General features: G+C 34.9%; 7 protein-coding genes and 2 long non-coding RNA genes across 14 annotated transcripts; 7 read left to right on the top strand and 2 right to left on the bottom strand.

Moving 5' to 3' along the window:
• Positions 1 to 1,594: 1,594 nt before the first annotated feature.
• LOC118344039 lies at positions 1,595 to 3,428 on the top strand. Its single transcript, XR_004797813.1, has 4 exons — positions 1,595 to 1,927; positions 2,485 to 2,550; positions 3,149 to 3,182; positions 3,295 to 3,428. It is a non-coding gene; the product is annotated as an uncharacterized LOC118344039 (long non-coding RNA).
• Positions 3,429 to 17,847: 14,419 nt separating this feature from the next.
• Positions 17,848 to 20,700, top strand: LOC109005045 (polygalacturonase-like). Its single transcript, XM_018983813.2, has 4 exons — positions 17,848 to 18,343; positions 19,357 to 19,646; positions 19,793 to 20,021; positions 20,155 to 20,700. Exons 1-4 carry the CDS (start codon positions 17,885 to 17,887, stop codon positions 20,371 to 20,373), a joined length of 1,197 nt encoding a protein of 398 aa, XP_018839358.1. The 5' UTR covers positions 17,848 to 17,884; the 3' UTR covers positions 20,374 to 20,700.
• Positions 20,701 to 21,243: 543 nt separating this feature from the next.
• LOC109005046 (2-alkenal reductase (NADP(+)-dependent)-like) lies at positions 21,244 to 23,085 on the top strand. Its single transcript, XM_035683223.1, has 5 exons — positions 21,244 to 21,531; positions 21,693 to 21,870; positions 22,124 to 22,290; positions 22,443 to 22,525; positions 22,639 to 23,085. Exons 1-5 carry the CDS (start codon positions 21,292 to 21,294, stop codon positions 23,015 to 23,017), a joined length of 1,047 nt encoding a protein of 348 aa, XP_035539116.1. The 5' UTR covers positions 21,244 to 21,291; the 3' UTR covers positions 23,018 to 23,085.
• A 5,219-nt stretch (positions 23,086 to 28,304) lies between these two features.
• On the top strand, positions 28,305 to 30,699 carry LOC109005051 (chitinase-like protein 1). Its single transcript, XM_018983819.2, has 3 exons — positions 28,305 to 28,922; positions 29,260 to 29,419; positions 29,918 to 30,699. Exons 1-3 carry the CDS (start codon positions 28,535 to 28,537, stop codon positions 30,333 to 30,335), a joined length of 966 nt encoding a protein of 321 aa, XP_018839364.1. The 5' UTR covers positions 28,305 to 28,534; the 3' UTR covers positions 30,336 to 30,699.
• A 648-nt stretch (positions 30,700 to 31,347) lies between these two features.
• On the top strand, positions 31,348 to 41,109 carry LOC109005050 (2-alkenal reductase (NADP(+)-dependent)-like). Of its 3 annotated transcripts, XM_035683266.1 has the most exons (6): positions 35,018 to 35,093; positions 35,918 to 36,336; positions 38,135 to 38,312; positions 39,570 to 39,736; positions 40,222 to 40,304; positions 40,530 to 41,109. In XM_035683266.1, exons 2-6 carry the CDS (start codon positions 36,088 to 36,090, stop codon positions 40,906 to 40,908), a joined length of 1,056 nt encoding a protein of 351 aa, XP_035539159.1. In that variant the 5' UTR covers positions 35,018 to 35,093; positions 35,918 to 36,087; the 3' UTR covers positions 40,909 to 41,109. The 3 variants fall into 3 exon arrangements, with proteins under 3 accessions (XP_035539160.1, XP_035539159.1, XP_018839362.1); XM_035683267.1 differs by lacking the exons at positions 35,018 to 35,093; positions 35,918 to 36,336 and adding an exon at positions 31,348 to 31,634; XM_018983817.2 differs by lacking the exon at positions 35,018 to 35,093 and having other exon boundaries at positions 35,839 to 36,336.
• A 2,151-nt stretch (positions 41,110 to 43,260) lies between these two features.
• On the top strand, positions 43,261 to 44,975 carry LOC109005049 (2-alkenal reductase (NADP(+)-dependent)-like). The gene is made up of 5 exons (XM_018983816.2): positions 43,261 to 43,530; positions 43,686 to 43,869; positions 44,135 to 44,301; positions 44,429 to 44,511; positions 44,594 to 44,975. The coding sequence occupies exons 1-5, from the start codon at positions 43,261 to 43,263 to the stop codon at positions 44,973 to 44,975; spliced, it is 1,086 nt and encodes a 361-aa protein (XP_018839361.1).
• A 986-nt stretch (positions 44,976 to 45,961) lies between these two features.
• Positions 45,962 to 48,561, top strand: LOC109005052. 4 transcript variants are annotated; one of them, XR_001998398.2, is made up of 4 exons: positions 45,962 to 46,242; positions 46,338 to 46,375; positions 47,847 to 48,018; positions 48,116 to 48,561. It is a non-coding gene; the product is annotated as an uncharacterized LOC109005052 (long non-coding RNA). The 4 variants fall into 4 exon arrangements; XR_001998396.2 differs by having other exon boundaries at positions 45,975 to 46,370; XR_001998397.2 differs by having other exon boundaries at positions 46,170 to 46,370; positions 47,831 to 48,018.
• Positions 48,562 to 49,469: 908 nt separating this feature from the next.
• LOC118344043 (glyceraldehyde-3-phosphate dehydrogenase-like) lies at positions 49,470 to 51,773 on the bottom strand. Its single transcript, XM_035683792.1, has 5 exons — positions 51,714 to 51,773; positions 50,055 to 50,080; positions 49,834 to 49,962; positions 49,661 to 49,750; positions 49,470 to 49,515 (listed from the first exon to the last, which is right to left on the bottom strand). The coding sequence occupies exons 1-5, from the start codon at positions 51,771 to 51,773 to the stop codon at positions 49,470 to 49,472; spliced, it is 351 nt and encodes a 116-aa protein (XP_035539685.1).
• Positions 51,774 to 52,837: 1,064 nt separating this feature from the next.
• On the bottom strand, positions 52,838 to 53,970 carry LOC109004930 (protein FAR1-RELATED SEQUENCE 4-like). The gene is made up of 2 exons (XM_035683791.1): positions 53,180 to 53,970; positions 52,838 to 52,901 (listed from the first exon to the last, which is right to left on the bottom strand). Exons 1-2 carry the CDS (start codon positions 53,968 to 53,970, stop codon positions 52,838 to 52,840), a joined length of 855 nt encoding a protein of 284 aa, XP_035539684.1.
• Positions 53,971 to 57,751: the final 3,781 nt, after the last annotated feature.

Raw genomic sequence — 57,751 nt, 5'->3', positions numbered from 1 at the left:
ATTTGATTGCTAATAGATTATGTTTGATTTGGATGAGAGTCCTTCTACCGTAGGATTGTCAACAACATATGTATTAAAAAATAAAGTACAAGATAAAAAGTAGGGGTGTACATATATATATATATATATCCCTTATATCTTAAAAGCGGCTATACGCAGATGAACAGGAATGAACAGTCACTTTATTTTTCTTCCATCCGTGCCATTTGTGGTTGGGTCTTATTACGGTTTTGTTATTGTTTTTGTGATTTACTTTCCGCGTGTTCCACGTAACACCATCTCTACATCTTCTTCTTCTTCTTTTGGTTTTCTCTTCACTTGGTGGTGCAGGGACAGAGGCAATAGCTAAGGGAGGTGGGCTTGGACATGGGTCGTCATGGTCTAAGGTAGTTTGTGGCTGCACGGGGAGGGTTGGAGGCCGCAGGTTAAGAGATAGAGAATGGGAGAGGGACGCTGGGCTGGAGCAGTGGTGGATCGGGGTGGCTCGAGAGGAGGCTCACGGTGCCTCGTGGTGGCACTGCCAACGGCTGTGGGTGGCGGGGCTAGGCGTGGTGGCAGGGTGGCATTGAGGCCGACGAGGCTGGGCCCAGAGGGTGGCACATGGCGGCGATACAAGGATCTAACAAGATCCGAGAGATAGAAAGAGGGCTTCGGGAAACGACAGAGAGAAGGACCTAAATTTTTTTCCTTAGTTCTACTTTTGTCCCTGTGTGGTTGTGCTTTGTGTTTCTTTTTGCTCATTTCGTTCGATTTCGTCCCTGTTTGAGCAAAATATATTTCTCTCTCTGATTTTTGCAAGAACCCAGAAAACCTAGAAAGCACGAGGAGGAAGAAAGTCTACAACTAAACCAAAAAAAGGAGTTTTCCTAATCAGAAATGAAGCAATAACCCCTCATTTATTTTTGCTCAAAACATCGATTTGAAGTTTTTATTGTTGTTGCATTTGGTTGGACTTTCTTACTCGATTACCCATTGGTTAAGGTACGGACGCAAGGATTTTCTTTAGTTTTGTATTTTCTGCTTCTTTCTTATTCTCTTATTTTCAGATCTAAGCTGGGTGTAGCATTTGAAATTAATGATCTTCGTCGGCTCTATGTGTGCTTTTAGAGAAAGCAGAGATAATGGGAAGGGAATGAGGGTTTGGTACTTTGAATGTTACGTTGTCATTTTGCTGGGATTTTAGATAACGAGAGATGTGGATTTCGAATTCAAAACTTCTCTGACTTTTTCTTGGCAGCCAAACACACCGTGAAATTTTAGTTATATTTTTCGAACACCCTAATTTCTTTACACCTTTTTTTATGTATATTGCGAGGTGCATTAGTTTCTCGATATATTAACAAGATGAGATGAAAGGTTTTGGATTTTGCTTTTTGTGTGCTATAGTTTTCGGGTCAGATCCTACTGCATATACACAAATGATACTGTATTAGATAATGTTAAGGATCGTATGTTTCAAATTATTATTTTCCTTCCAAAAAAGTTTCCCTCTGAGGTTCTTTTTTTTTTTTTTTTTTTTCCTTCTTATGGCTTTGAATTTGGTCCTTTAGTTCTGGGAATGCTAAGAGAAAGAAATAGAAATGCCCTAAATGCTAAAATATTGAACTCTGGCTTTTTTTTTTTTTGTTCAAAGAGAATTCCTTTCCAGAAATCAAATGTTTTATTATTTATGTTTAAAAATAGAGAAAAGTTTTGGTAGGGTTTTTATGATAGGCTCCTGGATTATTATTTATAGTAGTCTGCTATTTTTTTTCCCCTCTCAACGCTTCTGTAATTATATAATCATCACCAACTTGCTCATAAGATCTGAATTGATGTGCAGTTCCCTGGGGAAGATGATATATGGCTGTGGTGATTTGATTTTTTCATCACACATTATTTTTACGTTATTATTTGTTCTGACATGGAAGAAATAAGGCACAATAAGGTAAATAGTCATTCTCAATTGCTTCTTATGCTTGTTCATGACAATTGTCTTTATTGTTTCTCAATTGCATATATAGGTGGAGACAAAGGGACTGACTTTATCAGGCATATGAGATTGTTTTTTTTTTTTTTTTTTTTCAGAAGTTTAACATTATGAAAATAATTTTTTGGTTCTATGTAGCCGTAGCTTTTTTATAACTATTGTGGGCTTATCCTTGTAGCTACCTTAAGTAGTTTGCTTGGCTACTTGCCATTATTTCGAGCCTCCTGATTATAGCCTCTCACAAACATTACATAGTTGACATTGTTGTCACTTGGTAAACAAAAGAAGGATTCTGTTATGTTATTGAATAGACTAATTGGTATTGTTTTAGTGGTTGTGAACTGTTATATTCTTTTCCTGGTATACTGTAAATTTGACAGTGTTCTTCCTTGACAAGAAATTGCCAAGTTAACTTTAGCATTAGCATATTCTTTTTAACTTTTTCACACATTAGTGTGTCTAATATGGATAGTAATGTTGTGTGTCTAACATGGATATTAATGTTGTTTTGGCAGATGTTACTGGGGTTCTATGCGAGCTCCAGCTAATTATAAAGAAGGTGAATGTGTCCCCTTGACAAGGTTCTATGTTCTTCTACAATCTATCAGAATTCAGAAATCCACATATTGTGTTTTCTTTTTCTAAGATTTCTTCTATTTAATCTATTGCAAGTTTATTGTTGCAGTTACTAAGTGGTAGTTGTTGGATGCTAAAAATTCATTTCTCATCTCATTTGAAATTGTGCTAATATTTCCATACAAACTTGATACTGTCTCATTTAGAAATTATATGAAAAAGAGACTTATGCAGTCCAAGTAGTTGGCTAAAAATCATATTTTATCATAAGTCTTTAAACGTTAAGAGTCGTTTAAACAAATCTGCCATTACGATATAAAAAATGACTTGTTGGAAATGAGGAGCTGGCAATTAAATCAGGTTAGAATAGAAATAAATAAATAAAAGATATGTGGTGTTCTACATACCTCCTATTGTTAATTTTATATAATTATCCATTGTATTTCCTTTCTGGTGAGAGGAGCCCGAGTTTGCTCACACACACACCCTAATATCTGTACAGAGAGCTTGTTCTGACATACAAGGAATACTACACAACAAGTCATTCTCAATTGCTTCTTATGCTTGTGCATGACAATTGTCTTTCTTGTTTCTCATTTGCAGGTATAGGTGGAGGCCGAGGGGTTGACTTCATTAGGTATACAAGATTTTTTCAGATGGCATTATGAAAATAAGTTATTGGTTCTATTTAGCACCAACTTTGTTTTTACTACTGTGGGCTTATACTGTAAATTTTTGTGAACTAACAGGTAACTGTGGGCTTTATATTGATGGACTTGAAATAATTATGCACGAAATCATTTGTTATGTTCTAAGCTCTTGCAGCTTTAATACCATTACCTTTGTTTTCTATGTAATGAACATATTTCTTAATAAATTTGTATTGTTATATGCTTTTACAAAGGGTTTTTATATATATTTTTGGTAAAACTTTTTTTTTCTTCCAACAGGGCAAACGTGCCTAGCACGTTGAACCACTGCTAGTATATATATATATATATATATATATATATATATACATACTAGCAGTGGCTAAACATGTAACACGTTTGCCATATTTGCCTAATTGAAAAATAAAATAAAATATAACTTCAAATATTAAAATAGTCTAATACATAAGAGTGAAATTACTGTTTATTAAAAATGTCTACAATATCAACAGTAATGAACAGTTTAAAATAGTGATCAATATCCAGCATATTCTTCTACTGTCGTTCCTTTGCATCTTGTTTTTCTTATTCTCTTTCTCGCATATTTGTTTTCTTTCTACAGCTCAACAACATAAGTATATTTCTTCTTCGTTTCCCTTCTTCCCCGTATGATTTCTTCTTCATTTCAGATGTGTTTTCGCATCTTTGTTTTGTTTCTTCTTCGTTTCTTTTTGGTTTGAAGAGAGGAAGAAAGAGAGTTGTCGTGTGCGTGCAAATGCCAGTGTGCGACGGAAAGGGAAATGGAGGTTCGTGGTGGCTGCGTCATGTAGAGATTGTCGCCAGTGTGAAGTGGTAGAGGTGCGGTGGCTTGGGTGGCAGCGTACGGCTACACAGGTTGAGAGAAGTGGGAGAAACTCATTTCAGATGGGTTTTCGCGAAGGAGAGATAGAGCTACGCGTGGGGGACGTCGGTGGTGGCAAGGTTGGTCGCCGGCTGAGGGGGATTCGCCTATGATGGTCATGATGGTAGGTGGCTGCGTACGGCTGCTTCGGTTGAGAGAATTGAGAGAAATCCTTTTCGGATGAGTTTCTGAGGGGGAGAGATAGGGATGCGCTTGGGAGACATCGGTGGTGCCTCGATTGGTCGTCGGCGTGAGAGGGACTCGCCGGTGGTGGCAGTGCCGGGCTAGGCTGAATGAGAACAGGCTGTGGTGATTAATCGGGCCAGAGGAGAGAGACAAAGTGAAGAAACAAAAATTAATAAAATCGACATAAAATCACTATAAAAAAAATAATATATGTTGAAAAAATATCTAATTACTTGTTATTAATAAATAATAGTAAATTCTTTTTTTTCTTGGGATAAAACTAAATATATAATATATATGTAGCTAAGAATATTTAAGATATGAACTCATGCATGCATGTGATGCGCGCACCATGCATATAGGAAGATATATATATACATAATCCTTTAATATATAATATGAATTCGAAACATAATCATTTACTTTTCAAGTTTGCTTGAACTTATAGTTTGTTTAAACTTATTGCTATTTGAATTAGTAGTTTTTAATTAGAATGATCTATATTATCCTTATAAACCTTATCATTAAATTCTCCTATTCTATACTAGATGTTTATATTTTAGAACAATTTAATACATGGCAAATGTGCCTCGCACGTAACTTCACCGCTAGTATATATACACACGTGATTATGAACTTAACATGAATACGACATGAAATAAGTGAGTTTGAATTTGATATAAATGAATCTTAATCAAAACGGATTGATTCAATAAGACACGATTAATAAATAGATCAATTGCTAGTCAATCCGTATAATACAAATAAATTTTATAAATGTTTGTCTTGTATGACCCTTTTTATTGTTGGGAATGTGTGATATTAATATTAGTATATGACTACGTTATATCTCAAACTATTAAACTTTTTTGTGTTATTTATGTAATTTTATTTTATGAAAATATTAGTTTTCTTATATATTATTAGTTTGAATATTGATAATAAAATATGTTATCATGGATCCAGTTGTAATTACAAATTATTTATATAGTTATCCTTGTATTATACATGAAATTATATTAATTGAGTTAAAAAATTAATATACAGTTCAACTCAATCCATTTATATGAAACGAGTTGAAGTAGGTTAAACGAGTTAAATAAATTGACTCATATAATTTAATATTTATAACTTGATACGATATGCGAACACGAATTTGATAACAATTAACATGATTCAATTAATAGATCAGTACGAGACTAGAATATATGTGCTAATATCTAACAAAAATTTGTCTAAGGGTACGTGTCATGTAACCATACTACTTGGGATAAAATGTTTCATTTATTTCTTTTTGGTTAAAGTCTCGTTTGAATGTTGAGTTGAATTGAGATGAGTTTAAATTTTTTATGAATAATAATAAGTTGAAATGATGGAGTGAGTTTTGTGGGGCCACCTAAGATAAGTTTAGATGTGTTTGTATGTTAAGATAAGTTTAAATGTATTTATAAGAAGTTGAAAAGGTTGTGGATCTCGCATGTAAAAAAGTGTTGAGTTGTAAAAGTTTGTAGATTCTACATGTAAAGAAATTTTAAATTGAGATGAGTTTAATAATTTGAGAATTGGATATTTAAATATTATATTTAACTTAAAATTAGACTAAATTGAGTCGAACTCCAAGTTACAAACCGACCTGGCCTAAATCTGTTGGGAAGTGCGTCTTTTGTTGACTGGCCGGCCGCAATTTCACATATGCTTTGAAAACAAAAGGGATAAGTGTCACATATGCAATTTCACATATGCTTTGCTATCTCTCATGACGTTTAAAATGCATGACTAATACGTGATGTGGTTCAAGAACTTAACAAGTCCACGTGCAATAACATATTAGCATGTGGATGAAGTAAGAAAAGACGTTGACTAAGGGAATACCACCATCGTTTTAATACATGACGAGTTGAATGTGTTAAATGTTTGGAGTAATGATATACACAATATTCTTCATAATACTCTTTACAATATATGATGTAAATTGAGGATATTTTTATAAAATAATATTATTTTTATAAGATATTTTATAATAATATCTCTTATTTTAAAACATGATTGTGAAATATATTATAAAAAATATGGTATGTTTGTCATTTTTCAAATGTTTGATGGTCAAAGGAAATTTCTGGTATATACCGTTATGGTCCATGCATCTGTACATGTGTAGTCAAAGTTGAACATGAAAACCAGACTCATTTTGATTTTGCTAGCTCTCTTTATTAGTTCGAATGGGAACCCCATACGTTGATAGGGTCTGGTTTTCATGTTCGGGGTTTATAAGACTAAAGTTTGGTTAATTGGCTATCGAGAATATTTTCGTAATATCGGTAAATATACCGTATAATAAAATAGTTTGTGAATGATAATTAAATAATTTATAAATAATAATTATCAATAGTAGTGATTAAAATCGTCTGAGAATATCTTAGAACAATTATTTTCTCAAATAGACCAGTTTTTTTATTAATTTGTTTTTACTGTCATTTTTGTTGTTATATATAGATCTTGTGAAATAGAACGAATATAATTTTTATTAAAATGCTTGTGATGAATTGGAACTAAGATATTCATAAAATTTACTAAAATTATTATATTTTCAAATCGGTGTAGAGTACAGTATACCATCCACATTAATATTTAAATTATAATATTTAATTTATATTTAAATTTTAAATACTTTTTCAAATTAAATTATACTATATAAGCGTTTTATTAAGTGTGTTATCCACATCGACTTATAAATAAAAATTTTCAAATAATAATGGACCAGGTAGCCAACTTGCTCTCTCTGAAAAATATTACGTAATGATTAAAAAATTATATACTTTTAATTATTTAATATTATATTTAAAAAATAGTTAAAAATATTTTCAAAAAGTAAAAAAATAATAATGGGCCATCGCAGATTTCGAAGTCTACTGGACTTGATCCAAACTGTAATTTATCTTTTTTCACATCTATTTTACTGTTTTCCTTTTAAGTTTTCTTATTGTTTATTAAAATAAAAAAAGAGTTTATCTCTCGGATGTTTGTCTGTAGAGGTTGAGTCTCTATTTAAGTAAAGAGTGTTGTCTCTTGGACGTTTATCTGTAGAGAATATCAGCAATAGTGAAGACCAGACTGGTCACAAAAAGAAATAGTGTACTGGTAGAACTCCAAATGTATTATTTTGGTTTTAATGTCATGTTTAATATGAAGACATTTCAAAATGTATCCGGATCATGAATATAAGTTTCTTTCGTGAATGAATGATGGCAATTTTTTAAAAAAAAAAAAATCGATTCTACATATAATGTACGCTAGCAACGTTAAAAGGCAATTAAGCTGAAGATCAGGTTTGATTTGAACCAGGCCGGCCCAGCTTTGATTTGAATCGCTAGCGAGAACTTAAAGTTAGTTTTAATATCGTAATTAACACATAACCTATTCCAGGCCTGGGTACTGAAGCCGGCCCAACCCTTTTATATGTTATAGGAGCTCGATTTTTCCCAACAAAGCTAGAGGTTATGAGGCCAACTGTTTCAGCATTGCTCGTCACTTGTGATCAGTTGTGTAACAGCTTTAGAGTATTGACATTGGTTTCATCAAAGCCATCTTCAAAATTTGATGAAAAATACATTTTTTCCATAAATCTAAAACCTTCCTATCTATAACCCCACATTGGATTAGCCATTAGATTCATCAAAATAATAATATAATATTATTTTTTTAATAATAATATTTTTATTTTATTTTTTCATATTTTACAATTACACTAATCATATGTTAATTAATAATTTAATTTGCACTTAAATTATTGTTTCTCAACTAATTTTTTTCTTCAACCTAATAATCCAACAAACACATTTTGCCAACCCTTCTTCTACCCAACAATCACATATATAATATTTGAAACCAACAAACATATTTGTTTAAATGATTACAAGAAAGCCTTTTGTTCTGTTTGTGATTCTTTTCATACAAATGACCTTTATCCCAGTGAAGCAAGTGTTTTGATTACCAACCAAGAATTAAAATAATGAGTATGGAAAATACTCTTTTACCTATCAAGAATGCATTGTTGCAAATTCTAAGCCATTGACTTGATGATTGACATGACTAAATACAAAAAATAATGAGTATGGGAAAGACTAATCGATTTCATCTAAAACTAATGAGGGAAGGAACTAGAAGCTGTATCAAATCCAACTTTGACCCAAGCTAACTGAGATCCTTGCTGCCAATTGTAGTTGAAAGCTCCAAAAGAGGAGTTGGGTTTAGTCCAATACTAGAATCAATTGCTGCATGAGGATAAAGATATTGAACATCAGCTGAGGTAAATTCTTCCTAGCAAGTAAACCAAATTTTAGTGTGCGCATCAAGAAACTAAAAAAGCTTCCAACAACTTACTAAATAGATACGAACTTACCCAAACCAATAAGGCCCACAACCAAGCAAACTAGGGCAAGCCCAAAACATTTGAAGGAGGCATCTTCATACTGAGGATAAGACAAGAGATAGTGTAAAAGGTATCCGGATTCTAGAAACCCAGTGCAAGAGGACTACAGTTATACCAGAAGAGAGTTATTCTAATATTCAAAGGTGAGTTAAAGCCCTCCATTTGAACAAAATATAAATCATAAAGCCAACTTTCCTAAACTAAACATATGCATGAATCTTTCAAGCAATGCTCTTATTGGTTGACGTGAATACAACTAGTATGTTGATTAGCTTAGAAAAGTACGAACTGAACATGAGGCATGATTTGGAAGTTTTGATTCATCCCCTTTTCAATCATACCTGTACAGCCAATACCTTCCCACAAAAATTAATCTCATCCCGTATGGTTCCAACACGATCAAATCCCAACCATTATACAAGTTCAAGTTGACTGACTAGTCGCGAAAAACATTGAGTTTCCTAAAGTCTCGCATCTGATTAAAAATAGCAAAATCCAACCAAAGAAATTAGAATTAGTGTAGCCAACCGACTTGTTTCCATCATAAAAACAAGCTGCAGCCCAATCCCTTTGGAATCTATATTTAAATCTATATTTATTCCAAAAAATACAGCAAGGGAAATTATTAAAACACACCAAAGCAATGAAACCTAATGGAAAAGTCACCAAAGAGAAAAGGCAAAAGGCAATCAACTATGCATATATATATATATATATATATATATATATATATAAAGATGTGCACTTTGATCTGGTATGCAAAGAAGATCAACAGGGCTCATGAACCTAATCCCTTTGCATTTCAATATAAAAAATAAAAACAGCTTTTATGATTCATGTCAAATTCAAAATAATAACTCAATCAAAACATCAAGTGCCCATGATGGGAAAGTGAGAATGAGAAACATCATAAAACCATTTTCATAAATGGATTCTCATGAAACAGAAAAATATAACCTTATATCGTGATTTCAGAATTACAAAAGAGTTTTTTTTTTTGGCAAGTTCTGTAAGGTTATTCAAAGGATTTTCTATTACCAAAATCCAAAACAGATTGAGACTTCAGAATTCAACTGTGCATAAGAAATTGAGTAATGTTTTTTTTGTCCACAAAGTGCTTTTGAAGTTCTTTTCCAGTAAAGTGAAAAGTTAGAATGTAATCATCTAAGCCCCTTAACTCTTATATTCTCCTTCTTACCACCTTCCATGATGGGAATTGGAACGGACAGTTAAAATGCCAATTCAAGCTTACATCTTGATGATATTCCTTTCTTTTATTCCATCTCAACGTAAAAGCATTAATTGAACAGAGAAAAGACAGTGTGATCAGGCATTAGCATTTCAAGATTTAACACCTATAAGTATGATATTTTGTTCACAAAAGATGATAAAATTATAAAAGTATGATGCAATTCCCTAGTCATTTATAGTGGGCAGAAAAATGTTACTATAAATAAATATAACTCCTTTGATAAGTATAAGTAATAACATAGCAAATCAAAACATAACATAACAATCACCCTGAGTCCTGACTGACAATAGCATGGAAGTTGGTCTGCAGAATTCTAACTGTTGACTGCCATAGATAACAAATGAAAAAAATACCTACAGGACCTGAAGCACCCGGCATATACTTTATATGTTTAACAAAATAACAAAAAAAAAAAAAAATCCAAATCTATCAAAGATTCTTCCATTCAAACATTTTCATTATAACAGACTCAAATCAACAAAGTAATAAAAGGGAAAAACCTTAAAAAAACTGTTACAGAGAAAGCAAACCAAGACCAGTACTACTTGTTGCTCCGATGGTTAGTTTTTTTTTTCCCCTTTTCATTTTCTGTACCACACTCCATTCTAGGTTTTCATTTCATTTTCTACACAAATGTTACATAAAAATACAAAACTACATAAAAAGACTCTGAAGATTTTATCTTTGGAAACTAGAACAACGAAACACCTATAAGAGATTAAGGAACAAAAAAAATCTCAAAGATTTAACTCAAAGCTGTTGTTACCTCAAAGCCAAGACCCATTGAAGAACCAAAGATTTGCAGTTTGGAGCTTAAATTTCTATAGAGGGAAAAATAGAGAAAGAGGGTATCGTCGGGCTCTAGAGGAAAGAGAGAAATAGAGGAATTTCTTTTCGGATTGTGGGTGAAAGAAATGGGAGAAGAGACGCGGGAGAGGAAGAAAGAAATGAAATTACGGGCGAAAATGGGATGAGCAGTTAAAACAAGTAATTTTATAATAAAATATTCGGATAGATTATGAATAGTGACTCTTCAAATATGAAGATGAAAATAAATTTACTGTAGGTCAAAGTTTAAGTTTTCATGTTTACCGAATTCAATGCCAGTGTTTTAAACCCCTCGTTCATCAAATTTTGGAGAATCATTCATTTTGGCGAGACCGATGCGAGTGCTCTTAGGAAGTACTAGTGTTTAGAAAGTCGAATTAGTTTCTTAAAGAAATGCTTTGACCATAAAAATTACAAAAATAAATTTATAAATTTTTGTAGTTTGATATGGTATGTCATATTACATGTAAAGTTAATTTAATTATACAATATATCTAAGGAATCACATCAAATCATGATTTATATTAATTTATAAATTTATTTTTATAAAATTTCTTTATAGCCGTAACACTTGTGACATATATATATATATATATACTAGGTAAAAGCAACGTGCAAAGCACGTTTGCTTAATTTAATTATACGATTATTTTTAAGAATTAGTCCCTTCAAGGGAGTAAATGGGCTAACACCGTATCTACAGAGCCCAAATCACAATGGCAGGATGAAGATGTCAGGAAAACTGACGTCACATTGGGGAGTCGATTAATCAAGGTTAGCAGAAAGATACAAGCTTGTATTTCAAAAGAGAATATGGCACAAAAGGTTTCATACTTGAGTCTATAAACAAAATGCACTTTTGTATTGACATAAAATAGCATATTCAATAGTTTCTTGATGACCTTGAAACCACCAAACAATTCCCTTAAGGCAGATTAAACAAGGAGATTGCACTACACACTGCAAAGCAATTGATATGACAAGCACAGCATATGGGGCTCATTCATGCTTTTTTTCACATCAACTATTAAACTCTATCAGGTAATCCCAAAATTGAGGCCATATGGAAAATGATTACTTAAATCAGCCCTGGGATTTAAGCATAAGTATCAAAGATCAATAAACACTCTAGGCACTTACCATGTACTCAAAAATGAACAAGAGTTCATTGTTTTCCCGGACAACCTCCTTCAACTTTATGATATTGGGATGATTTAATTTACGAAGCGACTGCAAAAGGCAATGTTACTTAAGATGCAAACAGCACACACCATAGAATAATCCATACACACATACGAAGGTTTGTAAACTATTTCCATTCAAATTTACTATAGTCCATACCTTTAGTTCTCGTAACTTTGTGTTCTTGCCAAAAGTAAAACTCTCTCTTTAATTTCTTGACAGCAACCTATATGTCAGAACCTCCAATATGGACACAAAATAAGATAATGTCTGCACATCTATGTCACTTTGTTGCCAAAAGAAAAGCAAAAAGAAACAGAATTATACCATCTTGGACTCAGTTTGGCATAAAGCCACTGGGGTGACAGAGGTATGCTACTTTCTGATGCCACCTGATCTACAATAATGAAAACTAACAACTCTTTACATCAGAACAGAAACATGAGGCAAAATGACAGCATGTAACACGCATAGGACTCAATAGTTATCCTTTTGGCAAGAAATAAATCCAACTGAACAATAATACCTTTCAACTCATCAAGCAACCCCATAAGTGCCTTGTCCTCTTCATTCCCTTCATAAGCTTCTCCTGGCAAAGTATGAACAAGATGAAAAACTTATTATATTAAACTTCCATTTGTAAAGTGCAACTGGAAACAAACAATAGAGAAAGAAATAGCTTATAATTGTTGTCCTGAAACGTGTATAAGAGCTTAGAGGTCAATCGAAAACAGATAGAATGCCGCAAGCACTGTACCAAAACGCTCAGAGCTCTAAAATATGAAAGATTTCAGCCAAATAAATAACTAACTTCCCAATAGCCATCCTCATGGGCCAACAAATCTCGAGTGTTGAATGAAATGCGAAGATTTGTCAATAAAGCTTCGTGTTCCCAACTTAAGGGCCCAGAAGCATATATTGCCTCTAGAGTGCTGCGATAAGCATGCAACTCTATGGATTCTTGCAAGTACATCCTCATCTCCATAATTATAAAAGGAATCTGCATCACTACGAATAGGATCTGCATCTTGAGTAGGATCTGAAAAATTATGACCAGTTTTGCTATTAGAATTAATATCTATACGTTACATACCCACAAAATGATCTGAAATATACCAATAAAAGGGAATAAAAATCAGAAACGTATTTGCAGCTTATATTGAAAACCCTAATTGACGGGGTTGATTGCTCAAAAAAGAAAATGAAGTAGTACACCACAAACTATGATGCTCCAGATCAACAACCCCCAACCTCGCATTGAATCCAAATCTTGCGAACCATCGGCTACGAGGTTTTGCATTTTCGGAATCAGCCAAGCAATCAAAACCGATGAAAATCTGGAACAAATTCAAATGAAAAATAAAAACGAGGTAGAGTAAGATCGAGCTTGCCTTACCCCATTAATGAGTCGCGAGTGAACTCTTTAATAATGGAAATGAAAACGAAGCCAGAGCGATGAACACGAAGGAAGCGTTATTTTACTTTTTCATAAATATTCTTTTTACAGCAATTAAAGAGACAGGTGAAGTTCGATGGCCAGACGATTTAACGGAAAGTTAACATTCCTGTAGCTCTGTTAAACTAAGAAATTTCCGTTTGATAGACGCTTTATATATATAGGTAGATATATACACCTTGGCCAGGCCTTTTCAAGATCTGACAATTTATCAAAGATATATATACCACGTGCCAAATCATCAGAAGAAAGTTTGGTCCCTAATCAAAGGAATTAAATTAGCACCAGTTTTTGTTGAATAAATATTACTAGAGTTGAATTGTGTGTGATTGAGATAACCACGTACGTACGTCTTCGTCGACCTTTAACGACCCCCTAATTAAGTTATGTACCTACATGTATCCAAGGAACAGTACTACGTCTACATACTTGACTAATGATCAAACGTTAAAGTCAGAGCTAGCATGCATGCATGCATGCATTTACGGTCATGTTTCAATGGCGGCACGCCGCACGTAGTTATAACTCGACCTGCTTTTCCGGCCAAGTGCAGAGTATTAGAAAAACGTACGGGGGGCTCAGGACAGGATCATCAGGAGTCGTAGCTAATTGCCTAATTCTGATCTGACGTTTTTCATGTTACTCTCTACAGCTTTGACAATCTCTTTTCTCTAGATAAGTAGATAGCTAGCCAGCATGACACGACATGACCATTAATCTATCTTGTATGACAAATGAATCCATGCACGACCTCATGATCTCTCTGGAAGATATTGTGTACAATTTCATATATATATATATATATATATATTTGAAATAATCGAGTTACGAAGATCACGGCGCCTGATTAATTAAATATCCCATCATCATATACGCGCGGTGTCATCAGTGCAATGTGGGCGTGGATGTCAACACACCTCACATGGCTATCTACCTCATCAAATAACAATCAAGATTGCATGCAACAAGAAACCCCCAAACAAGGCCCAAAACAGTGAGAATGGCTTGTGTTTTGTTGAACGATGCAACACATGATGATCATCATGAACTCAAACATCTAACTGCTTCAACTGCCGTGAATTCCTGCAGCTAGACAAAAAACTATTCTTTGCAAAAGACCATCCTTTTGATCTGTTCATGAATGTAATCTGGAGGTTCATATCCTTGTGGACTTGCAAGTTTGTCCTTTGGTTGAGCATGCTTGCATGTGAAGTAGCCAGGCCAGGCAACATTAATCGTGATTGAAGAAGCTGCTTTTGAAAAAACCCAAAATAAAAAAAACTGTATCCCCTTTTCAAGGATTTCAATCATGCTATTAATCATTCATGATATAAAATAATTAATTTGAAAATATAACAGTACCTGTGGCCAACCTAAATCCAAAGTACGTAGCAATATCTGCTACGGCCGGATACCATAATCGAGGAGGAACCATACAAGCATGCATACATATATATAATATCGTTGAAATATTTCCTAACAAATATAATTAATTAATGAGATCGATCCCTAGCCATGATCATCAAGTTCCTCCTGATCACATGCAGTACCGCGTTATCAGCAAATCTTCACGTGGGATTGTATATAATCAGGCCAGATTAGGGCAGATAAACTATTGGCCAATTATATATTCAATCTAAGCAAACTGTTGGCGAAATTAACGCTTAAGACCTATGTGTGTGTGTGTGTGTACGTATATATATATATATATATAACATAATATTAATATTACAAAATGATCTTTTTCCAAGGGGTGCATGTCAATCTAATACAGCATTTATAATGGAATTTATAAATTATAAAGATTATTATTATAACAATAGTACTTGATGATCAAGCCCCTAGCTAAACTATATAATATATAACCTGATCTCCTGATCATCTTGTTCACGCAACACCTAGCTAGCTAGCTAGCTGCCCTTTGATCATGTTGATCAGTAATATTATCCTATATATTGCCGTATATTACAATTATTGTCCCTGTTATTATTTATAGCTTCTGTACTTTAGAAATGCCGATGTGATAGAGGATGGTTTGGGAATTTCATATTAAATTTGTCTAATTACATATTATATATATATGTATGTATATGTTTCATGCAGTACTACACATTGATCACATGCGCGCCTTTCTGATCTGATTGCTTAATTAGCATTCTATAATATATCAAACCCACAAATGGAGTTATATATGCAGCCAACTGCAGGAATCTTAAAAAGTCCCCCAAAATCTGCCCAGAAATCATGGAAGCTAGCAAGCATTTCAAGGAAAATTATTCTCAATATATAAAGAAAGAATGTATAAGTTGTTGTCTTGTTGAATTAGCAGATTATTTATTCTAGCAATCGATACACACACACGCGCGTTTTTCCTCCTTAATATTAGGAACAATATCTCTCATTGATCTGGAATCACAATGTACGCATGGAGGCCCCAGATCTATGGTGCTGATCTATAGTGCTTTTCAAATTATAATATTGGAATGAATGAGAAAGCTGCAGGAATTAATTAGTTTTATCCCACTTTTATATATACACCATACTCTCTTTCCACTTAATTTATCCCATGCACTATGTAAGATGTGATACATTTATCATCATTAGATGATTTTTTATTATCTAATAGTGATAAATGTGTCACATCTTACATAATGAGATGAAAGTAAGATAGTAATTCGGTATATAGAATTTTTCATATATATATATATATATATGCTAGCTGCATTTTCTAAAACTGCATCCCCTAATTTTAGAAATGAATATTGGTTTTACGTTTTTGATCATTGATCAGTAGTACTACTTATATTAATAATAGCTAGGCACATTATACATTAATGAAAGCCATACAATTAAATTATTATATATCTTAGATTGGAGAAAATTAACCAAAAGACGAGTACTAGCTAGCTATCTATTTGTGGGTGAGTTAATTAATTTATAAGGTACGTACGTACATTTAAATTAATAAACTCATGATGATCTACATTTAAAATCACGAGATGAAATGCATGTACGTATTTTGATTTTTTTAGTTAAATTAACCAATATTAACATGAGCTAAACGAAAACATAACAGATTTCTTATAATTTTTTTATCCATCCAAATAAGTTTTATGCTTCAAATATATATATATATATAGGGAATTTAATGCCGTGTGCGATTATATATGCATGCCTCGTTCTTTTTCCGAATTTTACGTAAAAAAATGATTATATTAGGAAATTAGTTAATTGTAAATTAATAATGATGTTAATCCAAGGAAAACAACTACGTTTGGAAGACAGAAAAGAAGATATATATTGCTTGATATATGGGCATGCCATATTGTCACGTACGTACGTACGTTGACGGTCGATCGCTGCTTTTCATTCCCTTCTTGCCTAAGTTAGTGCATCGAAAACATTTGAAATTCTCCTACATCTCAACCACCCACGTCCTAACTCCTATATACGTGCATGTATTCCTCCTTAATCATTGCTTATTGAGCTCGGAGGGCGCGTGATTTACTGAAAACCCTATCTACCTATCAATTCTTTTTTTGTCTATTTTATTCATCCACATTCCAATTAACTGCTAGAAATCGGGTCTACCTAGCTAGCTTCCCGCCGTTCCCGGCCTTTACTCCAATCTGTAAGAATATTCACCTGCATCTATATGCTATCTTCATTTTCTACTCACACTGCAGTAAGAAATCTTTAGCTAGATCTTTGCACAACATAAAAACACACACACACTCATATATATATATATACATATGTGTATCATGTGTATATATATATATATGGGGCGGGTTATGAGTCATAGAATATAAAAGAAAGATTTTATTATCAAGTTGGTATGTAAAATACGTTTACCAAAGTAACTTACATGATCTAATTTGATTTATTGAAATATACATTTTAAAATTTAAATAATCAAATCTTACCATTTAAATGATATGGATATGTACTATTCTACACACGAATTTGAAAATAGAATAATTCAATATAAAAACATATATAACATTTACATAGGCATTTGATAGTTATAAATTCGGATGGTTTCTCCATTAATTTATAACTCATTTAGATACACCCTATAATTAATTATATATTAAACTATATGTAGTCCCAGCCAAAAACCATAAATTAAAGCTATGCCCTGATCACGTACTGAAGAAATGATTAAAGGAAAAATAAAAAATAAAAAATAAAAGTCTAACGTAAACGTTGAATTATATCCTTTCAAAGTGGAAAGTTCGGCGCAGCTTTGCGTACCTTTATGATGTTTTACATGGAAACTAATTAACGTGCATTTCAAATTCTATAAATACCACCTCAAAACCGTTCAACTCCCCCATCACTACAATCCTTAACTCCTTATTCAACTCCCTAACTCTCTCTCTCTCTCTCTCTCTCTCTCTCTAGATCTGTGAGACAGGCACACAAACAAGCACATTTTCATCCTAAACCAAAATGGCAAAGTACCATATGAGAAGCTGCCCTCTCCTTCTTTCACTTCTCTCTATCTTATTCTATTCCTCCATCGTCTTGGCTGCTCCCGTGACTACTTACAATGTGGTCAGTTTGGGAGCCAAAGCAGATGGAAAGACGGACTCAACCCAGGCCGCCTTCATTTCTGCATGGACAAAAGCTTGTGCCTCGGTAAATCCAGCCGTCATTTACGTGCCGGCCGGGAGATTTGATCTTGGCAAGGTGGTTTTCAACGGGCCATGCAAGAACAGTGCCATCGGGATACGCATCGATGGCACGCTCGTGGCGCCATCGGACTACAGCGTTCTGGGAAATGAAGGAAACTGGCTGTTGTTCGAGCACGTTGACGGGGTTACGATATCTGGAGGGATTCTTGATGGGCAAGGCACCGGCTTGTGGGACTGCAAGTCCTCAGGCAAGAGTTGCCCCAGCGGAGCAACGGTACGTTAATGAATGTCAATGTTGCCCCATGCAGTACCTTTTATTTTATTTCCAGTTTAATTTTTGAAAACTAGCTAGAGGTAGCAGTGAATGCAGTGCTCATGATTTGAGTTGCAAGCTTCGTGGTTAATATTAATATTACTATTATATATATATATATAGAGGAAAATTAATAAAATAAATCTTATAAATAAAATTATAATTACATGCATATAGCACTACTCGTATATATATATATTTATATGAATCTATAATGGTTGACGAAGCTAGCTAGGTCTATATATGTCTTTTCACTACAACGAGTACTGTGGCATCCTGGGTCAGTTTCCATATATGCTGACAAGTGTCAAAGTGGCCATTAGATAATGATATATACATATAATAGATGATTATGTGCATGTGCAGTACTAATTAATTTGGTTAATTAAAAAGATATGGTTCATTTTCTAGGCATGCAGCAAATTGGGTGGATTCACCAGTGAAAAGTACTGCTTTTATATACATATATATATATTTATATTTATGGCTTGGAGGGATAATATTATTTTTCAACAAACTAAAATAACAAATGGATTCGGCCTTGATCCACTGATCATGCAATATTGCACGACAAGCCAAGTTCCAAGGACATGCAGGTCGTAGAGACAGACGATAGTACTACTTGGGAATAATCCCATGTTCTCGAGTAATAAATTATTTATTTTCATGTATCTATATATATATATATATATATAATCTATATATTCTTGGAGTTTTGCATGCAATTTCAGCAAAGCATGCTATAGTACTAATTACCGGAATGCCAAAAGCCTAGCTTGTGCTTAGGCCTTTATTGCCTGCATCAACGGTCCACATTTTTAATATTTTAATTAACAGTCCTGAGAGCTAGCTAGCCTGAACGTATGCCAATGGCCCATGTTTCTTTCGTTTTTTTGTTATAAAGTCGTTATTCTCGATTTTCATAATCATTATTAATAATTGCATCTTTTTAATTATTATGTGTATACAAGCAGACACTGGAATTTTCGAACTCAAAAAACATCGTGCTTAGTAGGTTGACCTCCCTAAACAGCCAGATGTTCCACATCGTCGTCAACGGGTGCCAGAACGTGAAAATGCAAGGTGTCGAAGTCACCGCCTCCGGCGACAGCCCAAACACCGACGGCATTCACGTTCAGTTATCATCAGACGTCACCATCCTCAGCTCCAAAATCCGGACCGGTGATGATTGCATCTCAATTGGCCCCGGTGCCACTAACTTGTGGATTGAGAACGTTGCATGTGGACCTGGCCATGGAATCAGGTATTTATTATTATTATTATTGTTATTATTTTATCTAAGATTAGATATGGTATTCACATTCTCTAGCTTGGTAATTAATGCATTATTATTATATGCGGGTATGATGCTAAAGTGGGCATGGGATTTTTTTATTCTAACTGGTGCAGCATTGGGAGTCTGGGCAAGGACCTGCAAGAGGTTGGTGTGCAGAACGTGACAGTTAAAACAGTTACTTTTACCGGCACTCAGAATGGGTTGAGGATTAAGACTTGGGGAAGGCCCAGCAATGGGTTTGCCAGGAACATTCTCTTCCAACATGCCATTATGGTGGATGTCCAGAATCCCATTCTAATCGATCAAAATTACTGCCCAGACAACAAAGGTTGCCCTGGCCAGGTAAGATATTGAAATCCATGCTGTCTAACCTAATTAAGACAGCCTAATTAGTTCCTTTTGAAGATCCCAAAATCATGTTAGTTCAAAGTTTGGCTCCATTTCTGAACATCTTAGCTTGATTTTTTTTTAACAGGTTTCTGGTGTAAAAATTAGTGATGTGACATACCAGGACATCCATGGAACATCGGCCACAGAAGTAGCTGTGAAATTTGATTGTAGTTCAAAGAATCCATGCTCCAGAATAAGTTTGGAGGATGTGAAGCTAACTTACAAGAATCAAGCCGCTCAGGCTTCATGTACCCATGCTGCAGGAACATCTTCTGGTGCAGTCCAGCCCTCGGGTTGCTTGTAGTCGGGGAAGATACAAAAACCCAATTAGAATAAATATTATAAGCATAGAAAAGATCGATTGATGTTTTATCCTTGGATTTTATAGCGTGGTATACGGCCATCAGGTCATTGAATAATGTAAGTTTGTCGATCGATCGTTGCTTGAGCCTGCGGCGTTGCTAGCCCATTGGGCTTCCTTGGAGCCTGGCCTTGCAGTGATCAGCAATGAATATAGTCCAAAAAGTTCAAAACCCATTCTCTGGGTGTTTGTATGATGATTGATCATGAATAGTTACACAATGGATTGGTTTGAGATTTGCGGGAATTTGAAAGCAATTGGTATTAATGAGATTGCAATGATATTAATACAATCAAGCTTCACATTTGTCTTCTGAATTTTATTGTAATTTGGAGATAAAACGCAGCAACAGATTATTATTTATTTTTTTATTTTTATTTTTATTTTTTTATTTTTACATTTGGGAGAAGGAGTTTCGAATTACTGTACTCTTTAAGGAATAAGGCAAACAAGACAAGTACCAAATTCCATCGGTGACGTATACTATGACGCTAGTTTCATGTTAATACGTAAGCACTTACCCAAATCTTAGGTGATCTTATCTTTGTGCAACAACGTATGATCTCTACCACGTACATTAATTCGCACACTGAAAAAAAAAAGATCGAGACAGATGTCCGTATTGCAGTACCTGACTAGCTAGATTATATGGAATTAGGTCAATGATAATCAGCTAGGAAAAGTATGTTCTTTTAGGCGGCACGTAACGTTGTTGTTTATAAAAAAATGATTTCGAAGATTAACGAAGTTTCAGGTATCTATAAATAGGTCCTCGTGGTCCACTACAAGTAACAACTCTGATCAAGTGAGCAATTAAAGAAGCTGGAGAGACTTTAATTCATATAAATATATATAGCAACAATGGCGCCGAGAGTTGGAGATGAAGTGAGCAACAAGCAGGTGGTGCTCAGGGACTATGTCACTGGCTATCCCAAGGAATCGGACATGTTTCTGACCACTGGTACCATAAAGTTGAAGGTTCCTCAAGGTTCAGACGCAGTTTTGGTGAAGAACATTTACTTATCCTGCGATCCTCTCATGCAGTTCTTTATGAGGAAAGCCGTAGGTCTAACCGGATATAATAGATACACCCCTGGCTGTGTAAGTAGACAATATTAATTATTCATTTTACGTATTTTTGGGTTAAAATGCTCATTTATTTTGGTTCCTTTCATATGATCATGATGTGTATATGTACATTGAGGCTTGAGAGCGCCCTATATACCCGGCTACAAGTGTTTGTTTTCCATGAAAATTTGCAGCCAATATTCGGGTATGGTGTGGCTAAAGTTCTGGATTCTGGGAATCCAGAATTCAAAGCAGGTGACCTGGTATGGGGGACTACCGGATGGGAAGAGTACAGCCTAATAACGAAAACTGAAAGCCTGATTAAAATCCAGCACACTGATGTACCTCTTTCCTACTACACTGGAATTCTTGGTGAGCCCCATTATTATAATTAAGGATTAATATTAAACAAAATGTTACACGAAGGGACCGTGCATTAATTAATATATATATATATATGTTGTTTCCTTGGAACTCCTTTTCTTTTGTAATGTTTTGATGTTAGATTTTATGAGCCATGTTGCTTAAGTACTAACTAAATAATAATTCAATTTAATGCTGATCCCTAGCTATCAACGGCCTGTGCATGTATATATTTCTTAAATTCACCCATCATGATGTATAGGCATGCCTGGGATGACCTCGTACGCTGGGTTCTATGAGGTTGGTGCCCCAAAGAAAGGAGAATATGTGTTCGTTTCGGCAGCATCTGGCGCAGTTGGCCAGCTTATTGGACAATTCGCAAAATTGGAGGGTTGTTATGTTGTTGGAAGTGCTGGAAGTAAAGAAAAGGTATATATATATATATATAGATCATGCATGATGCAATTATTTTGTTTCCTTTTTATTTAACTATTATGAAATTTGCAAGAGCCCTAGCTGCATCCTTAAAATTAATGAAGACTGATCAGATCTTCTGCATGCATTACGTACTAATGAATTAGGTCGATCTCTTGAAGAATAAACTTGGGTTCGATGAGGCTTTCAATTACAAGGAGGAGCATGACTTGAACGCAGCTTTGAAAAGGTCAGCAATATCTATCCAACACAGTTAATTTGCATATAAATATAAAACATCATGTGTTGAGGTTATAATTAATTCATTGTCACCGACTCACCGCGCTCACTGCCCGCCTGCAGGTATTTCCCTGAAGGCATTGACGTATACTTTGAGCATGTTGGGGGCGAAATGCTTGATGCAGTGCTGCTAAACATGAGGCAATTTGGTCGCATCGCAGTGTGCGGAATGATCTCACAATACAACCTTGATGAACCTCAAGGCATTAAAAACTTAATGCACATTGGGTTCAAGTGGATCCACATGCAAGGATACACGCATCGCAACTACTATCACCTATATCCCAAGTTCCTGGACACTGTACTGCCTTTCATCAGAGAAAAGAAGTTGGTGTATGTGGAAGACGTAGCAGAAGGCCTTGAGAATGGTCCAGCTGCCCTTGTTGGCCTTTTCAGTGGTCGTAACTTTGGAAAACAAGTAGTTGCAGTTGCTCAAGAATGATATATATATATATATATATATATGCATTGATCTATTTGCAGTGTACTAAGTAAAAGAGAAAAAGATCAAAACATATTATATATAGCTTGTTATAAGTCTGGTAAAAAAAGCAACACAAAGGAATATAAATTATACTTTTAATCTTAAGAGCAACATATAATACATGCAAATGTTTTGTAGGATCCTGAAAGTGTCATGTTGTTATAATTTCATCTAGTTGGGTTATAAATGCTTTCAAGAGTCATGTTGTTATTTCATCTACTGTATGGATGGAAAGGATGCTGAATTTTTTGTGGCGTTGTTGCTTTCACTGGTCTAGGTCTGCAGTAAGTTGAATAATCCATTCATTTTTGGAAGTCTGAGCTGCCATGTCTTGCAAATAAGGCAGATGCTCCTGTATTGAATGAATTTGGAGTTTTTGCATTATTTACATAGAAATAAAATAAGATAAGTGGGAAAATATGAAGTCTGCTAAATAAATATACAAGGTGCAATTTGGTGGCTGTTCTTTGTTTCGTTTAGATGTCAGAGATATGGGGCATAGATAGCTTTTATGTACTCATAGCAATATTTTAAAATTAACTCCTATTTCAGTACGTATAAAAAAAGAAAGATATCGGGTAAACTTCTGATGATTCTTAGAAAGGGGGGGGGTTCTAAAACAGTGTATGGGATTCCTTGTTTTGGAAGGCTGGAAATTAAGAACGTTCAGGATTTCAAATTTATATATTTCAAATTGATATCTCGCACACATAAGTTTCACAGAATTCCAAATCATACAGCCCATGCATCCATTTCTAGCCCTTTTAATTACAGAGAAGAACACCATTTCTACCAAGCAAAACAAGAAAACTTGGGCTGAATATCACTGCATGAGCATGCACAAGGAAAGTATGAAAAAGCTAACTATAGAATAACATAAAGTTTATAAAACAAGGGCATTCGTAAATGACCAATATAAATTTACTTGCTTTATGAAGGCCAAGGCACATGGTAGCACATGTCAATTGGTATGGTGACACTGCAAACCAACCCTTCAACCTTTTTTAAGTGAATATGAAATAGATAAAAGGTCCCAAACTAAAACTAATTGAAAACAAGAACACAGTACTCTTCTCTCAATCTAAAACCCAATTATGTTGGAAATATTTGAAAGAGAATTTATTAAAATGTCTAAAAATCAGAACCAACCTTCATTAGCCCGGGCATTGGTGACCACAAGATCAAAATCGGTACCCCTACCGGCCAAGTGTTTGGATTCAAAAAATTTTCTTTCAAGGTACCAATGAGATGAAAGGAAGATCAATGGGATCGAATTGAATCGTAACCTGTTGGACTCTTATATTTATAATACACCATCATTATATTTTTCTTTTACAATAGCAAAACAAGAACAAACACCCTAAAGTAAAAGGCCATGAAAAAAAAAAGGCAAACCCAAACATATTCAGATAGTACAAAATCTAAGCTCGTTGGGATGAGAAGGTTTGAACCATTGTGATGGTACCAAAATCTATCAGAAGTCTTTGGTGGCCAGCAAGGCAGGATGTTTGTTTTTCCAAGCTGCCACAGCCACTTTAGTCAATCCAAAACCCACGACCCAACATGCTGCTTGTTGAATATAAACTATAATTGTCACTGAAAGTGTTACCGAGACTCCAATGGAAACATAGTACCAATTGAAGAAGCTTCACAAAATTTTGTCTTTTATGAGACTATCTACCTCTTTCTTTGAGACCTTTCCATAGGTACTATTGTTGGCCTAACTGTTCCAAAGGCTAATGAACATGGCCTAATGCCACCTGCTCCTAAGGAACATGGCCTAATGCCAAATAGTGGAGACTTTTTCGTCCATATTGGAAATATGGCATGATTGGCATATTTACTTTAGAAGACTTTTTCGACTATTGGTTTCGTCCACAATCTCTGAAATAAACATGGTGGGCTCTCCATTCTAAAGTAAACTGCATGGTGGACGAAACCAATCATGCAAACATCTGGTTTCCTCCATATTTCGTCCATACTTCACTATTCCGAAGTGGGCTCTCCAAAGATTGTTTACTCCAGAAATATGGATGAAACCAAATACTGAAGACTTTTACCAATGCATTGCTCGACCCAGGAATCGAATACGAACGGACTCAAACACAAATGGCTATCTTCTCGTTCATTCCAATGGTGGAAATATTTATCAAAAAAACCAAGAAGCAGAAATATTTATCACAAGAAAAACCAAGATGCAAAAAATATTTATCACAAAAAAAAAAAAAAAAAGATGCAGAAACAAAACCACAAATAGATCTAGAAAGAACCGAAATGCATACCAGCGACGAAAAGAAAGAACCACCCACAAACACCACACACGGCAGGAATTCTTTCTTCCTCTTTAGCACCCCAGTCTCAAATCTCCCAAATCCACACCTGCGAATGCTTATAGGAAGGGAAATCAACGCTCATTTGGACTCATAAATCAAACTCCTATTGATTGGGATTAGGCTGGCGATGGCGATGGCGATGGCGATTCCTTCTTGTCCGCCGGTTCACGGTGCGATGGCTAAGGCTAATATGAGACTCTTCGGATTTGCTAGCTACGACTACAACAACTCCAGTTCCTAGTGCAAAAACCACAACAGGTGACTCTCCCTTCCACCCCTCCCTTCAACCGGCCAAAACAATATCCCCTCGGCTCGCAACGTCACACCACGAAACAGTAAGACCAACCAGATGTGCGAGACCCAACGAAGAAGAACCAAATCGTGGCTTGTTTTGCTTCGGTATACAGCACTGTGCGAACCAGAAATGAACGGGATTGGAGAAACAAACGTAACAAATGGAGAATGAGATCAGGAATTACATACTAATCGGGGGCAAAATCATAAGAAAAATACTAGAACGCACTACACTTATAAAACACGAAATGACATACCTTCCACATCAGCACATATGAAATGTCCAATTAACCATCATTTAACACAACCTCATGTGCTTTCAGACCATCCTCACCCACGAGCATCAGTAGCATTTCTCACCCATGAGCACCAGACCTTTCTCGGCCATGGCTGCTGCACCCACATATGCTCGGTTTTTGCACCCACAAAGTCGAAGCTCTACCTCCCCTACTAGCTCCCCTAATTCTTCAAGCACTTCAATCTTTTCCTTCGGTTACTGCCTTGCGCGTTTATGTGTATGCCGAATCCTCTCATTTTTCGCTCCTATATTTGATTCTAGAATTTCCCCTTATCTCTATGTGTATATGTGTAAAGGTATACATACATGTAATTTCGACAAACACTGCAAATCTTGGCCATGGCTACTGCTCTGTATTTTTCTTTTCAAGTTTTGTAAGCTGCAGAAGGCCGAAAGCGGGTAATCTCGGATTGTCCAAAAAAAAAATGTTTACAAATCCCTCACGGCTCACACACGTATTTTATCCAAAAGAAATATCCCCTACACTTATTACACAGATCGGGGAGAGAGACAGGTGATTACCTTCTCTTGGAGGCATTGACGTATACTTTGAGCATGTTGGGGGCGAAATGCTTGATGCAGTGCTGCGAAACATGAGGCACTTTGGTCGCATTGCAGCGTGCAGAATGTTCTCACAATACAACCTTGATGAGCCTCAAGGCATTAAAAATTTGATGCACATTGGGTTCAAGTGGATCCACATGCAAGGATACACGCATCGCAACTACTATCACCTATATCCCAAGTTCCTGGACACTGTATTGCCTTTCATCAGAGAAAAGAAGATGGTGTATGTGGAAGACGTAGCAGAAGGCCTTGAGAATGGTCCAGCTGCCCTTGTTGGCCTTTTCAGTGGTCGTAACTTTGGAAAACAAGTAGTTGCAGTTGCTCAAGAATGATATCATGCCACGCATTCATTGTCTATGACTGACTATGTGGGTCACATGAGCGGTTGGGCAAAATGAGGACAAAATTTAGTTTGATAACTATCCTTATAATCTTATTGTAGAGATTTGGCTTCGTATTTATCATAAGATTATCTTATCTCATTACAAATAATGTGTCTTATATATATATATATGCTTTGTATTTGACTTATTTATGAATAAAAGTATGTGCTTTAATTTGCTGCATCATGCGGCACGTAATGTAACTAGATATAGAGCAGACCTTGCATGGCCTCCAATTATATATTACCTGCAAACGATATTCTAGTTCTCGTTTTCTTTCTCCAAATTCAACTCCCAGTTTCTGGGTGTCCAGAATAGGCAGGGGGTGGGTCAGACCATCTGCATTTGGAGCCTCCAGAGGCTCTAAATTAGCAAAGAGTTACGAGTTCGATCGGTAATAGAGGTGTTGGTGGGAAATTAGATGCATGCTGGTATTTATGGCAGCCAAATCATGCCAAGACTACGATATAGATCACGATGTTGATAAGGTTGTTCTTATTCTCCTTCCTCTGTTTATATATATATATATAAATATATATATATGTCTTTGTGCTTGTCTGAGGTTATCAAAACTATATGTTTATATGGGTTTATACAGTTTGGAAAAAAATATAAAAGATTATAATATGGGAAGGTGGACATTATACAATGCTTGATTTTCTTCCCTTGTTTTGGAAGAAAATAAATTTTGATATATATATATATATATGATTACAATTTTCATAGGCATGTGAAGAGAGATCAATATGTAATGTACATTGATGTTGTGGGGGCTAGATGGTAGATGCACATGATTTTAACACATTTGAAAGAAAACTTTTGATCCCTTTGTAGGAGACGCAGTGCTTACAAAGATTCTAATAGAAGATGTTAGAATACCTTTTAGCCAAAAACTTAAATGTGTTAATTTAAATTTACGACTATCTTTTGAACACTTAATTATTCAGATTCATACTCACATTCGTACGTGTATATTTCAATACTCACATTTACACGTGTATATTTTAATATTTCAAATTATTTCCAACGGAGCCTACTACCACTTAATTCCTCGAGACGACCTTAAAAGTCTTGTTATTAGGATCATTTATCAAAATTAAAGGGAAAAATGAACCCTTATTTGTCAAATTCAATTCCTATAGTTTCTTAACTTCTTTTCACCTAAAAGAAAAAAAAAAAACTTTTCGAACCATTTTACATTATTGATGGGCCTAACCTAATTAGCCCGGCCCAAGTTAAAACTTGAACTTGTTTTCTCTTTGATTTTTTGTCGGTGGAATGGTTTGTGGGTCCCTATAGTCATCCCGACAATTCCAGCCTGTTAGTTCTCTCACTTAAACTTCGAACACCTTCTTCCCAGATCTACCGTCCAACCCTCGGACTTGCACGCTCTTTAATTACTACGCGGGTCCACTCTTCTTCTCTACAAAGAATCTGTTCTGCAGACAAAGAAGAGAAAAAGACTCCCGATCCAACACCGCAAGACCTTCCCTTTTTCTTCTTTCTTCTCCTTCATTCCTTCCTTCGGTCTCTCCATTGCTTTGCAACCAGAGAATACAACCCGACCCAATACAGCAAGACGCGGAGTCACGCAGTGAAGATGAAGGGAAGGGACATTGTGGCAGTTCTGGGATTGATGTTGGTGGTGGCGGTGGTGGTGAATGTCGCGGAAGGAGATCCGGACACGGTAACGAAGGTGAAGATGGTGAAAGGTAAGAAGATGTGTGACAAAGGGTGGGAGTGCAAGGGGTGGTCCATTTACTGTTGCAACGATACCATCACCGACTATTTCCAGACCTACCAATTCGAGAATCTCTTCTCGAAGCGGAACTCTCCCGTCGCTCACGCCGTTGGCTTCTGGGACTACAAGTCCTTCATCACAGCCGCCTCCCTCTTCGAACACCTTGGCTTCGGTACCACTGGTCTTAAGACCATGAAGATGAAGGAGATCGCAGCCTTCCTCGCCCACGTCGGCAGCAAGACTTCTTGTAAGTACAGTAACTATATTCCCTTTCTCTCTTTCTTCTAGTATACAATGGGTTTTGAGGGGATTCGGTTATCAGGGTTTTCTGGTTTTCTAAGCTAGCTTTCCGGGTGGGATGCTGCCAATTATTCTAATGCAGTGGCTCAGATCTTGCTGTTCAGTGTAGAACTGAAAGAAATACAATCAATTAAGGAAAAATAGACCATTTAAGAAACTACCAGCTGGAAGAATTTTCCTTTTAGTAATAGAAAATGGTGTTTAAGTTTCTGGAACATTTTTTGTTTGTTCGTATAGTTTGATTGATGGAAAAATTGTAAATATAATTGGGGTTCTATCTCCAGGTGGTTATGGAGTGGCGACAGGAGGACCCTTCGCCTGGGGGCTTTGCTTCAACAGGGAAATGAGTCCCAGCCAGTCATACTGCGACGACTCCTACAAATACACCTACCCTTGTGCTCCCGGAGCCGAATACTATGGCCGTGGTGCCTTGCCTATCTACTGGTCTGTTAACTTTCTATATTTCATAACCAAACCTTCTGTTTTTCTTCTCTTTTCTCTTGAATTTCTCCGTTGTTTCATTTGTTTTTCGCCTCAAGCTTTCAGCTTTTTGCAGTTTATAAAGGATTCTTGTCATGTGAAGAAGCGATGTAAAGCTCTTCAATATTACTTCATGATGACATAGTCCTTGTCTCGTACATAAATTTTAGAATTATCATGAATGATTGAAGCATCTTTTGCTAGATAACCGACTTATACAATTGGTAGGATCATTTTACATGTCAAACATTATGCTTGATTTCGCTCTTTGCCGCTGTTCCCTCCGTCCCCCCGTCTCCCCCCTCCACCGGGATTTCATAGATATATGTGCTAACTCAGAAGAACTAATGATAATTGGTTCTATTATTAACACTTGCAAAGATTATGCTTATACTTGCTTTATACTTACAAAAAAAAAAAAAGATTATGCTTATAGCGTTTTTGGTGGTGCTGTTATCATAGGAACTACAACTACGGTGCAGCTGGGGAGGCTTTGAAAGAAGACCTGCTGAACCACCCAGAATATATTGAGCAGAATGCTACCCTTGCTTTCGAGGCTGCAATTTGGCGGTGGATGACCCCGATCAAAAAGTCACAGCCATCAGCCCATGATGCCTTTGTTGGCAACTGGAAGCCGACCAAGAACGATACTTTGTCTAAGCGCGGTCCTGGTTTTGGCACCACAATGAACATTCTTTACGGGGACTTTCTTTGTGGGAAGGGTGATGTTGATTCCATGAACAACATCATTTCCCATTACCTGTATTACCTTGACCTTATGGGTGTTGGCCGAGAGGAAGCAGGGCCGCATGAGGTGCTCTCTTGTGCTGAGCAGGTTGCATTTAACCCTGCAACCTCTCCCAGCACCGCATCTTCTTGAGCTCTATATGATATGGCTAGGTAGCCTATTTGATTGTTGGATAATATATTCCTTTCCAAAGGGGGACCAGAAATAAAAAGAGTTGGCAAAGATGGATGCTATACCCAGGTCAGTTGTAATGTGTGGAATGATTTCTCACTGCACTTTGTTATTGCTGTGTAGATTTTGAGACCCATTTGTTTTTATGAAGCATGCTATATATTGTGCAATCTATGTACTTGTGAACCATCTTCTTGTTACGTTTTTTTTTTTTTTTTTTTCCAATTACAAAAGTTGTAAAGTGAAGATAATGTTTTATTATTGAGACATGCTCTCTTGTCCCAGTTAGTGATTTCTTTGGTAAATCTCTTTGTTGTGTTTAGGACATTGATCTTTGTTTTGTACTGCCAGTGTTGTCCCGAGAACTGCTACCTTCTACACGCATTCATTTTAGATTGCAATAATAATTAATGAATGTCGGCAACTGAGATTATTATGTTGGGAGGAGGAAATATGGATGCAAAGACTTAACTGTTTGGGGCCCATTGATAGGCCCAATAGACCTGTACTGCACTGAAACTCTCCATTCAGCAACAAAGTCCTGGCCTCCCTCAAGTGGGTCATAATATGGCGGAGATTCAAATATGTTCTATTTTACCAAGTACATTAGAAAAGGGGTAAAAAAAAAAAAAAAACTAACCTTATAGTTGGTACCTTTTTCCAAATTAAAAAAAAAAAATGCTACTCTATTAAAATAAAGTCTCCACAACTTTGCGATGTGTACCCTCAAGAAAAATGCTACTCTTACGCTCAAATGATTATTGTTTAGAAGAGAGATTGCCGCAGGGAACCAAACGCAAAGGGGATTGGACATATGCCCAATTGGCTGCCGGTGGGTAGTCAATTATTTACAAAGATTCCCACAGCAAGAGATGAGATGTGCATGGAAACATAGACAACTATGAATAAACAAACAGTTCCGCTTTGGAGCGGTACCATATGCTTTTGAGGTGAAACCAACATCTAATAGGCAACTGCCACATTAGTAATGTAGTAAAAAATTCTGAGGACCACTCCATCAGATTTTTTCTCAAAATACCCTAAACCTATTGTCACTCCAGCATTTCGTTATCCACTCATCAGACGTACCCACTCACTAGATGTTGCGGCTTGCCCTTTAATATTCTCCACTAGTCGCTTCCACCAACCAGTCTGACGCCAGGCAGCTCGACGAAGCCACCCAATCTAAAGCTAACAAGTTTCATGTAGGGCAGTCAGCCACTACGCAGTCTGACGCAGGCAACACCGCTGTCCTCCATGGTTTGTTTTCTGTGTTTTCATGGTTTGTTTTTTGAAGATGCATTGTTTTGAAAAATAAAAGTGCTTGTGAATTAATTGGCAAAATACAACTAGATTGTCAAAATTGCAATTCTTTGATAGTGTATTTTACTAGTAATTATTGATTTTATTGAATTGTGGAGTTTGAATTTCATACAAACCTGGAATTCACGATGTCGAAATCCGATGAAATTCACGTCGTTGAGTGGCAGCGAATTTGATGTGAGAGAGAGAGAGGAGCAAGAGGGATGGGGATTTTATGAGAGAGAGATGACTCAGACAAGGGTGAGGGTGAGGGTGAGGGTGAGGGTGAGGGAGGGATGTCTACTTCGGTGCGGTGCGTCCCATTCCTAGTCTAATGGGTGGGCTATGTGGCATTAGTCTATTAGAGGCTACTCTCAACCCCACATCAGACATACCGTTTAGAAAATATTCTCATTAACAAATCTTTCAGACAACAAAGGTTTACATATTACATAAAACATCTCAGTTTTTGGTCGTAAGCATTATTACTATTTTCATGACCCAGTCATTTACAGAATCCTCGGCGTAATGTGCTTTGATTAACTTTTGGTTGCTAATTATTTTTTTTAAATAGAATATTTGTTCCATTTTCACCTTATTTTTATTTCTCATTCCCTAGATTAAACTCTCTCATTCAAAAACATAAGATTTGGTTGATTTCACAAGATTTCTTGTTATCCGTGTGAATATTTTTAGAGCATTAAATGTTCAATATATTCTATAGAGTTTACTTTATGATTATTTCTCTTGCTCAACCTCTTATATTTCGGACTATAATTTAAGAGGTTTTAATTATTTTTTTTAATTAAAACATCTAAGAGCTTCATTGATCATGAAACACATTTTTGAACCAAAATAATTGAGTGAATCACATTCTATATCAATTAAGTCCTGACCACATATTAAAGCTTTTTTCCCTAAATAATGTGTAGTCCTCTTTGGATTGTGAACCTCTTTAAATTGTCTTATGCTCAGCTCTTCTATACACAGTCTCTGCAGGTAAACGCCGTGCAGTCGGCTGAGGTGGCATCCTTAGCTGATATTTAAAAAAAAAAATTAGGCATAATTTCTATCACTTGGGAGTAAAAGCTGAACTCAGCTCCACCGAAAACAGAGACCCATTCCGTCTTCCTACCAAATCTCTTCTTTGTTTTACCTTCCTCCACAATAGAAAGCAAAGTCGTCCGATAAAACCCACCAACGTGATTTTGGTCCCTTCAAATCGCCAGTCCAAAAACTCCAATTCCTTCAACCTTTCGTTGCTGGCCGGTACCACAATAACGAGAAGGCCTCCAAATCAATAAGTTTTATTCATTATAATAGGCAAAGCCAAGTACTTTCTGCTTTGTAAAAGTTACCGACCTTTACAGCTTCTCCCGTGAGATAAATATTGATCCAAAAAAATTCGGGATTCAAGAAAAGTGTAAGCAAGAAACGGTAGAACAAGCACAAATTTAAAAAAGTCTTACGAAATTAAAAATTGCGAATTTAGTTTCTTTTTTTTTTTTTTTTTTTCCATTTTCCGGAGAACCAAACAGAAAATTTATGATGAGACTGAATGGTAACGTGTTACCTATGAGAGACGAAAGCGATGTCAACGGAGACAAGTGAAGCAGTGGGTTGTTTCAATGGAGCTGTTGCAGGTGCATGACGGTGGCGATGCTGCTGCGGGATGGAGGAGTTGTCGGTCGTTGGATTGGGGGGTAAAGGTTTTGAAACGACCGAAACGATGAGTTTTCCTTTTTATTGATAAACGGTGCGTTTTTGGTTTGGCCACGCCAGATCCGTTTGCACAGCGACTGCAATAAGCATTTTACATAAAGTAAAAGCCATCGAGAAAAGAAAAAAAGATGACTCTGCATTTGAATATTGAAATGAGTTGAATTGATAAAATATTATTTTTTAATATTATTATTATTTTAAAATTTAAAAAAGTTAAATTATTTATTATATTTTGTATTAAAATTTAAAAAATTTATAATAATAAATTGAGATGAATTGAGATAGAACGATGATCCAAACGAAGCCTTAAAAAAGTCTACACCACAATTGCAAACTTCAAACAGGCTACCCTAACATCTTCCTTGAGAAATATTTTCTTTACCATGTGGTTATAGGCCGGATGGCAATACGTTACACATCATTGAATCTCATCCGATATAAAATTAGCGTGTTAGGATTTAATATAAATGAGTTTAGGTAAAAATAAAAATTAACTCGATAAAATATGATTAATAAATGAATTAACCTGAAAAACTCACAACCCGTATAACACAAATAAAATCTATTTTTTAATTTGATAAATATCTAGATTCATATGCATTTTTTGTCTTTGGGATGTAATATTAATATTAGTATTTGATTACTTAATATCTCAATTATTGAGCTTTTTTTAATGTGTAATTTTATTTTATAAAAATATTAATTTTCTTATATATTATTAATTTGAATATTGATAATAAAATATTTTTATTATGAATCTAGTTGTAATTATCAGTAATTTTATATAATTATTCTTGTATTATATATAAAATTATATTGATGGATTAAAAAATAAAGAAATATATGGATAAGCTCAAACACATTTATATGAAGCAGGTTGAATATATTAAAGCGGGATAAATGGATCATATTTGGAATTATTAAACGGGATAAATGAATTGTATCATGTCATTTATTATATAAATAGATAGTGTTGAGATTTTAGAATCGGACCCATTTAACTAAATAGGTCATATTTGAATTGATAGATATAATTGAGAAAAAGTATACTCATTTTTTTTTATTTTAAATATATAATATATGAATGATAAGTATATTTTTTTAATTTAATTTTTATAAAAATTATAAAACCACGTGAAATCACTTGTTCTCTTACTGCCTACTTTTGTCCCCTTCTGCATCCGGATTCAGACGAAACTATTTAAGTATATTTAAATTTTTTATTTTTATTTTTTGAATGGAGCATACTCATCTCATTAAGAAATCGAAGTTACAAGTGTGACTTATCGATACAATAAATTTCAATACACAAAAAATCTAGTAATAAGCCAACTAACTCAACAGATCTGTAGCTTCCCCACACACAAATACATTTACGGTAGACATTGTCTTAACTTCTAACCAAACTTTCTCGAACCCGAGAAAGCGCTCTATAAAAACAGAACTTAAAGGTCCTCTCTATCCTCCCAGGGAAGAAGATAGACAATGTCTACCGCAAATATCAGGAGAATTACATTTTTTTTAATTTTTCTCAAATTAACATTTTCCTTTTTGAAATACAGTACAGTCTCTGTCTCGGCTCGGATACACAACCTTTCGCATTGCAATTTACCGGCCAGGAAATCCCTTCCACACCCTCGCGTTGAAATCCCTGCCCAAGCAATCATTGCTGCTCAACCTTTCAGCGGTCAACAAGTAATTATATTTAGGAAAATGCTACATGCCCCGCCGGGGGCTCCCGCTGGGCACGTAGCATTTTTTTATCTATATTTTTTTCATTTTTTTTATATAAATATTTTTTAATAATTTTAAATATTTTAAAAAATAAAATAAAAATTATAATATTATTAAAAATATTTTCTTAATCACAAAATAGAATAAAAAATAATATTTATTCTACTTCGTGATTAAAGAAGTATTTTTTAATATTTTTTTACTTTCTGATTAAGGAAGTATTTTTTAATAATATTTTAAATTTATTTTATTTTTTAAAAGTGTAAAAAAAAATCTATATAAAAAATAAATTAAAAAAATATACATAAAAAAATACATATTAAGCCCAACGGAAGCCACAGCGAGACTGTAGCATGTCCATTTTAAATATTTAAAAAAAATCATAATATTATTAAAAAATATTTTCTTTATTTTATTTCATAATTAAGAATATATTCTTTAATATATTTTTTTTTACTTTCTGATTAAAAAAATATTTTCTTAATAATATTTTAAATTTATTTTATTTTTTTAAAATATTTTAAAATATTAAAAAATTTATATAAAAAATTATTTAAATAAAATACCTATAAAATAATCTACAGCCCCCAGCGGGAGCTCCAACGGGATTGTAGCATCACCCTTATATTTACAGTTATCTATTGAATACATATATATGTATTCATACGTATGTTAAATTTCTGCTCAAACTATGTTAAATTTTTAATATCATTGAGTGCGTAAATATACTTTTTTATTTCTGCTTTTATTCCTTCAGTTGTGTTGATTTCTCCGATACCTCATAGGTTTCACCACTTCTACTCCTCCGGCCTCTGATATATCACGCTCATTGGCCTGTAGCTCGCTGCTCTCTGATCTCCCTCACCCTCGTTGGTTTCTCCGCTTCTAAGTCCACACACGCGCCATCGGTATATAATCTGGTGTTTCGACTTGCAGAGAGAGAGAGAGTTCGGCAATGGCGAGTGGCGGTGTTGGCGAGGAAGTACTGAGAAACAAGCAGGTGATGTTGAGGGACTATGTCAGTAATGGTTTTCCCAAGGAGTTGGACATGTATGTGACCACCAATACCGTAAAGCTGAAGGTTCCTGAAGGTTCCAATGGCGTTCTAGTGAAAAACCTCTTCTTATCCTGCGATCCCTACATGCGTGGCCGCATGAAGCCCCCCACTCAAGCCATTTACATGGACTCCTTCACACCCGGTTCGGTCAGTACTATCTCCGATCTGCCCGGTTTGGATACTCTGAATCGATATGAATGGTTGGAAATAATTTAAATTAAGATGCTTTATTGTGAGAAGAGGGATAAAAATTTGAATAAATTTATTAAAAAATTATTTAAATATAATTATTTAAATAATTTTTTATTTTTTTTAATTTAAAAAAATTATATTATTTTTTATATTTTACTTAAAAATTTAAGAAAGTTAGATGATGTAATAATTAGAGAAAAATTTAAAAATAAAAAGTGTTTTATATTTGAGTAATGTTTGATAATAGTTGTATTGTCAAGGGGACATTTAGGGGAAGCTTGAGAATAAGATGATATGAGAATTTTGAGAATAGTAATAAGAAAATTTATAAATAGTAATGAGATAATATAAGTTAAGTATTTATTGGATTTTGAGAAATGAAAAATAAAAAGTTAAATAAAAAATATTATAAAGTTAAATTATTGTTAAAATAGAATTTTTAATATTATTTTTATTTTGAGATCTGAAAATTTTGAATTATTTTTATTTTTTGTTTGAAATTTTGTGAAATTTATAATGATTAGATTGAAAAAGTTGTAATGATTAATTTAAAAGTGTTTGTATTTGAATGATATTTAGAAATGAGATGAGATGGAATGAGATGAAATAGAAATTATTTTCAAACATCACCTAATCTCTCTCTATTTTTCTCTTTGGGAGTTTTGTGATTCGTTCAAGAAATTCTTTGTTTCCTATTTTCAGGGCATATAGAACTGGCTTGGGGATTGAACCACAGTTCTTCCTGATTGTCTGAATATGAAAAAACCAATAACCAATGGGCAATTCTGTTTTAAAAAATAGTCTTTAACACAATTATGATTAAAAGAATACTTTTCTTTTAGTATTTTTGAGCCCACGATTAAAAGATGCTGTGATTGAATTAAAGTGAACAAAATATATTTTTAATCATAATTGTGTATTACTAACAGTATCATTGTTTTTCTGTTTTTATCGGTTGCGCGGACTGTTTTATTTTTAGCATAATCTTAGGCCACGTTTGGTTAGCCAATATAGATGAAATGTTTTCATCTTAGCTATACCGTACAGTAATTTTCTCTATCCAAACACACTATATTTTATTTCCAAATTTTAAAAACATCCACTTGGTAATAAACAGTAAATACTGACATTAAACAGTACAAAACTAGCAAGAACAGTATGTGAATAGTATATAAACAGTGAAATTTGACAGTAAACAGTATGTGAACAATACAATTCGGCTCTCTAATCAACAATGGGACCTGCACATTTTTCAAATCTCAAAAATTAAAAGTTATTTTATCTCATCTCACTATTTAAACACACATTTTTTTTACAGACTATGATATGATACCCGTCCTTGCCCGTTTATCAAAGTCGCCATTTTTGGTGGGTATGGGTTTGGCTATAACATTACCTTTTTTTATGTTTTTTGGAAACATAGAAACTTTCATTTCATCAAACACTATGTCATTCAGCCATTATAAGAGACTGGATACATGGATTTATATTGTCAATGTCTATTAGTTCAGTACAAAAACAAACAGCTTCTTTAGCCAGTCTGTGTGCCACATTGTTTGCTCCCCTTTTGACATGTTTAATTTGCCATCTGGATACCAATTTTTAATGCCTAGTTACAAGTGGTGGTACAATACTAAAACCAAGAGTGATATATACAAACATGTTGGAGATCTTTGTCAACTAGAAGCTTTATGCCATGTCAAGTCATAAGTTGTGTACTAGGATTTAAAACCTCAATGTTGATCCTCTGCAGCCCATTAGCGGACTTGGAGTGGCTAAAGTTTTGGATTCTGGGCATCCAAACTTCAAGAGAGGGGACTTGATTTGGGGGTTAACCGGATGGGAAGAATATAGTCTCATCACAGTAACTGAGTCCCTGTTTAAAATTCACAATACAGATGTGCCTCTTTCATACTATACTGGAATTCTCGGTAAGCTTAATGGTTTCAGGTTCCCACTTCTAACTTTGTTTTGTCTAGATGTATGGTGTGCTAAAACTGGAGAAAAGGTTGAAGATTATCATCCTCTATTGATATACATAAAAGTAATACTTTATCCAATGCTAAGGAAACTCGTTGTGTAACACCTCAAATGGAAGGTTCAAAGCATATGGCTTATACTTCAAAATAACTAGTCAATGATACAATTGGAGCCCCATGAAACCTTATAAAGAACAAGAACTTCTCATTTCCAAGCAATGTAGAATCTCATACACCACCTACCATGATCCTTATCTTATCCTTATTATATGAGGTATTACACGTTGAGTTTATTAGGCCCTGTTGTCAGTGTTTACTCAAGTCACCTCCTTATAGTTATGGTGTTGTACATGTAGGAATAGCTGGTATTTTATGAATTTGATATCATTTACCCCTAAAACATGTGACCCGTGGGGGCTCTAACACAGGGAACAAGTACAAGAGAAGTTGAAAATATTCAAATGGACAATTCATAATCCTGATTGTGAATGTTAATATTGTGGTCACAGTGGTCTGAAAACCAGCATATTATTGCTATATTTAACTGTTTAGGTGAGCTATAGTTGGCTTTCACAACACCTATCAATCTCAGTGTGTTTGAATAGAGATATTTAACCAGCATATTATCACTAACCTTTTTAGGTGAGCTATAGTTGCTATATAGTTGGCTTTCACAATCTCATGAACATATAGTTGGCTTTCACAACACCTATATTTCGATATAGTTTACCAATAAGAATCCTATGCACCTCTCAATAGTCAAGTATTTGTCTAAAACATATGTAACAACCCAGAGAAAGTGCTAACCACATCCACACTATAATTTCAAAAAGTCTAGTCAATTTGAACCATTCCTAAAATCACTTATAAAGCCCATAAGTTGTTCATATAATTCCCAATGTGCATTATTCATATTCCCAATGTCGGACTGGGGTGTTAACAACATTACTTGTTTGGAACTGAATTTTTTGGTGAGTATAGGCATAAAACTGATCCATTGCATTTTGGAATTTTGTACACATATACCTTGTTAGATGTCCGGCATCATGGCTGACAGGCCAGAAGTTATTCTGAAGACTCTAGCCATTCTTTGGTAATTAGTACCATAATAGATAGATAGCTTATGGCAAGTAATTTTGATGGGCATTTTTTAGTATGCTATACATTTCTTGGTCCTGAAAGCTCGTCTAACATATTCATTAAATGTAGGAATGCCTGGTATGACTGCTTATGTTGGATTTTATGAGGTTTGCTCTCCCAAGAAAGGAGAGTATGTCTTCATTTCAGCAGCTTCTGGTGCAGTTGGTCAGCTGGTTGGGCAGTTTGCAAAGCTTTTGGGCTGCTATGTTGTTGGAAGTGCCGGAAGCAAAGAAAAGGTGAGGATGCTCATGATGAGTGCTCAATATGTCAATTTAATTAGTGTAAATACCTTCAGTTTTCTCTACATTGCAATGTGCTTCGTCTAGTTATTGGTATTAATCAACTCATCTATTACAATTAAGAAGTATGTCTAATGATGAAATGGCTTTTGTCATGTTGAACACAAGTGGATTTGAGTCTTGCATTATTCATTTCAAGTCATGTATAACAATTCTCCTTTATTTACCGGATATAAGTTCAGAGCTACAAAGGTGTTATGCCATTCTCATTATTTTAAAAATAATCTCATGAACCTGTATGTTTTAAGACAATTAATGCTTCTGAATTTTATATGGGAGTGGTCATATCAGATACATAATCTTCATCATGTCATAATTGACTTTGTATCCATTTCCACTAGTCATCAAATAACTGAAAACCGATTAACATTTCTTTTTATCTGATTTTGTTGCTTTCCTTGATCCTCTTCGCACATAATAAGGTCGATTTGCTGAAGAACAAGTTCGGGTTTGATGAGGCTTTCAACTACAAAGAAGAGCCTGACTTGAGTGCAGCTCTAAAAAGGTTAGTGATAATCTGCGTGCAAATCAGAATATATAAAGATATCATTTTAAGTTGATAGAGAAGTAAGCTTTGGATGGACATCACTGCATGGAGAAAGAGGATATACTTTTATATTTCATAGTTTCAAGATTATTTAAGGAAACACGGTTTGGATAGTTGATCACTTTGATTTTCAGCCCTTTATTAGAAACAGCAGGATGCTCAAATCTGCCCCCTTCCTTCCAGGTATTTACCAGAAGGTATTGATATTTATTTTGAGAATGTTGGGGGAAAGATGCTTGATGCGGTGCTAGTCAACATGAGGATCAATTGCCGCATTGCTGTGTGTGGGATGATCTCACAGTACAGCCTTGAGCGGCCTGAAGGTGTGCACAATTTAATGAATTTGATTCTGAAACAGGCCAGAATGGAAGGATTTATGGTTCCTAATTACTATCATAAGTATCCTGAGTTTCTGAACTTAGTGCTGCCTTACATCAAAGAAGGGAAGATAGTATACGTGGAAGACATAGCTGAAGGCCTCGAGAGTAGCCCGGCGGCTCTGGTAGGACTCTTCACTGGCCGGAATGTTGGAAAACAGGTAGTGATGGTTGCTCGTGAATGAATGACTTGGAGTGCTTCAACTTCATATATATTTGACCAATTATACTCATAAAATGAGTAAAAATATTATTACTAAACATGAAATCTATTGTGTGACACTAGTGTGCACGTGAATTGTGTTTCCTCAGTAAATGTTGCCCGATTATGTATAGGTCCAATGAGTCCCTCATAGATCATAAATAGTATAACAATGTGAAGTTTATAATAGATCCTCACATGCTTGAAATAAAACTGTTGTCTGAATGTCAATCACACTCAAAAAGCAACCTCAGAAGATGAGTGCCGGATGGTGGCTTGAGGAGCTGGCGACGGTGAGGGACAGAGTTGGAAGGGATTGAAAATTCCAGTGAAGGCTCGGGAGGAAGAAAAAAGAGAACTCGAGAGAAGGGAGAGAGTGTCTGATCGTTGGAAGGAAAAAGAAAAGAATAAAATAGTCATTTGGTCGATCTACTGTAGCTCAAAGTCAAATTTATTTAGACTTGCCTAATCCAATGCAGTGTTTTTTAACAAATAATTTGCTTGGATTTTGGATGGCTAGTCTAATATCGGTGCTTTAATACTGTTAAGAGCATTCTCATTGGCTTGACCAAATGATAAAATTATCTAAAATTTAGATAATTTGTATAAAAAAACTCTATATTGGATTAGTCATTTTTAAAATAATTTACATTTTTACTACAGTCATTGGCTAAATATAGAGAACCATAATTGGTTCTCCAAATATTAAAATACTAATTTCTCACTCCAAGCAAACAAATTAAATTAATTAGAATATAATTAACATTTAACATTTAGAATATAATTATTATTAACATTTAATAATACTTTTTTTAATATTAATTTAACTAGAATATAATTATTATTAACATTTAATAAAAAAAATTTTAATATTAATTTAATTAGAATATAATTATTATTAACATTTAATAAAACTTTTTTTAATATTAATTTAATTAGAATATAATTATTATTAACATTTAATAAAAAAAATTTTAATATTAATTTAACTAGAATATAATTATTATTAACATTTAATTGGTAGAACTATAAAATGTGATAAAAATAAATTTAATTAATTAATTATTAAAATAATAATATTTTAGTATTATATAGAATGTGAATGGCTAATTCAATGTGGGGATTGAATTTAAATGGAATAGGTAAATATAAAAAAGTGTGATATTGGCTAAATTTTGAAGATGCATTTGTCCAAGCCAATGAAAATGCTCTAAAAGGATTTGAAGTATGGACCCATTGACGCTCCAACAAGATAATTGACTACTAACCTTTCACGAGAGGGTTGAGATGAGCGAGCTTTCATTTTGTCTAAGAAAAATGTTTGTTACAAATAGATTCTATAAAAATAAATCCATAAATTTATACATCTTGATGTGATACGTTAGATTGTAATTTTTTTTTATTGTAAAATAAATTTAACGTATCATATGAAATCATGTTAGTTTTTATGTTAGTTTTTTTTTTTTTTCCTTTTAGTGTCATCTATATATATATTAAGAAAAATTCGATCTATACACCACTACTATGTAAGATGGAATACATTTATCATTATTAGATGATTACTATTATCCAATAGTAATATCATATCTTACATAGTGGGATGAGAGTTGGCGTATAATATTACTTGTATATTAATTATAATTTATCGCTAGCTTATCATTATTGTGTGTTCTCCTTTATCTTATCACCACCTGACCATTCAAAAAATCATCGCCATATCCAAAAAAAAATGATGTCAAGACTATATATACTTTGGAAAATGATAGGGTTACTACTCTCTTACTATTCATTTATTACTTTTTTTATATTTGATTTTTTTTATAATTTTTTATTTTACTTAATAGTTAAGGAAGTGATAATTAGTAAATTTATATATTTTTTAAATTTTTTCTTAATGATTAAGGATGTTAAAAAAATATTTAAAATAAAATAATAAAAAAATAAAAACACTACAAGTAGTAGATGGGTAGTAGATAGGTAGTAAGCCTATCACTACCCATATACTTTATGAAGACTTGTATCCATGCACTCTATCCACCAAACATAATTTCAGGTTATGTATTTGTATTGTTGTGTGGTCGGGCGGCATATACATATATGCCCTATTCCTACATCGTCGTTGTCGCCCACAATGACAAATAGATAGTTAGATTCCTCTGGCGGCTTTGAGATCCTTTTGAACATTGGAAACTTTCATCTATCGGTTTTATCGTTCCCAACCCCCACGGGCCATACCTGTCTCCTGCCCACACTCTTCCCTCCCCATAAATATATATATACACACATTACAGGGAGGATAAGAAGGATCAGAGGTGGGAGATCACAGTTAAGAAAAATGGCGATTGTGGGTGGATCAGAGGAAGCAGCAGTTGTAGTGAGGAACAAGCAGGTGATATTGAGAGAGTACGTGCCGGCGTCTGGCTTTCCAAAAGAATCGGACATGTGCGTGACCACCACCGGCACCATAAAGCTGAAGCTTCCTGATCAAGCTGGTTCCGACGGCGTTTTAGTGAAGAACCTCTACTTGTCCTGCGATCCCTCCCAGCGAAGCCGCATGACCAAGTACGAACCTTCGACCCATTTCGTCTCCTTCCAGCCCGGTTTGGTGAGTTTCTACGTACTCATAATCTCATTCACCCTTTTTGACTTTTTGAAGTTCTCGTTTTGGAGTTTCACCGATAAAAAATGAAAATTGAAATCAACGTTGTTGAATGCGTGTCGATGTGATCAACATTGTTTGACATTGAAGCTGGCATGCAGCCAATCAGAGGATACGGAGTGGCTGAAGTTTTGGATTCTGGGCACCCAAACTTTGAGAAAGGCGACTTGGTCTGGGGAATAACCGGGTGGGAAGAATATAGCGTCCTTACAAAACCAGCAGCAGACACATTGACTAAAATCCAACACACTGATGTTCCTCTTTCCTACTATACTGGAATCCTTGGTAATTAAGCTTCTTCTCCATTTATTTCTCTGATATATAGATATTTCTGGAAAAGGAATAGTCGATATTACGATATTCTATATTTTGGTTTGCAAAATACAATGTATCCCCACCATTTTATTAAGATACTTAAAAAAGGGAGTATATTCAAAAGAATCTGAACTCAGTTTTCTCATATTGCTACTAAGTTTTCTAAGATTAATATGATGTCTGAGTTGATTCCCAGATCTCTAGAATGCAATAATATGATCTCTGTGATGTGTAGGTATGCCTGGTATGACTGCTTATGTTGGATTTTATGAGATTTGCTCTCCAAAGAAAGGACAGTACGTCTTCATTTCAGCTGCTTCAGGAGCAGTTGGTCAGCTTGTTGGTCAGTTTGCAAAGTTGCAGGGTTGCTATGTTGTTGGGAGTGCTGGTAGCAAAGAAAAGGTGTGCATAATACTGTTAGATAGATAGTTGATTGAGTTAACAGAGTGAGCAACCTCATTAACTCGAGGCTTCTTCTTAATTTGCTGTGTCTTGTTTTTCCTCTCATCGATCATATGTCCAACAAAAGGTGGATCTTCTGAAAAACAAGTTTGGGTTTGACGACGGTTTCAATTATAAAGAAGAGCCTGACTTGAATGCAGCTTTGAAAAAGTCAGTGGCAGAGTACACTTCTTTCCTAATATTCAACCAAATTAAGCAATGTATGCTATAATATTGTTATCATTCTTTGCAGATACTTCCCCGAAGGCATTGACATTTACTGGGAGAATGTTGGGGGAAAGATGCTGGACGCAGTGCTACTAAACATGAAGATTGGCGGCCGCATTGCCGTGTGCGGGATGATCTCACAGTACAACCTCGGCGGCCAGGCCGAAGGTGTTCACAATCTAATGTATCTGGTTGCGAAACGTGTCCGCGTAGAAGGCTTCCTGGTTCCCGATTACTACCATCTTTATCCCAAGTTTTTGGAGTTGGTTCTGCCTTACATCAAGGAAGGAAAGATTGTATACGTTGAAGACAAAGCACAAGGCCTGGAGAGTGGGCCGGCGGCTCTAGTTGGACTCTTTACAGGCCGCAATGTTGGAAAACAAGTTGTGGTGGTTGCTCCAGAGTGACTTGATAATTTCTTCTTCATGTTCCTCGTAATTCCCCTTAAGGCTAGCTAGGGATAAACTAAAGCCCATGGCCATGGATGAACAAAATCAAGCCACGTTGAAAGGATGCCTTTTTTTTTTTTTTTTTTTTTTGAAATGATAAAATTGTTCAAAGAATCAAAGGTGCAAATGCAATCCGTACGTTACGTGTTTAGAACGAGAAATTATATTTGTAATTTTAGGGTCCGCAAGTCATATATATATATATATATATTTTTAAAAAAAATAGGTAAATCTATAGCTCATAACAAAATATTTTTTTAATAGTAAATTTTATTTTTTTATAAAAAGAATATGTGAGATTTATATAATCTAAAACTATATCTAACATTACACATAGATTAAATAATTTATTAGTTAAAAAAAAGAAAGAAAGTAGAATACATTATTAAAAAATTAAAAATAAATAATGTAAATCTTAAATTTTCAGCTTTTTTAAAAAATGGGTGCAAAGATTTGCACACAACTAAAATTATACAAATTATATTCTAAAAAAAAAAAAAAACTATTTTGAGAAATAATTTGATGGGGATTGCGTTTGATTTGGTTTGGATTCGAAGTCCAATCACATGGTCATTCCGTCAACTGGCCAGTAAAGACGAAAAAGAAGGCGATTGATTGGCCATTAATCATTCAATGTCAATTATTTTTGGATGGACACTGATCTTTAGTGGGAGACACGTGTTAACACACAGGACGTGCGAGAACTTGGCCTTTAAGACTTTAGAGATATGCTCTCACTTTTAATGCTAAAGTACGTAAGAATAAGTGAGGATGATTTGATCAGAGAAAGACTTCCATGCTTAAAATGGTACTCCAAAACGGCCACATGTTTTCCTCGAGCCCCGCGCATACATGCATGGTTTTGGAAAGGAAAACTCTATTATACATCCATTATTTACTGTACTCATTTATATACATGACGTTTCCCGAGCCCCACCCCCCCAACCGCAAGTTTTTGGTTTCATTTTAAATTTTCTCTTTCATCTTCAACATTCGTTCCTCTCTCCCCCAACCCTCCCGCATCGTTTTCCCGAGCTCCCCAAACGTGAGATTGCCCTTTCATCTTCAACATTCGTTCCTCTCTCCCCCATCCGCGTTTCCTCCCTCCCTGTGTTGTCTCTCATCCCTTCTCTTTCCTTATTCTCTCCCCAGAGACTCCTCTGCCCTAAGGGAGGCCCTGCACTACGATTTTGAGTTCCTCCTCCGAAGGCCGAGCTCCTCCCAGGTTATATCTTCTTCTTCTTCTTCTCCTCCTCGAAGATTTACACTTATTCTCTAAGGTTTCTTCTTCTTCTCTCTCTCTGTGTTCGACACACTCAGATTGTCTAGCCGAAGCCCAGATCTGCGGGAGGGGTAATGTATAGTTTCTTCTAAATAATCTTCCTGAAGCTTTTTCATGTATTACGGCATACATTTATTCATACATTTAGTCATACATTTATTTTTTTTCCTGAAGCTTCTAGGGTTTAGTCATACATTTATTTATTTTTCTCTGTGTTTACAGCATCTTTTTTCCTCTAGGGTTTAGTTATATGAGCTGTAGGTTTACTGGTCAAATATATGAACAAGCAGAGAAATCCTCAATAGCAGTAATGTGTCAAACTGGGCAAACAATATGAAACTAAAGGAGCATTAGTAAATCTCCTTGAAGAAACTATCTCTTTAACCAATTATAAACACATTCCAGTCTGAGATTTATCTAGGCAAGCATCTTGGCCAGTAAATAGAAGCAATAGTAGAAAGGAATATTAGCACAAGTTTTAAGAATCCACGTGATGAAGCTTGAAAGAGATTATTAGAAAGGTTTTGGGCAATAGTGGACTTCCATATGTTAATGTCTTATATCAGGTTAAACAAATTTGAGAAACAATTTTTCCATCGGCTATCCATCTTAACAAACCTGAATATAGAACTGACCAAACAATAATGGTATTTCTGACCTTTCTGAAAGCATTATCACTATAAAATTGAATTTCTTAAATTCGGTCAACTGCTATAGATCAGCCATCTTACCAAAAAAAGACCATAATTTATGCATGTTCTCTTCACTTACCTAGGTTGGGTTTGATTACTTTGAAATAGACCATGCATGTGGTTGTACTTTATTGACACTAGTTAATAGAAAATTAGAGTATGGCTTTCTATTAGTGTAGTTAAACCCCCTTACCGAAGAAAAAAAAATATTGCACTCTCCCAAATTTTCTGCTATTGCAGTGAAAGCAACCTAGAAATGAGATATGAGTAAAACTCATCTTCTTAAATTTTGTCTCTTTAACCAAATCTATTAAGTGGCACATTTTAAATGCATGTCTATTTAGACTCACATTTCTTTGCTTGTCTTGTGATTGTTCTTTTCCTAAAACTTTATTTTTTCTCCATGACTCAAAATTAATTTTCGCTTGCGGTTGGAGGCTTACATCACTACTTGTTCTTCTCTACTTGTACTTGTATATAGAACCATACAAATAAATAATAATAAACGGCCAATCATGTTGCAATTAACTGGACTTTCCTAGCTGAAAACTGACCCCTGCAATCCCGCTCCTAATTTGTATTCTTTTTGGCATCTTTATCCATTTGGGAACACTAATGTGTACTTAGATATACATTTACCATGACTAACTACATCATTAATTATTTTAACCTTATAAGTATTGTATCCTTGAATGGAAGTGTGTGGTTATTGTCATAAACATGATAATGAGCTGCTAGTGTTGGGTTACTTGAAATCAAGTTATGTTTAAATTTGATGATGGTCTTAGTTAATCAGACATTCACTTTACTATGTATTCAATTTTGTTCATATGAGACAGACTCTTGTGTTTGTAGTTGTCTTTCCTTTGACGAAATCACTATGGCATCTTCTCAATCATCATCTTTAGATAATGATTTTGTGATGGAGTCACCAACTTGTTGGTGTGGTTTGAAAACGCCACTAAAGACGTCCTATACTAAGAAAAATCCTGGAAGGAGATTTTTTGCCTGCCCCAAATATAATACGGTAAAGCAACTTAATATTTGTCATATTAAACTAATTGATTTGCTGTTGCGGGTTGTACTTTGTGTTATATTAATTTGGGAGTTCGTATTGTGTGCAGGGAGATGCGAGGTGTGAATTCTTCGTATGGGCGGATATTTTTCAGTTGTTAGTGGAGAACATGTTATTAAAACAGAACTCGCGACGTAATACATGGGATGATGTATTACGCCGTGAGTATGCCGTTCAGAAAAGGGAAGAAAAAGTGAGAGAGATAGCGAAGAATCTGAAAAAGGAAAAGTGAAAGTTATTGTGTTTGTACTGGATTATCACCTTTGTAATATTGTTTGCTTGGTTTGGATAAATGTAATGTAAAAAGCACATTGTATAAATTATGTAATTTTTTATGTAGACACATTAGATTAAAAAGCATGTTGTATAAATTAGGACTTACTCTAATCTGTTAGAATAACAGTTTGAAGCTACTTCTAAGCTCGATTAAATGAGCTGAATCTATTCTCTTCAAGTATTGAGGTTTTGTTTTTTTGGTGAATATTGTGAATTGAGGTATTGTATTTTCTTCAAGTTAAAGAGGAAGAACATGTAGTCTGTGTTTGCAACCTTTGTTTTCTCTCCATTCTATACTATTATTGGAGTCTTTAGAGCTAGAAGAGAGATAAATCAACTAGCGTGCTTCCCACATCCGCAGATGAAAAATATAATCTTTGCCCTCTTAGGCAAAAGCCTCTATGAACTGACTTCACTTCAGAGTCATGGGATTTCAAATTTAGAAAGCACGTCTGTTGATGGTTGACCAGCTCTGGTCGTAGCATATACTTCAACAAAGAAAGAAAGGACCAAGTGTGCATCTGGTACCAGTGATTGGGTTTTCCATATTCATTGATGGTTGACCAGCTCTGTTTCGTATAGCTATAATTCTGCATATTTCTCCAAAGGGCGCGCTTTCAATTCCCCATCTCCATTGTATGCTAATTGAATTCACCGGTTCAATTAGCATGTGAATGTCTCCATTTCCTGTCATTTTAATGGAAAATATTGTGAATTGTATTCTTCTTTAAGTGGTAGCACGCCAGAGGCATCAAAAGTGTCATTGGTGGTTGAATGAATATTATGATGAACATCTAATAATTCACAATAAAAGGCCATGGATTTTCCATATGTTATAACTTCAAAATCTGAATCAGGATGTTAACCTTTGCTGAATGCATATCTCCAATTAATGTTTTAAGATGATTTGGTCAAAATGCATCAAATGGAGAAAAAAGAATTCCATAATACAATGACCACCCCATTTGAAGATAAAAGAACAGATGAGATATAACCAACTAAATACCCTCCTAAAAAATCCATTATTCCAAAACACCTCACTCCTTAAACAAAGAAAACTACAAACTAGAAGGAGGAAATGGAAGCTGAACATCAGGTCGATCTCAGTCTGCTCTGTCCAACAGCCCTCAGTGAATAGATGCAATGTGTCGGATCAGGTCAAGGACAGCAGTGCTGCAACAAAAACAACTAGCTTAAAATAAGTAAAAATAGACACTAAACCTCTACTTTAAACATCCAAAATTTAGAATCATGAGATTAAGGCAATAACTCCCCATCAGTTGTGAGAATAAGTGAATTCTATGCTAACGTGTATTACCTGTAATGAGATTCATTGTCAAACCAAGCGCCTAGCTTCACAAAGTTGTCATTCTGTGCAATTCCAGCCTTGGCATCGAAAATGCTAGAACTGCAACAACCAACAGACCATAAAATAAGCTTCAATTACACGTTTACATAAGGTACCAGTGATAAAATGCCCATCGAATGTACCATTTGATAAAAATGTTGCAAAGTACACTAGTCCTAACCTGTTTTCTAATTACAGGACCAAGATCTACTTCAGGCTCTGTTCCAGCATTTACTTTGAGAGCTTTAGCACATTCCATTAGTTTATTCTCCCTAAAAAAAGGTTAAAACAGATAATTTTTTCCTGGTTAACTATAAAAAATTGTCAGGTGAATCAATAAAAAAAAAATCTCAAGTAAATATACCAGAGTCCTAAAACCACCTGCTTTACCTGGAAAGGGCAAAATATGTCACATATTGATAGACAAGTTCAAGAATTAGTGATATGCCATTAAAGTTCATTTCAGAGTTCCTCTGGTTAATTTTTCATTCTTCCTCTACTTGCCAAACATACTAGCGAATCCAATTATCCTTATCTATAGAAAAAGATGTGGAAAGTAACAAGACAACTCACTCCTTATCTCCTTTCGGATTCAGATGTTTGTGAAAGCTATACATATATCAAAATCTAACATATATTCAATCTTGCATAGAGAACATCGATGTCACATGCATCAGAAAATGAGTAATGATACATGTACAATCATTTTCCGTGTTCTTCATGGCAGATGATTCCAGGAAAAGTTTATAATGGTTAGGACTCCTTTATTTGACTTAATTTACTTCAAGACAAGGAAATGTTGTGTCAAGGAATGTTTGGAACATTCTAGAAAAGATGAAATCTTCAGTAGATTAGAGAAAAGAAACAAGGAGCTGCATTGTAACAAAGATAATAGACTTCTCTCAGAATAGAAATGGGTTAAATGGAAGAATGCAAAAAGGAACTTAAGGAATCCAAAATTAGAATGGGTAACATGGCAGCATAAAGGATGAGAAAAAAAATGAACCATAATGACAAAGGATTATTTCAAGATAAAAGTGGAACCGTTGACTAAGTAATGGATATGGGAGTAATGAAAATTTTCAATTACTTGTACGTACAGCATGCACTTACTATTATATTCAGTATAATAAACATTACATTGACCCTCCAACATCAAAAGTAGGATTATAAAAGACACAATAATATAAAAGGCACAATATATGATCAGGGAAACAAAGTAGATTACCATGAATTTAAGCCTCCAACAAATGATACAGCTCTGATGTCATCACCATTACAAATAGCATTAACAAAATCCTGCCACAAAATTTGAACATTATTTATCTTGGAAGGAAACTTCATTTAAAAATCACCCCAACCAAACTATAAACTCATATGTGCAATGAAGAAATGAGATGAATAAGTCAAAGAAAGGGAAGTTGATAGGAGTAATAGATTAATGAGTCATGTTCATTTGACTCGGCTTAATACAGTGTTCATTTCATAAAATGAACCAAATGTACCAAATGTACTTCCAGTCTTTGCTGAATCAAATGTACGTACCAAATGTAAAAGTATTGAATAATAAATCAATCTATTATTCTAAAATGGCAATCTATGATAAATCAATCGAAAAATCTATAAATCAATCTATTAACATTGCCTAGTCATAATTCCGTGCTTCTTACCCGCAAAGTATACTTATCAATCTCAGTTTTTCCAGTTAGATCATAGTGAAGTTGTTTAGCAGTACTCAAAACTGCAAAAGAAATTAATGGAGGTCACCTTATATAACCTGTAGAATAATATAACTGCATGATATAAAAAGCAAGGAAGTTATAAAAAAACAGCCATTGTTGCCTTCCACCAGCGAAAAAAGTGATTATTACAAAGAAAAAGAAGCCATTGCTGCTTTCCACAGAATCACTAATAAGATTTCTCACCCATCGTCCCATTGAAGTTAATGACAAGAACTTTTGACAATGAAGCAATGGAAAAAACACCATTCAAGGATGTTAACCTTAAAAGAGAGATCACTAACCAGTGCATCATCATCAACCTCTAAAACTTTGTAGTAGTCCTCCAAAACTTGTTGGCTCATGGTACCAAAACACATTTGATCTCCAATCTCCAAGAGGTACAAAAAATTACCCGTTGCATCTCCACAAAAAACCTTACCATTGGCATACACCCATGGATACCAAAACTACACTAGGAGGATATAAAGCCACAAAACTACCACCCAACCCTCTAAAAGACACAAAAACAGCAACTCAATCACGGCGACAGATATGAGAAATACAATCATACAATGTTAGAGGATATAAAGACAAATGAATGAGAAATACAAGTATCTAAAAAGAACACTTTAGAGAAAAATCGACAGAGCCAATCATGCAAAATAATACTAAACGGGGAAAAAAAATGCGAGATAATTAGAATGAGCTACGGCCCCCAGAGTCAAGTTACTCCCCGAACTCCCAAATTCCAGCTTGTCCTTAAAAAAACAGAAAGATTGCATCATTTTCAAATCGAATGATTGCATCATTTTCAAAAGGGACATGATATTTTCCTCTTTAACTACAACATACCCTCTCCAAGAGCTTCAAAAACTGTGGCTTCTCATCACCATGGGATTACAAGTGTGCCTCGAGATGGTGACACATCTGAAATAAAACAATCGTAGGGTTACAAGTGTGCATCATGATGTCATACATGGTTGTTAATTATTTAAAAGACACAATTAACCTCTGGAGTTGATTGTGTAAGAATGCTGTTTTGTGTTCCAACATCAACCCCATCATCAAATTGGTGTTGTTCAGATCCCGGTGTCTCACCCAGTTGTGTTTCATCTACCAAGATTTTCCTGGAAGTCTGAGGTCCAAAACATAAATAGACACATATTAGATTCATAATACTAACTTAAAACAATGCAAAATTAGACATGATGTCATACTAGTTTCTTTCTCTTTGTTGCCAACTTTTCCACTGGCTTCCTCTTACTTGGGGGTCTCCCTTTCCCTCGAACCACGTTGGGGCTTAGTATCTTCTTACCTTTATCCAAGACGACATTTGCTTTGGCCTTCGTTTGTTCATATGCCGACTCTAGTGTTGAACATTCACACATAATTCCGTGCGTCTGTTCTGTCCCGCTGGTCATCGTAACTACTTTTGACTAATGTGTATGTCTTCTTTAACTCCTTTCTCCAACGATCCAACACATATACATCTGGCAGCACATTAATCTTTTTCAACTGCCAAACTCTAAGTGCATGCCTACATAGAATCCCCCTCATCTGAAACAGTGCACACGTGCATTTGACCTCCACCTCCTCTTCGTTATAGTAAACACATAAATGGAGTGTTTTGATGTGGTCATCAGTAGATATTTCATCCAACACTTGGTATTTTAAAATGTACCCTTCTGTGCTTACCAACAAACAATTACAACACATTAGGCCCAGCAACTCTCTTTGTACCTCTTTGAACTTTGCATTTGTATATAACCTTTGAAACTGCTTCTCAATATTAAAATGGGACACGCAGGGAATAGTTTGGTTGTTAGAATTGAAATCAGCCATTGTCTCTAACTCCACCTTCTTTCTAAGAGCATTATCAAATTGGTCGACGAATTCCTTCAACGTGGTACTGGAATGGACATACCCATCGAAAAATGCATTCATACTTTCCGACCTTTGTGTTGTGCTCATTCCAGCCCATAATACACTTTTCAAGTAAGCTGGAACCCAAAAAGACCTTTCCTCATATAAGGATTGAAGCCATTTATTGTCGTGGAGATCATACTTCGCAATTACTTGACCCCAGCTCTCCTCAAATTCACCGCTGGTATGTGAGTCATATAATGCAGTCTGAAGATCAGTCTTCAACCCAGCATTGAATTGCGCATGAGATCCTAACTTTTCTGGAAGTTTGCGCATTATATGCCAAAAACAATATCTGTAACGAGTTTCAGGGAATACAATGGCAATAGCACTCTTCATTGCCCGATCTTGGTCGGTTATCATGGCTTTGGGCGCCCGACCATTCATACAATCCAACCACATTCGGAACAACCACACAAAAGTTTCAGTGTCCTCGTTTGAAAGCAATCCCGCTCCTAATAATATGGACTGACCATGATGATTAACACCAATGAATGGCGCAAAAGGAATCCCGTACCTATTTGTTAGGTACGTTGTATCAAATGTTACTACGTCTCCGAAATACTCATACGCCGCTCGACTCCGAGCATCAGCCCAAAATACATTCCGTAACCTTCCCTCATCATCCAAGTCCATGTTAGAAACGAACCCATCATTCTGATCTCTCATTCTTTGGAAATACTGATTAAGTGCATCGCCACCACCTTTACCCAACCTTAAATGTCGAGCCTTGTCAATGAAATTCCGACAATCTTTCTCTTGAAATTGAAGATTCTCAAACCCCCCGCATCAACGACAAGAGAATAAAAATTCTTGTTCATTCGTATACCGGCTCGATCATTTAGGTCGAGGATCCTTTGACTGTATTCATCTAGATGTTTGTGAGATCGCAAGAATCTTGTCTTCTTGGGGCTCACAGTTATGTGGTTGTGCACATTTTCAACAGTGGTGAAAACCCATTTATCATTTTTGCTCAATGTCGCATTTACTCTCGCTTTACAATCCGTTCTAGTTGTTGGTCGTGGCTTCGAGATATTATTGTTCGTAGGATTGTACTTTCCACCACAGGCACAACCAACAGTCACGTACACAGGCCTCCCTTCATCATCTTTCCTAGTCCTTTGTGTCCGTACACCAAAACCCTTTTGCTTCGCATACTGCTTATAGTAGGCTGTAAGATCTTTCATACTGTCAAATTCCATCACAGGTCTTGGTGCTTCAACTCGTACCTCATCATCCTTGACAACAATGGTACCCTTTAAATATTCATTTATGTCGAAGACCATGTCTAAAAATGGAAACATATGGATTAGCATCAAAACAAAATTACAATGATTATAATCAAGGCAAACAAAACTGTACTACCGTCGGCATCAAGACAACTTTCAGCAGTCATCCGGGATGTACTTCCAAGATTTTGTTCAAATGTGGTATCGGTTGGCACAGTTGACATCGGGGGCACTTCTTGCCTCAAGTCATCTGGATTACTCGGCGGAGGGTAGGACATATAAGGTGGCATATGCTGCAACAGGCACGTTGTTAGGGAAAATTGGATGACTCTAAAAAATTTAACATGTTAACTTCTGAAATATAAAAATTCAAATAAATATACCTCAAATGAATCAGAAAATGGGTTATAGTCTACTAGAGTACTCGGGGAATTGTAGGGCATATTTATATCAAAACAATGCATTCCATCTTCGTTTTCCCCCATCACAATAAGCCTAAGAATGTCTTCCGATAATTTCTATCCAGTCTTCCAAGATGGCAAAAGAAGAAAAATAAAGATTAAACTCTCATACGTAATGCAAAATCTGAAAATATAAGCACTTTCTACATAAATGAAATACAAACGTACAATTATTGTTTGAACGAAAAAAATAGAAACAAATAACTCTCAGTGAGCAGAACAGATATTTCCAATTCATGGAATCCATCGAATCATGTAGCAAGTATTTAGTCAGTCTATTTTCATGTCTTTCTACTTGTCAAGAACAAAAAAAAATGAGTTAAAATATATTCTAATCTCAGTGCTCGGATTAGTTTCTAATAGTGTTTTCATGAAACTATTGCAAGACACTTATTGGACACATTTAGTTTTTTTTTCTTTTTTTCTTTTTTTTTTGAATATTGCAAAAAAAATTACTTTGACAGCATCCTATCTATGCTATAGCCATATTTTGAGACTTCCTATTATTTAAGAAGTCAAAAGTTTGCTTTGTTCTCGTACTGTTTAATCAAATTGGTCTTCACTACACATGAAGTTTAAGAGATTTTGTTCTTTTGTTGATATGAAACTGTCTTCTATTTTGCCACATTTTTTTTTAATTAATTATACTCTTAAAAAAATATATGTTTCGGACGGGTCAATTCATTGGAATGATTAACTATGATCACTAATAAACAACTTTTAAAGCAACCAAAATTAAATAAGCTCAAATATTAACTATGATCACTAATAAACAACTTCTAATCAAGTTTTCACACATCAGCATAAATATTAAATCTGAAAATTAAAATTTAGCATATTTGTTAATGACAACCTCAGTTGCATCTTGATAACATTAGGAGACAACACACGGTTTTCCTCAATGTTTTCACATGTAAATACAGATTGTAATAGCAAATATCATTTTCTGAAAATTTCTCCGTGCCCTAAGCATACCCATCTCAGAAAACACAAAAATCATGATGTACATAGCATGTATAGACGGGAAAATGGTAGTACAATATTTACCTACAAAACCATTTGGTGAAACAGAGCACTCTTACCCGTCGTTGGTTTGGTCCGTTCGATCAGCTCGCGGGGAGCGGCGGCGCTGGACAGACGTATGAGCGTCTCGAGGTGGCGCTGGGAAGAGGAAGCTGTCACGAGGTGGCACTGGCAAGAGGAAGCCGACAGAGCGGGTTCGTGGCGAGGAATGGGGTTTCGCGGGATTCAAATATTCTTTGCTCCGTTCAAACGAGCTCGCAGGATAGTGGAGGCACTGGGCACACGGAGGAGTGCCGCTCGGTGGCACTGATGAGAGAGACGGCGTCGTCGGGAGGTGATGGGTTGTGGAAGGAGACGTGGGTCGCGATGGAGCAGGGGTTTCGCGACATGAATTCGAATGGCAGAAACGAATTTTCAAATACGTCTTCGATCAAAACGCACGTTTTGATTTTTTTTTTTTTTTTTTTAATAGAAATCCACGTACTGAGTGCACCGCTATAGTGGATTCCCTATAGTAGAACTCTTTTGGAAATGCTCTTCTCCTTTTTATGTTGAATAATACTATTCTTACCCATGATTTCTACCAATAGTTTTTACCGCTGTATTATTTTTATTTATTTTTTATTATTTTTTTTACTTAATAATTAAATAAATATTATTAAGACTTTGGATGGACACTGATCTTTAGTGGGAGACACGTGTTAACACACAGGACGTGCGAGAACTTGGCCTTTTAACTTTAGAGATATGCTCTCACTTTGAATGGTACGTAAGGAGAGGATGATTTGATCTGAGAAAGACTTCCATGCTTAAAATGGTAATCCAAAACGGCCACATGTTTTCCTCGAGCCCCGCGCATACATGCATGGTTTTGGAAATGCTCTTCTCCTTTTTATGTTCAATAATCCTATTCTTACCCATGATTTCTACCGATGGTTTCTACCGCTTTATTATTTTTATTTATTTTTTATTATTTTTTTACTTAATAATTAAATAAATATTTTTTAATAATATTATAAATTTTTTATTTTTTTAAAAATATTTAATTGTGTTAAAAAAATAAATATAAAAAAAATTTAAAATTTAAAATCATTAACGGTAGCTCCTGACGGTAGCTAGGAGCAGTGACTCTAGTGCCACTCTTTTATGTTATGGCTGCATTTGAAAGTTAGATTAGGATAATTTAAATTGATATTATTAAAATATTTTTTTAATTTTATTATTATTTTATAATTTAAAAAAAATTAAATTATTGATTATATTTTATATTAGAATTTAAACAAATTATAATAATAAGTTAAGATGAATTAAAATGAATTTACTGACCAAACGTATCCTTAAAGTTAGGTCCTCGATTCCATTCTTGGCATTTTTTTGTTTTCTTAAATATTAAGAAAATATATTTTTTTAATGTTTAAGGAAAAAAAATAGAAATGCATCGATCCATGCATTCTATCGGTAGTCCCATCGGCCATCCATAAAAATAATGTTATATTTTCGATTGTAAAAGTTATATGCACTCTTTAAAAAAAAAAAAAAAAATTAGTTTGAAAATTTTATTTTTTATGTCTCATATTTTTGTAATTTTTTGGTATTTTGTGTGGCATCATATTCAATGTTGTAAATTTAGTTTCCATAATCATTTTAGTTTAAGAATTAGGAGAAAATAATTTAATATCGATGGAATCCAATTGATTGTTTCAA

This window comes from Juglans regia, chromosome 12 (assembly GCF_001411555.2).
Source record: "Juglans regia cultivar Chandler chromosome 12, Walnut 2.0, whole genome shotgun sequence".
Taxonomy (NCBI): Eukaryota; Viridiplantae; Streptophyta; class Magnoliopsida; order Fagales; family Juglandaceae; genus Juglans; species Juglans regia.
The sequence above is the reverse complement of the archived record's forward strand: the minus strand, read 5'-3'. Positions and strand labels throughout refer to the sequence as shown.

What these genes read in the sequence shown, in the direction of transcription:
- LOC109005050 (XM_035683266.1), top strand. Translation starts at nt 36,088, where the DNA reads ATGGCGAGTGGCGGTGTTGGCGAGGAAGTACTGAGAAACAAGCAGGTG. An exon ending in ATACTATACTGGAATTCTCG is followed by an intron (nt 38,313 to 39,569) that starts GTAAGCTTAATG and finishes CATTAAATGTAG; the next exon opens with GAATGCCTGGTATGACTGCT. An exon ending in GTGCCGGAAGCAAAGAAAAG is followed by an intron (nt 39,737 to 40,221) that starts GTGAGGATGCTC and finishes GCACATAATAAG; the next exon opens with GTCGATTTGCTGAAGAACAA.
- LOC109005049 (XM_018983816.2), top strand. Translation starts at nt 43,261, where the DNA reads ATGGCGATTGTGGGTGGATCAGAGGAAGCAGCAGTTGTAGTGAGGAAC. An exon ending in TCTCCTTCCAGCCCGGTTTG is followed by an intron (nt 43,531 to 43,685) that starts GTGAGTTTCTAC and finishes GCTGGCATGCAG; the next exon opens with CCAATCAGAGGATACGGAGT. An exon ending in CTACTATACTGGAATCCTTG is followed by an intron (nt 43,870 to 44,134) that starts GTAATTAAGCTT and finishes TGTGATGTGTAG; the next exon opens with GTATGCCTGGTATGACTGCT.
- LOC109005046 (XM_035683223.1), top strand. Translation starts at nt 21,292, where the DNA reads ATGGCGCCGAGAGTTGGAGATGAAGTGAGCAACAAGCAGGTGGTGCTC. An exon ending in ATAGATACACCCCTGGCTGT is followed by an intron (nt 21,532 to 21,692) that starts GTAAGTAGACAA and finishes GAAAATTTGCAG; the next exon opens with CCAATATTCGGGTATGGTGT. An exon ending in GTGCTGGAAGTAAAGAAAAG is followed by an intron (nt 22,291 to 22,442) that starts GTATATATATAT and finishes CTAATGAATTAG; the next exon opens with GTCGATCTCTTGAAGAATAA.
- LOC118344043 (XM_035683792.1), bottom strand. Translation starts at nt 51,773, where the DNA reads ATGAGCCAACAAGTTTTGGAGGACTACTACAAAGTTTTAGAGGTTGAT. An exon ending in AGGTTGATGATGATGCACTG is followed by an intron (nt 50,081 to 51,713) that starts GTTAGTGATCTC and finishes TGCCCTTTCCAG; the next exon opens with GTAAAGCAGGTGGTTTTAGG. An exon ending in TGCAACATTTTTATCAAATG is followed by an intron (nt 49,751 to 49,833) that starts GTACATTCGATG and finishes TGGTTGTTGCAG; the next exon opens with TTCTAGCATTTTCGATGCCA.
- LOC109004930 (XM_035683791.1), bottom strand. Translation starts at nt 53,970, where the DNA reads ATGGACTTGGATGATGAGGGAAGGTTACGGAATGTATTTTGGGCTGAT. An exon ending in ATTGAGAAGCAGTTTCAAAG is followed by an intron (nt 52,902 to 53,179) that starts GTTATATACAAA and finishes ATGTGCTGCCAG; the next exon opens with ATGTATATGTGTTGGATCGT.
- LOC109005045 (XM_018983813.2), top strand. Translation starts at nt 17,885, where the DNA reads ATGGCAAAGTACCATATGAGAAGCTGCCCTCTCCTTCTTTCACTTCTC. An exon ending in GTTGCCCCAGCGGAGCAACG is followed by an intron (nt 18,344 to 19,356) that starts GTACGTTAATGA and finishes GTATACAAGCAG; the next exon opens with ACACTGGAATTTTCGAACTC. An exon ending in ACAAAGGTTGCCCTGGCCAG is followed by an intron (nt 20,022 to 20,154) that starts GTAAGATATTGA and finishes TTTTTTTAACAG; the next exon opens with GTTTCTGGTGTAAAAATTAG.
- LOC109005051 (XM_018983819.2), top strand. Translation starts at nt 28,535, where the DNA reads ATGAAGGGAAGGGACATTGTGGCAGTTCTGGGATTGATGTTGGTGGTG. An exon ending in CGTCGGCAGCAAGACTTCTT is followed by an intron (nt 28,923 to 29,259) that starts GTAAGTACAGTA and finishes TTCTATCTCCAG; the next exon opens with GTGGTTATGGAGTGGCGACA. An exon ending in GGTGCCTTGCCTATCTACTG is followed by an intron (nt 29,420 to 29,917) that starts GTCTGTTAACTT and finishes CTGTTATCATAG; the next exon opens with GAACTACAACTACGGTGCAG.